The sequence below is a fragment of the Amia ocellicauda genome, chromosome 15 (genome assembly GCF_036373705.1).
Source record: "Amia ocellicauda isolate fAmiCal2 chromosome 15, fAmiCal2.hap1, whole genome shotgun sequence".
NCBI lineage: Eukaryota > Metazoa > Chordata > Actinopteri > Amiiformes > Amiidae > Amia > Amia ocellicauda.
Window position 1 is genome coordinate 2,892,514 of NC_089864.1, and position 72,089 is coordinate 2,964,602.

At 42.6% G+C, this 72,089-nt stretch overlaps 3 protein-coding genes and 1 long non-coding RNA gene across 10 annotated transcripts; 1 reads left to right on the forward strand and 3 right to left on the reverse strand.

Moving 5' to 3' along the window:
* Window positions 1-11,126: 11,126 nt before the first annotated feature.
* LOC136771313 (uncharacterized) lies at window positions 11,127-13,672 on the reverse strand. The gene is made up of 3 exons (XR_010822308.1): window positions 12,901-13,672; window positions 11,873-11,975; window positions 11,127-11,477 (listed from the first exon to the last, which is right to left on the reverse strand). It is a non-coding gene; the product is annotated as an uncharacterized LOC136771313 (long non-coding RNA).
* Window positions 12,077-22,405, forward strand: LOC136771310 (uncharacterized). The gene is made up of 7 exons (XM_066723519.1): window positions 12,077-12,190; window positions 14,393-14,534; window positions 15,467-16,559; window positions 18,982-19,034; window positions 19,225-19,569; window positions 20,235-20,537; window positions 20,645-22,405. Exons 4-7 carry the CDS (start codon window positions 18,995-18,997, stop codon window positions 20,815-20,817), a joined length of 861 nt encoding a protein of 286 aa, XP_066579616.1. The 5' UTR covers window positions 12,077-12,190; window positions 14,393-14,534; window positions 15,467-16,559; window positions 18,982-18,994; the 3' UTR covers window positions 20,818-22,405.
* A 48-nt stretch (window positions 22,406-22,453) lies between these two features.
* On the reverse strand, window positions 22,454-27,395 carry LOC136771311 (uncharacterized). 2 transcript variants are annotated; one of them, XM_066723521.1, is made up of 5 exons: window positions 27,062-27,395; window positions 24,705-25,058; window positions 23,978-24,201; window positions 23,577-23,656; window positions 22,454-23,227 (listed from the first exon to the last, which is right to left on the reverse strand). In XM_066723521.1, the coding sequence occupies exons 1-5, from the start codon at window positions 27,180-27,182 to the stop codon at window positions 23,209-23,211; spliced, it is 798 nt and encodes a 265-aa protein (XP_066579618.1). In that variant the 5' UTR covers window positions 27,183-27,395; the 3' UTR covers window positions 22,454-23,208. The 2 variants fall into 2 exon arrangements, with proteins under 2 accessions (XP_066579618.1, XP_066579617.1); XM_066723520.1 differs by having other exon boundaries at window positions 24,031-24,201; window positions 27,062-27,393.
* Window positions 27,396-34,187: 6,792 nt separating this feature from the next.
* Window positions 34,188-44,136, reverse strand: LOC136771689 (uncharacterized). 6 transcript variants are annotated; one of them, XM_066724154.1, is made up of 6 exons: window positions 44,024-44,136; window positions 42,974-43,034; window positions 38,073-38,148; window positions 37,261-37,554; window positions 35,914-36,204; window positions 34,188-35,697 (listed from the first exon to the last, which is right to left on the reverse strand). In XM_066724154.1, the coding sequence occupies exons 2-6, from the start codon at window positions 43,025-43,027 to the stop codon at window positions 35,405-35,407; spliced, it is 1,008 nt and encodes a 335-aa protein (XP_066580251.1). In that variant the 5' UTR covers window positions 43,028-43,034; window positions 44,024-44,136; the 3' UTR covers window positions 34,188-35,404. The 6 variants fall into 6 exon arrangements, with proteins under 6 accessions (XP_066580251.1, XP_066580250.1, XP_066580249.1 ...); XM_066724153.1 differs by having other exon boundaries at window positions 34,188-35,600; window positions 38,073-38,405; XM_066724152.1 differs by having other exon boundaries at window positions 38,073-38,405.
* Window positions 44,137-72,089: the final 27,953 nt, after the last annotated feature.

Below are 72,089 nucleotides of genomic sequence, written 5' to 3' on the forward strand. Positions count from 1 at the left end.
ACATGTTAACAAAATCTGTCATTAACTGGGATTCGAAGCTAGCTCCCCTGTCGCTATGAAACCGCTCGGAGCACCCGAATGGCTGTATTAAGTTTTTCCATAGAACCTTAACCGTAGTAGCCGCGGTCTGATCACGCACGGGGACTGCCCAAGCATAGCACGTAAATAAATCAATAATGACCAGGATATAGGGAAAATAATCCCCAGGTCTTCCCAGCGACAAGTGATCGATAGCCACTATCTCCAATGGATACAAGGTCACAATAAGGGGGCACCTCCCTCCGGCCTCGCCTTGGCCCAGGAGCGTCCATCGCCTAGAGTCTTCCCCCATCCCATACCAAAAGTAGTTCTTCCTCAGAACTGATAGGCTACTCACATGACTGGCCGCCTCGTGGTATTTATTCCACAGTCCCCTTGTCCGGCTCCGTGGGACGATGATCTGCACCGGTCCTTCTCCATCAGTGGACCGCACCCATATCAGCACATCCTTGCAGATCTTGAGCTCCGTCCACTCCTGGAGAATCCTTTTGGCTTCCGGCAACAAGGTCCAATGTATAGCCAAGGAAGGCAACTGTCCTTTAGCAACCCACTCATATGCCTGCTGAATTGCAGAATCTTCTTGCTGCCATTTCGCCCATGGAAACTCTTTAACTGACTCGGTCTCTTGGGATACTTGTCTGGTTGCAGCTTCCACAGCCCGCACCCGATCTAGCTCTGCTTCTAGGGCCTCCCCTGGAAGTCTAGACAAAATGTCTGCATTCTGATTAGTTCTGCCCGGTCGGTACTTAATCTCGAAAGTGAAATTAGACAATTGGGCCATCCAGTGTTGCTCTACCACTCCCAACCGGGCTGTACTAAGATGGACCAGGGGGTTGTTATCTGTGTAGACTACAAACGTTGCCCCCCAAACTTTTCCATTTAAGTGCCAACAGCTCCAATTTAAAGGAGCTTTAGTTCTGGTCATTCTTCTCCAGGGGGTGCAGGCTGCGACATGCGTAAGCGATGACTCGCTCCTTCCCCTCCTGAACCTGGGACAGAACAGCCCCCAACCCCTCCAAAATGGCATCAGTATATAGTACGAATGGTTGTGCAAAATCGGCATAAGCTAGAATGGGTGCACTCACCAACTGATCCTTGAGGCTTTTAAACGCTTCCTGGCAGGTGGCCGTCCAGTGGACAGGTGCGGTCTTCTTGACCTGAGTGGATCCGTCAAGTAATTGATGCAAGGGGGAGGCCACCTTAAAGAATGCAGGGATGAAACGGCGGTAATAGCCCACGAAGCCAAGGAAAGACCGTACCTGCTTCACCGTAGCTGGCACCGCCCATCCTTCCACTGCAGCCACCTTCTCCGGGTCAGGGGCCACCCCACTCTGACTGACCCGGTGGCCTAAGTAACCCACCTCTTTCTGTACAAAGAGGCATTTCCGTGGTTGTAATTTCAGGCCATAGGCGTGAAGGGTGACAAAAACCTGCTCCAAATGCTTGAGGTGCTGTTCAAAGGTAGGGGAATAGACAATAATTTCGTCAAGGTAAATCAATAATGACTGGTTCACCTGCTCTACTAGGCATCTCTGCATCAACTGCTGGAAGGTCGCAGGTGCATTGCAGAGTCCGAAGGGTATCCTTTCGAACTCGTAAAGTCCCAATGGTGTGGTGAAAGCCATCTTTTCACGATCCCGCGGATCCAATTCGACCTGCCAGTAACCATTGGCCAGGTCTAGCATTGAATACCACTCGGCGCCGGTCAAGTTGGTCAGGGACTCTTCGATACGTACAGGGGGTAGGCGTCTTTTTGGGTGATGGAGTTGAGCTTCCGATAGTCAACACAGAATCTCGACAAGCCATCCTTCTTCTTCACGAGGACGACTGGTGCTGCCCACGGGCTGCTACTTTCCTTTATTACTCCTTGGCGCTCCATTTGTTGGAGCAGTTCGTGTAGCTCTCGATACAAAGTTGGAGGCATCGGGCGGTAGCGCTCACGGGAAGGTGGGGCAGCCCTGGTGGGAATATGATGATAAACTACACTGGTCTGCCCAATGTCTTCCTCGTGAGTGGCAAACGTGCACTGCCACTTCTGCAGAAGCTCTTGTAGTTGCTGTCGTTGATCACCCGTCAACCCTGGAGTCGAGGGCATCCAATCGGCTGTAGAGTCTGGTCTAATAGTCTGTACAGGATCCATACTCACTTCCACCACAATACTGGATTGTCAGGTCTTGGTTAGTCCGGACCTCCCATTCATCAATCCGGGTTACATCTGATAGTGGCCAACGCTGTGGAACCTCGACAGGGTAAGGGTGAAGGTTAATCAATCTCAATGGAATCTTACCCTGACGTACCCAAGCGATTGAACATGCTACTTGCCACTCAGTTGTTCCCTCCCGTGCGTCCACCAGTACGCACTGCTCTTGGCGATGGGGAATTTCAGGGACCTGTGCCCATACAACCATCTTGCTGCATGGGGGAATATACACAGCGGGCTGTCGAATCAGTCTAGCTGTCCCACGGTCTACAGCCTGTATCGCCTCCATCTCTAGTCTCCTGCAGAGAGAGAAAGCCTGCTCCCAAGACTCAGTGCCCCTGGCTGTGCTCCTGAATTTTGCCCAACTCGTGTCTTGGCCCTCAAACAGTTCCTTCCAAATAGGCCCTATTACGTTCATGCCCAAGATTCCAGTATCAGCACTCAATTTATCATCAGACACTATAACTACCCACTTCTCAAGTATCTTAATCCCTCCAACAGGGCATAGCCGAGATAGGGAAGTTGAAGGCCATTCGCAGTCCTCAACTTTAACCAGGGGGTTTCTTCCCGTCCGGTGACCTGGTGTTGTCTCAAATATTTCTTAAAGAGCGCCTCGCTAAAGAGGGTAACCTGTGAGCCTGTATCCAATACACGGGGGACGCAGGCACCCTCGACCAAAACCTCTATCCCAGGACACTTTCCGACTAAATCGGGCTTAATTATAATAGCGGTAACTTCTGCCTGCACCCCACCCACGAGCCCTACCGTGGCTGGGGACAGGAGTTTAAAGTTGGCTCGCTAGCTCGTCGCTGGGGGCAATGTCTCCTAATATGCCCCCCTCGGCCACACTGTGCACAAATCGGGCGGCCCCCTTCATCCCACTGGAGTGTCAGCCAGGGCCGATATCTTCCGACCTCCACTTGGCTCCTCGGGGCCTCCCGGCCCAGGGCCTGCATCCCTGGTGTGGGTCCAACCGGCCGCCTCAGCTCTTCCCTCAGTACCCCAGTTCCAGTATTTGCCTTCGTAATTCCAAGTGTTGGGGCTAGAAGAATGCTTCTTCTCAGGGGCAGTCGAGGACACTGGTCGTGCATGCTTCCTCCACTCCACTGCGGCTTCCAACACCCGGGCCTCCTGCAGCACCTGTTGGAAAGTCTGAGAAACATCCCAACGTACTTGCCGCTGTAATTCTGACTTAATCGTCCCGGATGCCAAACCAGAGATAAATTGGTCCCTCAGGGTGTCATCTTCTCTTGCAGACCCGTTTTGCTCTTCCCGGCGCCACCTGGAAAAAAGCTCACGAAGCCGGAGAGTGAATGCCCCCAAAGTCTCCCCCTTCCCCTGTCTGATATTAAAGAATTGTGTTCGTAACCTCGCTTTTGACACTCGTTCTTAATATAATAAATCTAATGCTGAAAAGACCTGGTCCTTACTTACCCTATCCCCAGGATCCAGCAGCAAAATCTCCCATTTAGCGTCACAGAGGGTGCCAAGGCTCAGTGTGTTTTCTAATTTTATTTGCACTTGTAGTATTTTCGATTTTTGGTTGTTAATTTAACCCTTATATTCACTAATTGTTTTTTTTCACTAATTGTTTCTTTTCTTTCACTTGTTTTCATTTTACACTAATGCACAGACACTGACAACCTATGCGGTGTACCTGTTTCACTGAGCAATGCCCCGCCCTTCACTCACGGCTATCATACCTGTTATGACTAAGCAGAGGATAAAGGCTGCCCTGGCCAGGACAAAGGGGGATGGTGGAGTGGTGAGTGCACACGGCTTTGCACGCCAGGAGGGAGAGTGACCGCAGGACGGATTGTGGAGGAGAGTATATACACACAAACTCCTCGCAGGGTTGGAGTGGGTCCCTGCAGACCGGGAGCTGTGTATCGAAACACTAAATGCTGGACGCAGCGACTGTGAGGAACCAGAGTGATGATGAGGAGGCAAAGAAAGCAGGTTGTGTGGATTGTTCTGTTCAGGGATCCCTGGAAGTGGTCAGGCAACAGGAATTCCTCATTCTGCAACTGGAACACAGACGAACGCAACAATTATGCAGGAAAAGAGACCTGTGCTGTTGTGTATCCAGAGGGGAGTAACTCGGAGGGAAATGGTATAATGTTCCATGCACTGAGAATGACCCTTTCTTCTGCTACCATGATGAGTTGACCTGAGCTCCTGGGTTAGAGAGGCTGGCTGAGGGTCACCTCACCTCCACCCAGCACCCTTCACCCCACCTCACTGCATCTCAGCCCTCCACACCTCCCTCTCACACCAACAAACTTCATCTCATCACACCTCCACCCTCCTCCTCTCCCCCACTCCTCCTGGACTTATGTCATACCAGCACCTCCTCACCTCCACCTGCTGCTCCCCTCACCTGCCTCCACACATATCAGCTCACTGCACTGCAGCACAGCTGACATCGCCTCACAGTCTCTCTCCTTCATCACTCTCTCCTGCTGGTGCTCACACAGCCCAGTCACTCTGTCCCTCACTGACAGACACACCTCAGAGTGTCGCATGTAGGTGGCAGAAGGTTACATCACTAAGGATGATAATGTGCTGTAACAATGGCTCTGTTGGTCTCCACAGAGAAGTAATGAAGCTGCATTTTCTTGTAGACCTGGATTGTATTTTATGGAGGTTGGGTTTTCATTTGTTCTAAACAGTTTTGATTTTTTTCCTGACCAATCTAATTATATTTAAAATATCTTAGCTTAATAATATTGCCTACTATGTAATATTTTAATAACATTGTATTCGGTCATGCATTTTTTTTTTTAATAACCATGATTACTACACACTACTACTAATACTATTGGCAGTAAAGAACTGCAATAAATCCAATAGAAATGTTCTTATTTTCCTAACTACAGTAAATGCAAATACTAAGCATACACCCTCAATACTGTACTGAATTTAATGTCTTTTTCAATAGACATTATTAATAATATTACCTTATATTGGTCAGCACCTTCGTTTGCAGTGATCACGTGGTTTCTGGAAAATTGTTGCCAGACTTCGATACATTGTATCAGTACATTGTGCTTTGCAAGTGTTGGTACTGCACCATGAAGCCTTCTTTGAACGTAACATCAATACTGGTTTGTAGTTTTTCTCGTTTATTTCTCTTTTAAGTATATTTAAGTATATTTCTGGACTCATAACTGGAAGGTTGTGGGTTCAAATCCTGGGTGGGGCAATGCTGTTGTACCCCTGAGCAAGGTACTTCACTTAGATTGCTCCAGTAAAATGCCCAGCTGTATAAATGGGTACAAATGTAAGTCGCCCTGGATAAGAGCGTCAGCTAAATGACATATAATGTAATATAATGATGTGTGAATGTGATAGTGTGGGAAAATGTTCTCTCACACTCTGAAGTTTTCTTTCTTTTAACAGCTGTAGAGTACTCCACACCCAAGGAGTCCTGGAACAAATTACATTTGAATTATTGTAAATCTGTTTATAAATTAGCAAAGTTTTTCTATGAGGTATTTGTGCCCAAAACAGTCACAAAACTACCAATTTAACTGCAACGGCAAGAGAATGTGATTCAGACACGCACACACATAACTCAGAAGTGCACAGAAACGTTTCACAAAAAAAAGTCCCTTTTAATTTTTTTTTTTTTTTCTGAAATTATTTTTTAAAGGGTAATATACAAATAATGTGTGTGAGGAATTCAGCATATAATTATGTATCATAATGTTGATTTACTTGACATCTTAAAACAAACTGCTGTCATACATTATACTGTGCTATGTTGAGGGTACTTAGTCCTGCCTTTGCAGCAAACACTATTTTTCATTTGTGGTTTGAGAGAGAGATGCTGCTGTGCTCAAACTGCAAGAGCAAATATGTTACTGCAATAAAGAAATAAAGAAATAATATATGTATATATACACACTTTCCTCCATGTTTTATGGTTTTCTGGAAACCCTTGATATCTGATAGAAGCTGATTGTTATAAATCAGTCACAGCTGATGAAATAAGTTTCTATAACAATTAGGTAAAGTCAAACCTGTAGACTTAGATTTAAAAACAACAAAGTTCTTGACAACAGCAGCTTCAAAACCACAGTTCAGCGACACGTCATTTATTGAAAATGATACCACCTCCTCAATTCTCAGAATCAGAGAGCAGAGAACTGAGGCACAGTACATTACTGTGGTTAGCTCTATATCTCTTGCGCTTTCTTTCTTTTGAGCACCAATACAAAACAGTGAGAACACACACACCTGCCCCCCACAGATTACAGCTGAACGGTTACAGTTCCCCTGCTTTTATGCCAGTTGTCTGTCTGTGTTGCACATTGACTCCACAGGATGGTTGAGGATTGTTACAGAAGGGCCTGTTTCACTCCTGTGCAGACTCCCCCCGCCTGTGTGGAAATTGACAAGACAGACAATGGCAAAGAGAGAGAGAGAGTGGCCCAGCACTGTCTGTCCAGGTCACAGTCAGCAATTAATAGAAAACTAATGCTGGTCAGTCACTTTATTCCCACAACAATGCAAAGGAAGCACAATCCTTACAAGACAACAACAACAAAAAATATAACCCCCTCATGAGGGAGTCTTCAACTGCAACTTAAAGGTTTGGTCAAAAATGTAAAACCGGAATTAACGAAGAAACTCAATAACAACAACAGAATAGAAACACGATGGAGACAATGAGGGCTTCACGGCTGGACCCTGGGGAGTGCAGGGCAGTCCCTGTAGTCAAATGAATTGGGGAAATCAGCAAATTTAAACCAATCACAATGCAGACAGTATTGCTGGTACTCAAAAGCAAAAGCTCAGACTGGTGAGGGAAGAGCATCTTAAGGATCAAGAAGTCTTAAATGAAATACCTGTGTGTCTCTCCTGTCTCTGTGCGGTCTCTGTGCTGCCTCAGAAAGAATGCGGCCACACTACAATAGTTGGGAGCAAGAAGCTATCCAGCCAACCATATAACATTGTGGCAATATTGCAATAAAGTAAAGTTCGGTTCAGGGTCATACTTTTTCTTCACATCATGTTTCTGAGAATCAAAATACAACCAAACCATAACCTCAAACAGATTCCAGAACGAAATGTGTCAGCTGGGTACTTCCAAACTGTAGAATAGGATGTGCAATAAAATGTAAAGGAGACAAACTATGGGCCCCACACCTTCCTCATGATGAAGAAGAGGCAGCCAGTGGCAAACACCAGGCACAATACTGGGATGAAGGCCAAGTGGAATAAGCATGTCTCTCTGCCCCCGGGTCTCTGTGGTGGGCAGGGGGGCAACCCCACTCCGTTTGCTGCAAAAACATGGAGATGTTAAAGACAGTGTTCAAATTGTGTCAGAGGTCTTGGTGAGTCCCCCGTTAACTCAGCCCCGCCTCAATTTGAACAGTGGTTAAAGACACAATGGCTGCATGATTGAAAATAAAGATGCGCCGATCCGAAGTATCGGTCCGATACAGGCCAAAAACACTGGATCGGATATCGGAAATAATAGATGTTGTAATCTGATACCATCCACCGACAAATCTAGCCTGAAACTTTGCCTTAAAAAATGAGGGAAATAAGTATTTGATCCCCTATCAATCAGCAAGATTTCTGGCTCCCAGGTGTCTTTTATACAGGTAACGAGCTGAGATTAGGAGCACTCTCTTAAAGGGAGTGCTCCTAATCTCAGCTCGTTACCTGTATAAAACACACCTGGCAACAGAAGCAATCAATCAATCAGATTCCAAACTCTCCACCATGGCCAAGACCAAAGAGCTGTCCAAGGATGTCAGGGACAAGATTGTAGACCTACACAAGGCTGGAATGGGCTACAAGACCATCACCAAGCAGCTTGGTGAGAAGGTGACAACAGTTGGTGCGATTATTTGCAAATGGAAGAAACACAAAATAAATGTCAGTCTCCCTCGGTCTGGGGCTCCATGCAAGATCTCACCTCGTGGAGTTTCAATGATCATGAGAACGGTGAGGAATCAGCCCAGAACTATACGGGAGGATCTTGTTAATGATCTCAAGGCAGCTGGGACCATAGTCACCAAGAAAACAATTGGTAACACACTACGCCGTGAAGGACTGAAATCCTGCAGCGCCCGCAAGGTCCCCCTGCTCAAGAAAGCACATGTACAGGCCCATCTGAAGTTTGCCAATGAACATCTGAATGATTCAGAGGAGAACTGGGTGAAAGTGTTGTGGTCAGATGAGACCGAAATCGAGCTCTTTGGCATCAACTCAACTCATCGTGTTTGGAGGAGGAGGAATGACACCAAGAACACCATCCCCACCGTCAAACATGGAGGTGGAAACATTATGCTTTGGGGGTGTTTTTCTGCTAAGGGGACAGGACAACTGCACCGCATCAAAGGGACAATAGACGGGGCCATGTACTGTCAAAACTTGGGTGAGAACCTCCTTCCCTCAGTCAGGGCATTGAAAATGGGTCGTGGATGGGTATTCCAGCATGACAATGACCCAAAACACACAGCCAAGGCAACAAAGGAGTGGCTCAAGAAGAAGCACATTAAGGTCCTGGAGTGGCCTAGCCAGTCTCCAGACCTTAATCCCATAGAAAATCTGTGGAGGGAGCTGAAGGTTCGAGTTGCCAAACATCAGCCTCGAAACCTTAATGACTTGGAGAGGATCTGCAAAGAGGAGTTGGACAAAATCCCTCCTGAGATGTGTGCAAACCTGGTGGCCAACTGCAAGAAACGTCTGACCTCTGTGATTGCCAACAAGGGTTTTGTCAAAAAGGACAAATACTTATTTCACTCATTAACATGCAAATCAATTTATAACTTTTTTGAAATGCGTTTTTCTGGATTTTTTTGTTGTTATTCTGTCTCTCACTGTTAAAATACACCTACCATTAAAATTATAGACTGATCATTTCTTTGTCAGAGGGAAAACGTACAAAATCAACAGGGGATCAAATACTTTTTTCCCTCACTGTATATCTGTTTGAGTTATTTATATTGTCATATTTTAATCCAGTATATGAAACTAGAATTATATATATTGCTAAATGTTGTGATTTGAATTTTGCACAGTTGTACTTTCAGTGATATTTCAGTATTCATTTTGAATGCTTAAATATATATGTTTTCATTAAAAAGAGTTTCACTAAGTAAAAGGAAGCAGCATTATTGCATAAGTCATTTTGTTGTGGGCTTTGTATTTTTTCCTTTAAGGAAATAGAGAATTTCACATCATCCATACATATGGCATATTAACAGCTTAGTAGTAAACAAAAATATCAGATTGGTATCGGTATCGGCAGATATTAAAGGTTGAGCTATCGGTATCGGATCGGAAAAGAAAAAGTGATATCGAGCCATACCTAATTGAAACCACAGCAGTAATGTTTTTTACATGAAACATCGTATTTTTCAGGGGTCAGAGGTTTCCCCCTGGAGAGACACAGTCCAGTACAGTTCTGCAGGGGTGCTGTAGAGCACTATTGTACTTCACAGCACTATACTGCAGTGCACAGCACAGCACTTTGCTCTATTGTGCTGCACTGAACTATACTATACTGCACTACACTGTACTTTACTGCACTGATCATACCACTGTGGTTACGATCCATGAAGACCAGCTGGGTGGTGTTCCTGGAATGCATCCTCTGTAATGAAAGCATGTTTGACTAAAGCTCCAGTTTAAGTATTTTGACAACTGCAAGCCAGTGAAGTTAACACTGGATGCCTCTCAAACTGGTTTAGCAGTTGCCTTGCTACAAGATAATGCACCCAGAGCACTCACTAACACAGAGCAAAGGTATGCTCAAATTGAAAAAGGGATGTTGCCTGTAGTTTTTGACTGTGAAAGATTCCATCAGTATGTTTATGTTACAAAACAGAAATTCAGAGATTCCTACTGAGACTACAGAAATACCAGTATGACTTGAAGCATATTCCAGGAAAACAAATGTGGGTTGCGATGCTTTGCAAAGAGGGCGGTGGATTCTTATTCTGGATTCTCTGAAATGGGCCTACTGAGGGAAACAACACGGTTATCTTAATGAAGTCTGCATTCACAAGACATGGAATACCGGATACTGTACTCTCTGACAATAGGCCACCCTATGTAAGTAAAAATATTAAAGATTTTGCTGATCAGTGGTGGTTTAAGCTGATCACCTCAAGCCCCTTGTACCCTCAGTCTAATGGACAAGCAGAGAAAACTGTAGAAACAATCAAGAACCTGCTAAGGAAAGCGAATGCAGATAATCAGGATTTCTATCTAGCACTATTGGCATACAGAAATACACCTAGAGGAGCAGGACTACAGTCACCTGCTCTGCTGAAAACAAACCCTGAAAAAACTAAACGGAAAACAGAAGTGCTTCCTTGACAAAGGTGCGAAACCACTGCCAGCTCTGAAAGAGGGAGAAAGGGTGAGAGTTTGCAAGGAAAAGTCTGGGAATCACCCAAAGCAGTAAGAAAAGAAAACAAACCAAATCATATATATCGTGGAGCTTCCTGCAGGACAACACCCGAGAAGAAACAGAAAAGAAATCCCAAAGATTCTGCAGGATAGTACTGTTCTTCAAGATTAGAATACATCATTGTCCCAGGACTGGGACTTTTGAACAAACTGTAATTAACAGCAGCACGGAAGAAACTGTTGAAACTCCTGTAGCTGAGCAGGAACATAGAACAACAACATGTGTCCTGAGAACCAGAGGTAGACATCTGGTAAAGAAACTTGCAAGATATAATGAATGAACCTGTATCATCTGGGGTGAAGTCAGATCGCTGCCTAAACACACCTGAACAATGTAAAACAATTATAATGCAACATGGATACATGTTAGTTATAAATAAACATGTTAAGCACGGTTGCAGTAAAGTAAAATAAATACAAGCAAAAGATGATGATTGAAATATTATGGTGCAAAGTTGTTCAGTTAATACTGTAGTTTAATGATGCATAGTGAAAACAAAAATACATAGATATGAACAGGAAGATAAATAAAATATAGCTATTCTGATTACAGAAGATAAAATCCTGGCATTAAAGAAGTACATCTTTATTTATGTTGTTATTACTTTAGAAAGCCACAAAATATAGCATGCACGTTGATGTTTTTTCCCTCAGTCACTTTCGCCTCTCTGTCTATAATCACACTGGGTTACTCCATGGAACAGCGCACACACATCAGCTGAATGTACGTCTTTCATAGCAGCCGCATGCGTGCCATGGCGGCCCAGTGCTCCTCTCTGTCATCAGGAACAGGCTTGATTTCCTGAGAGGAATAGAGAAGAAAACAGGTGTGTCTGTGTGTGCATCTTTAAATCGGATGGCCTGGGGCGTTGCTGTGTTTTGAAGTTTTAATTTAAACTGTATCGCTCGATCACATGATATTTGATGTATGTATTTATCTAATGTAATGAACATAATATCAATTGATTCGGTAGACACTTTGGCAGTAAAGGCAGAGACAGTGTCCATTTGTGTCGCTCTCTGTACACGGCGTGTTTATAGGGGACTGGCTGATAGACGTGTCGCGCACCAGAGCAGCGTTGCCAAACCTTTCCCAAATCCACATCATATTAAACATCACTACCGGGACTCAAGAGACAAATGCAATGAAATACAATAATTATGTCAGTTATTTTGCTTTCAAAGGGACATCCTCACCCCGCCCCTCGCTCTCTGTGGCGTCATCAGCGGCAGTGGTTTGATGTTGGTGTATCTTCAGTGCTCAGCAGCGCAGAGAAGAGATCAGAGATAGCAGAGCGGCCTGCGTGCATGCAAAGCAGCAATAATGAGTGACAGGACGAAAGGAAGTGAGAGAGGCGCAAAGACACAAAGTAAAAACTGCCAAATAAAAAACATGGCGGAGCGGGAAAGAGAGAAAAGAACGAAGATCAAGCCGAAGACACGAAGAGACGACAAAGGGCGAAAGACGACGACATAAAAAGACGTGGTTTGGCGGTCGTGGAGACTTGGTCGACTGTGAGTGACTTGTCCATCATGTCTTATTATTTCCATGGGAGGGTGACCGGGTCGTTGAAACAGAACCTCTCTCGGACCCGGACTCTTAGCGCTCCAGAAAGCGCAGCGACGCGCAACAGGGCAGCAATGTCTTGCTGTGGGAGAAAGGCAGCGCTGACAGCTGTCATGTAGTCGTCAAGGTCAGGAAATGAAAAGCCTGCACACGCAGCGTTTCTGTCCACAGATGTGTCCCTGTATTGGACATCTGTACCAGCTGCGTCACAGAGACCCAGGAGACACTCAAATGGGGCAGTCCCCATGCAAGCAAGATTCACCTTCAGAACATAATGCCATTCAAACATTACATCTAATGACTGCATAGAATTATTATTATTATTATTATTATTATTATTATTATTATTATCATCGTCATTATTTTATTATAAACTGTAGTGATTCTGCATGAAAACTGTGCAGTTCTTACTCTTAATAAGTTCTTAATAACGAATCACTATCAACCAATTAATCGATTCATCAATCAATCAATCATTATTTGGTAAAGCACCAAGTTCAACGTTACCACAGTTTACAACAACACAATATTGTGATTAATACAAACTGTAAGAGTAAACCATTCGGGTAGGATGGCGGACTGCATAGTAGACAACTGATCATGAAGTAAAGAAAACATAACCTCAATAATAATAATAATACAAAACAATCCTCCTCACCATCCTGCAAGAGAACACGTACAGCCTAATAAAACTCCGGGACAGGTGATTTAGCAGCGAGGCAGGATACTGCGTTTTACCGCACTACACCACAATGCACTTTACCATACTTTTACCACACTACACTTTAGCTTTACATTTCATCCCGTGTTCACCCGGCCCGCCCTACACGTCACACAGGTGTGTGTTCTCAGTGTTCCAGAATCCGGATTCCCTTGACAATCACACGAACGCATTGCGATTGAGGCTGGAGCGCCCTCTGCTGCACACAGGCGTGCTTGTTATGAAGTTTTGTTCTCTTTCTCGCCGTCTGTCTCCCCCTGTGTATCTGCTTTACACACACTTAAAGCAGACTGCAGTATATGAATTGAGTTCATAAGTACATATTTCCCATGAGGGTGTATTCCTGCTAATGTAATGTATTGTAACGTCCTAACCCCCGAGTGCTGTCCTTCACTGGACACTGTTCAGCGCGGTTGCGCATTGACTTGTTCCTAATGTGCATATTGTCTTCCCATCACCCCCCGGGGTGCACCTTTCCTTATTTTACAAGTTATGGTGTTGTTGTTGTTGTTGTTGTGTGGGGATGCCAGTTATGTGGGTAGGAATAGGGAATATTATATTTGAGTTATTTTACTATGTGTATGCTCACTGTCTGTGTTGTCTGTGTACCCTAAATTGTGTGCTCGCTCCAAGAGTGACCCCTCCTCCTTTAATGCTCCTGAGTAGTATTTATAAGTCTTGTAGTGTTTATAACCACAGTTGTAAGTGCCTAACAGCCGGGTCAGAGCAATACATCTGTGTTAAAACTACGTACTGCTCACGGACGAAGAACGTCACAGTATATTATTATTATTATTATTATTATTATTATTATTATTATTATTATTATTATTATTATTATACAGTCTTTATTGGAGAAGAGGCTGGCACAGTGCCACCAGCAAATTCAGGGGCATTGTATTCATTAAGAGCATGTGATATCCTAGTTTATGTTTAGGTCAGAAACACACACATACATATATACACACACACACATACATATGTATACACATATGCACACTCACCTACAAAATTACTAGCACCATTGACAAAGATGTGAAAAAAGGCTGTATACAATAAAATAATATGTAGAAAGTTATTGTCTATAACTTTCATTTAAATCATGGTTTGGTTATAGCTAAATTCCGAAGTGCACGTAGTTCACCCCCCCATATGGGTGTATGGGTCCAATCAGTGGTGAAGTCAAAAATGTGTTGCATAGTGGCCAGTACCAGGGCCAGGGCCAGTAGACAGTGAGGGACTCCAGCGCTGACTGCACCATCAGCACCTTCTCTGTGTCTGACGGGGTGAGCTAGGAGGTCACAGTTCAGCACTTACCCTGCTGTTCAGATATCTTGATCAGACTATACCTGTAGATCTTAAAGTCTTCCTGTCTCATTTTTCCCCTTTCCTTTCCTTTCCTTTCCTTTCCTTTCCTTTCCTTTCCCAGGAGGGGCGATGGCACTGAGAGTGATCCTCACCCTGGTCCCCATAGCCATGGCCACACTGGTACAGGTGTGGAACATGAAGACTAAACGGTCATCTCACAGTGAGCGGGGTGACATGGGGAAGCGAAGAGCCCAAACTGAGAGGTACGTAACACCGTAGTGTTTGAACATTCTTACTTTAAGACTTTATAATTCTATTTCCTATTGAATCATGTTTCAGGATTTAGTACTTTCTTACTTTTAGTGCACATATGTGTTTAACTTCCATGTGTGATTAATTTAAGCGAGCAGCAGTTTTGCTAAAGAAAGGCTTAGATTGAATGATTTTGCAGAGTGTATGATTAGTAGAGAAACTTGTATACCAGGTGGGGTAAATTTAAAAAGACTCTCTTACTCACTCGACTCTACCCTACACTACCCTGCACAACTCGTACTCTTGTTTCTCTGGAGTTTAATTTCTCACCATCCAGGCTCCAGCCAATCAGGAGCCTGCACCATTCATTAGCTCAGCATGCACGCTTCAGATAGTATAACCTCAATACATACATATTTTTGGTGCATCAAAAGGTGAACCCTGGAACATTCTGTAACTAACACCAAAAACATATTTTTAGAAATGATTGTGCAGATTCCTTACAGAACCCAACATCTCATACTTTATTTCAATCATTTTCAATTATTTCACACTGCTGTGGTTTCAAAGGTTTCTTAGCCAAGTCCACCACAGCAACCATGAGTTTTACGTGGGGCTGCAGTACCCTACATATTAGGAAACCACATTAATGCATCGTAGAGCCACAATGTTTAGGTGACTTAACCACAACTGCATGCAAGTTACAAAGATGATGTTCATTAAAATAAAGTACAGGTTATATATTGTAGATCAGCGTTATGACAAATTGTATTTTAACATGGTTTATTGATTTTGAATAATACATTACATGGCCTATGGTGGGTTAGAGAGGTTCAATTCCCAATTTGTTGTCTGTGTTGTATGGTTATAAAGTATGCTGTCCAGTTACATTGTCTTTTCTTTAAACCTCTCTCTCTCTCTCTCTCTTTCTCTCTCTTTCCAGTGTGTCTCCCAATCCCCTCCACTCCTGTCTCTGTGGGGGACTCTGTCACTCTGCCCTGTAATGCATCAGCCTACAGTGGGACTCCTGAGGACAAGATCTACATTAAATGGCAGACAACTAGCCAGCGAGTCTTTAAAGTTCAGCTATGGCCAGTTGTTCCCCAGCCAAGGGGTTCGAGAACAGAACCAACAGAACCAAGAACCCGCTGCAGAGGATCAGACGGGGACTTCTGCAGTGTACTGGGTTAGACAATAAGCTCACTGTATCCCAGTAGCTGTGATTGACAGTAGGAATGTTTCTGTCACATTGAAAAAGAAAGAGAAATACAGGAGACACTTCGAAATGTAAATGCGCACTAAGAAATGTAAATAGCAAAGCAGTAAAAGGGAATAAATAAATGAATGTTGAAATAAATTAATAATTAAATGTTGACATAAATACAGGAATAAATAAATAAATAAGTACGCTACAGGAATAAAAAGATAAACATCAATGTATTTATTTATTAATTAGAACATTATTTATTAATTAGAACATTATTTATTTATTAGAACATTTATTTATTCATTAATGTATTTATTTAGGTCTTATTTTCTCTTGTGTATTTATTTTAATTGTGGCATTAATAGTCCTATATACTAATGGTGCCTATACATGCAGTAGGTCTGGGTGGTCTGGGTGGTGGCTGGCTGATCTCACAATGGTGAGCCGGATTCCCATGGCGCTTCAGGGCATTTATCTATTGGGATATCCAGTCTTTTAACTTTTCTAATTATTTAAGCCCCTTTTAATAATTTTAATAATTCCAATCCCTCTGAGCGTTTTATGTCCTGATTTTTAAAAATTAATACATTGGTATTTGAATCTCTACTTCCATGTTTTCATTGATTTGTAATCGCAGAGCAGTAAAAGCAGGTGTCTCCAGTGGCGTGCTGGGTAAACCCAATTCCCAGGCCTCAGCTCCGGATGCTTGTTACTGCCGGGGTGGATCACTTTGTGACGGTATCCCGTCAGGCGGTGCGACAGTGTTGCTGCCCAGATACAGGAGCGCAGTTTCGATTTAGCACCCACTGCATGTGCCTTGTCTGTTTGGGTGAGACAATACTTTTTTGTTTGTTTTACCTTGTCTTATTACACACTGTGTGTTTAAGGGGGTCATGAGTCACATAAAGCGGACAATATTCCACACTTGTCCAATTCCAATTGTCATATTATGCGTTACTGTTGTCAGCAACTAAATTCATTATTATTATTATTATTATTATTATTATTATTATTATTATTATTAGCAGAAGCCGTAGTAGTACTAGTAGTATAATAAAACTAATATTTTTAAATATTATTTGTATTATTGTATTTAGGGTCGGTCGAGTTAAATGCGATGTACAGAAAAGCGATCATCTGAGAGATCCGTATTGCAGGAACCTCACAATGAAAGAAACAAACAAACACAATTATAAAATTGACAACAATCTGTAAAATGTAGGAATGACTGCAAATATACATAAACGTGTCGCAACAGTTCAGCCTGAATGTTTCTCTTTGTCCACCATTTCCTGAGAGACAGTTGTGCTGTGAAGACGACGGAGAGGAGACTTATTATTACACATGTACCGTTATTAATCATCCGTGTGGCTTATGGGTCTCTGAAGGGATGCTGTTTGGTAACTTTTCTTGAGGATTTAAAACAAATTATTATATTTGAAATGCCTTTTCTTTCTCCAAGGCGACTTCCGTAAAAAACAGGAATTAGCTACGGTGACGTGTTGTGCAGAGCGTTTATTAATGGCACCGGTAGTACATGCTACATTCCTCCATAACGGACTACGCGAGCCCTGGTATTATTATTGAGGAGGGGAGCCTCACCCCACCCTCACTGTTCAACACAGACACAATTTATATGGCCTATACACTTTACACACACAGCCAGCACCTGCAGCTGAGTCTCCTAAACCCCTCTCACTTCCCCGGGCAACCAGTTTAAGCCCTGGTACATTGCTGTGCCCTCCTCTCCATACTCTTCCACCCTGCAAAGGTTTACAAACAAATAATACAAAATAAAAGAATAACGTACACAGGTCGGCAGACGACAACCAAAAAAACTGTCCTACAATGTCCATACAGAGCAGTCCCTCCAGGATTAGGGCTACCATGGACTGTGACTCCCGTCCACTCATATGGGCAGCGGCTGACCAGCCCAGCTCCACTAACAGTCCAGGAGCAGGCAAAGCACCCATTCAGCACAACTCCGCCAGCTCGCCAGGTGCCCCTTTTTCTGTCCATCATGGCATCTGTCAGGGAGATGTCAGGGGTTCTAGCAAGGTCATCTCTTTAATCTTGCGATGTTATGCCCCCGATGAAGTGTTTGCAGAGGAGTTCTTGCCTCTCCACCTCTAAGATCTCCCAGAAAAGCCATCGTGCACACCCTGCAGAACTCTGGTGTTTCATTTCTCACCATCCAGGCTCCAACCAATCACGAGCCTGCACCATTCATTAGCTCAGCATGCACGCTTCAGATAGTATAACCTCAATAAGACTGATATACACATTTTTGGTGCCTCATAAAGTCATGAACCCTGGAACATTCTGGGACACAAGAAACATATTTTTACAAATGATTGTGCAGATTCCTTACAGAACACAACATCTTGTATGTTGTAATACTTCAGTAATTTTCAAATATATCACACTGCTGTGGTTTCAAAGGTGTCTTAGCCGATTCCACCACATCAACCGTGAGTTTTCCGTGGGGCTGCAGTACCCTACAGGTTAGGAAAGCACATGAAAGCATTGCCCCTCTCCTGGTGTAGAGCCACGATATTTTGGTGACTGAACCACAACCATGCACAACCAAGTCACGAAGATGATGTTGATTAAGAGAAAGTACAGGTTAAGCCTATATATTGTAGATCTGCTTTACCCAAACTATAGAAACACATTTTTTTAATGTGGCATTTTAAAACCACTTGCCCACACAAATTACTGTTTGTAATAAAAACCGCGGATGCCAGCTGGTTCCTGAAAGAACTTCAAAATGTCTTTTTTTTATTTTATTGAAGATTTTGAATTTTGAATAAACATTAATATTTAAATGTTCTGTAAAAAAAAAAAAACTAGAAAAATTCAGTAGATTTTGTGGTGTGAAATTTGTATTTTTTTTTCAATGTTTTCACTTCTATAGAAGTAACAAGAAACAGGACTGATTGATGTGTGAGAACTCTGAGAAATCAAAGGCTGGGGAGAATGATGCCGATAGGCTGCAAATGGGACACTACTAAACATGCAATTCCTCTACTTATTATTTGGCTATATATGAAATAATAATAATAATAATCATCATCATCATCACCATATTATTATTATTATTATTATTATTATTATAGCGAGGAGTAGGCCCTATGTGTTTTGTACTGTATTGAAATTGTGTGCTTGTGAAAGAACATCATGCACATCACATGTACCCCCAATTCTCAACCATTATTCTGATTAACTCCCCATAATCTTTCTCTCTGCAGATCTGTCTCTATAATGGTCAGATGGAATCTCATGTCTGGAATTGTCTTGGCAGGTAGGGGCCCACATTAAAACAGAAAAAAACATTTTAAGATTGTTTCTTTATTTACAATAATACATGACATGCATAATGGTGAGTTAAGGAGGTGTATTTAAGAGTAATTCTGTCTTTGTGTTTTGTGGTTATGAAGTGGGCTGCCCAGTTGCATTGTCTGCTCTTTAAACCTCTTTCTTTGTCCCTCCAGTGTGTCTCCCAGTCCCCTCCACTCCTGTCTCTGTATCGGTCTCAGTGGGGGACTCTGTCACTCTGCCCTGTAATGGATCAGCCTACAGATGGACTCCTGAGGACCAGATCTATGTTAAATGGCAGACAAATAGCCGGCGAGTCTTTGAGTTCAGTTATGGGCAGTTGTACCCCGGCGCCGGGTTTGAAAACAGAACCGAGATTCCCCTGGAGAGGATCAGACAGGGGGACTTCTCTCTGAGCCTCCAGCACACCTCCTTCTCTGACCAGGAACGCTTTGCGTGTTACTGTGAGCGCAAAGGCACAGCCTTCCAGTTTCTGGGGCATGTGGACCTCAGTGTCACTGGTACATCTCTTCTTGTTCTTTATTTATTTCTCTTTATTATTAATTATTTCTCAGCAGATGCCTGTACCCAGAGCGATGTGCAGTTCTCACAAAACATACATTACAGCCAGAAAATAAAAGAACAATAAGGGCCAGAATAAATACCATACCCAATACATGTTCCTAATAAAAGTAGACTAAACTAAAATTCAAAGCAAAGCAGGACTCCAACCCTGCGGGCGCCAGCACCTCTCTCCCAGTGTGTGCTGTAGAGGGCGGCACTGTGACCCCTGACCCTGCCTACGGGCCCCGAGTCTCAGGGCAGGAGCAGGAGGTCACACTGCACTGATCTTCACTGTCCAGCGCTGGGATTAAATCAAAACTTTGACTACTAGAAAACTACAAATCTGTCCCTCATTTATTATCATCAATAATTTATTCTCAATATTATTCATTATTTTTCCCCCACTTATAAACATGACTGCTGTCACATTGGGGGAGTAGTTGAGTATTTAATGATATCATATTAGTTCATTCGGCTCTTGCACAGTCAGTTGGGGGTTCAGTCCCGGACCAGGAGTAATGTGTAGAGTGTGTCTATGCATGTGTGTTTGTGTGTCAGAGTTTATCTGTGTGTGAGAACCCCTGCTGATCCTGACACTGTCCTGTGTCTCTGTCCCTCTCAGCTCACAGTGACTCCCTCTCCCTGTGGTCTGGAACCGCCCTCTCCCTCCCCCTGTTCACTGCAGAGCCAGTGGAGGTGCTGTTTGCTGCTGCAGGAGAGGGAGCCTCTGTCTCAGTGTGCGCTGTGGAGAGCGACGCAGCGAGCCGCCCTGGCCCCGGGTACGAGCACAGAGTGTCAGTGCAGAGCGGCTCTCTGACCCTGCGCTCACTCACAGCAGCTGACCAGGGAAACTACACAGTGAGGGACTCAAGGACCAACCGCACCATCAGCACCGTGTCTGTCAATGTTAATGTTACTGTGGGAGGTGAGGCTGTGGGACCACCATTCATTATGTCCCCTGCTGTTAAATGACCTTAATCAAGCTGTCCCCGTAGATCCTAAACTCTGTCTCTTTTTCTTAACCTGTTCCAGAGAGTGGCCTTGCAGGATGGGCCATCGCTCTGATAGTGATCCTCACCCTGGTCCTCATAGCCATCACTACACTGCTGTGGAAAATGAAGACTAAATGTTCATCTCTTTGTGAGCAAGGTGACAGGGTTACACAGGGACCTGGGGAAATGGAAAGCCTTCACTGTGAGGATTAATAGTGTGAGAGTAAATACAGTCCATGTTATGCACAGCTCACTGGCTGACTGTGTGACACTGATGGCATCCCAGTCTGTGACACCCGCTGGCTGGGGGCTGCTGGGAGCCCACTGGCCCATCTGCTCTGCTTCATCATTGCCTTCCTGCTCTGCTGACTCACTCACACTAATCGCATAACACTGCAGACCCACTAAATGACTCCGTAACTCTGGGGGGCTTTTATGGTCAAGAATCATGTCACTAACAGATGGTTGGTGTAACTGTGTGTGTATACGTAGCTATGAGGTCTAGATGTTTTCATTCACTATATTTCAGTGTGTGTGCGCGTCAAGTATGCTTTATCTGAAACTAACATTATACCAATCCGCCATTACATTATGAGCACTGACAGGTGAAATGAATAACACTGATAATCTCGTTATCATGGCACCTGTCAGTGGGTGGGATATATTAGGCAGCAAGTGAACATTTTGTCCTCAAAGTTGATGTGTTAGAAGCAGGAAAAATGGGCAGCATAAGGATCTGAGCGACTTTGACAAGGGCCACATTGTGATGGCTAGACGACTGGGTCAGAGCATCTCCAAAACTGCAGCTCTTGTGGGCTGTTCCCAGTCTGCAGTGGTCAGTAACTATCAAAGGTGGTCCAAGGAAGGAAAAGCGGTGAACCGGCGACAGGGTCATGGGCGGCCAAGGCTCACTGATGCACGTGGGGAGTGAAGGCTGGCCCGTGTGGTCCGATCCAACAGATGAGCTACTGTAGCTCAAATTGCTGAAAAAGTGAATGCTGGTTCTGATAGAAAGGTGTCAGAACACACAGTGCATCGCAGTTTGTTGTGTATGGGACTGTGTAGCCGCAGACCAGTCTGGGTGCCCATGCTGACCCCTGTCCATAATGGGCACGTGAGCATCAGAACTGGACCATGGAGCAATGGAAGAAGGTGGCCTGGTCTGATGAATCACGAGTTCAAGGTGTTGACTTGGCCTCCAAATTCCCCAGATCTCAATCCAATCGAGCATTTGTGGGATGTGCTGGACAAACAGTCCGATCCATGGAGGCCCCACCTCGCAACTTACAGGACTTAAAGGATCTGCTGCTAACGACTTGGTGCCAGATACCACAGCACACCTTCATGCCTTGACGGGTCAGGGCTGTTTTGGTGGCAAAAGGGGGACCTACACAATATTAGGCAGGTGGTCATGATGTTATGGCTGATCGGTGTATATATATGCTCTGTTACACTCACCATCATCTTGTTTAAACCTTTAGGAGCTGATCTGCAATCATTAAGAATTTCAACCTTAAGTTAATAACTTGTTTAGGTTTTTATTAAGCATTAATGATGATGAAGGTTGCATTCATCTGTAAGTCTTTGGGTCCACCTAGTGGCTATTTGAAGTACAGTACTAAACATTATTCTGTTTAATTAGTTGTTACAGGACATTAACTTGACATTATTGTAATAATGAATTCCACAAACAGTGCGATATGAAAGAACAAGATACTGAACAACACACTAAAACTTGCAACTCACTAAGATACAAATACAAGTCTGCTTTAATAAATTAGAAAATCAATATTAGTTTCAACAGCAGGTGGCAGTGTCTCAATGTTAACTGCACTCTCTTTTCAGGGCCTGGTGGGGGGGGGGGGATTTCACAAAACCACTGAAATAAAAGCCTCTTACTAAGTATTCTGGCTGACAGACAGCCCCGAGTCATGTCACGTGCACTGCATGTGTGAGAGACCGTGCTGCACTGAGAGAGTGAGATTTGTTACCAGCACTGGCACTGAGAAATACATCTCCAGCTGGGAATCTCCATGGTGGTGTTTCTTCTTTTAGATTTACAAATGTTATACAGTGACAGGATCAGGACCTCTCCAGGACCAGGGCTGGAGCCCTCTGCTCTACTGTACTATGTAAAATAGTTTAGTGAAAAGAGGTGCCCCTAACTGAGCTTCATGTACTTTCATTTGTCCCCCCCATCCCCATGTCTTCAGTGAAATGTTCACTGCAGCGCACGTTTTTGACAGGAGAAAACCACAGACTGCATGACAAACTGCACAACCCTTAAAACAGGCATCCTTCCCTGCAGAGCTAATTCAGTGGCTATCTGACAGTACCTCGTGGATCTCCAGCCCTGGCCATACAGAGAGGCTTTTGTAGCTCACCACTTTCAATAAAGGATTGATTACGCCTGAAAGCATTGGGAAATCCAAACGTCATTCAGAGAAACAGGTGGGCGTTTTGGCAGTCAGTCCGAAGATCAAACACCTGAATGCCCTTACGGTGTGGTACCGTGATTAATTTCAGAGTAAGTACACGTGTGTTTGTTCAGCACTTCCGGTCTCTTGCGTTTGGAATCTTTGCGGATGTCTAAAGTGGCGTAATTCAGGCCTCCATCTTCCTCCTGTTGGGAAAAATAGTAATAATAATAAAATAATGACTGCAATGTTATTACCGCTACACTTTTGGTGGTTACCAATGTGATTTTTTAACTAGTTTAACATTTTATTTTGCTTTTATATTTGATGTAATTACTTCTATATGCCTTCCAAGACAAAAACGACACCATATCCACACCCCAGGCAACGAAGCACCGGCTTCCAGGGGTGGATTTGCGGTCACAGTCTTCTACAGACCCCAGATCTCTCCACACTCTTGAACTCTTGGAGTTAACACCATTAACCGTTGGGCTGTTTAAGAGGAGGAGATCTTAGTTTTGGGATTTGTTTGAATCAGTTTGGCAACAAAAATACCTGCACTCCTCTTTCGCCTCTCCCGCTCTGCTGGCCTCTCTTTTCTGCGTCTCCTGAGTCTCTGGACCCTGTTTGTATTGCTGAGAAAGGGAGCAAATAAACGGATCATCAGGCAGGGGTAGAAAACCGACGTAATAAGCCCTACATGTTTTATTTTTTTATTTTTGTATCTAATTTTAATAGAGATTGTACCATATGTAAACAGTTTAATAAAATAATATTGCAATAAGGGCCAACAGGCAGACTTGAATTTAAGAATAGGATATGAAATTATTAGTATTAAAGACACGACAAACTGTCATTGAAGAGAATTGCCTTTGAGATTTTATACAAAACAACATCATAATAAATGTGCAGAACATCAACAATAAATGGTGCATTTTTCACACACCGGCGCTTACATAGTACGTGTGTGTGTAACAGCTCTCAGACGTGTTTAAAAAGCCTCGCTTGCCTGCTCTGCGAACGAGGCCGTAGACGCAGGAGGAGGCGAGCAGCGCGGAGAGCACAGCCGAGACGGGGGTCACCCAGAGCGGCAGGAGGCAGCGCGGAGGGGCGGGAGAGGGAGCAGCAGGAGACGGAGTCATGTTCGTCCTGGGAGTCGGGGAACTGGCGTTACTGTTTCCTAATAATACAAATATTAGTAATAATAATAATAATAATAATAATAATAATAATAATAAACTTTAAATACTTATTAAATTATTATATAGTATAGATGTATGTACGAGTATTATTAGTAGCTACATTCTACACGCGTGACTGAGGGCAATGCATTCCTCTACATTTTAAGATGGACGCTGTGCTGGAATAGGAATGAAAGTCACCAATATCCTACCAAAAACCAAACCGTCAGAATTAGTAGTTTTTGTAGATGTTCAAAACATCAGTGCGCCTGCCTGGAAAGGTATTTGCTCAATGACGTTACGTTTTACTTGGAAATGTATTATTTTATCAAATATTATATATATATATCAACAATATTTTACTACCTCTTCTCTTCTGGTGAAAAAATGCATTACTGTTTGCCAAATTTATTTATTCATTAAGTGTTTATTTTCTTCTCACATTGTACAACACAAGTGTGGATGTTTTCAAACTCGCATTAGGCCTTTATGATGTCCTCACCCTCATAGACGAGTCTGGTTCCAGAGCCAATCCTGGTAGTAGCTCCCTCTTTGTCGGCGCAGTAGTACAGCGCCAGGTCCGGCTCGGTGATGTTGTCGATCCTCAGGCTGATGGAGTGACTGGATGGGTCCCACACAGCGGAGAGGCGAGGATTCAAACCCCCGGTGATGGTTAAACCGCTGGGGCCAGATATCATACTGGCGGACTTTCCGAGAGAGAGAGTCTCGCTCCTCTGTAAAAACCAAAGTGTTTCTAGGCGGTGTCTGACATCGCAGGGCAGGGTGACGGAGTCCCCGGGTCTGACTGCTCTCTCCACGGCCGCCGCAGCGACACTCCCCGGGACAGCGGAACCCACTGCAGCAACGCGGGGAAAGAGGGAGAGATAATAATAATACGATGTTACAATAGCAAACGAGCAGGCGGAGAAGAGTGCACAAACTAAACCTAAAAACTGAAACGTAACGCTTGGTCAATAGAAATCTCATGGTATCAGTAACTTCGTGTTTGTGATTCGTTTATATAATCATCTCAGTAGTAATACATGTTATTTCCCGGTGTTATGAAATAGTAATATATGTAAATAATAAACTGTTTCCAGCAAAAAGAAAAACGCCTATTAATTTTCTTTTGAGAGAGTTGTTTTACGCAGGCATCAATCAAGTTTGTTCAATCTATTTCTTGCCTTGAAGAGGGGAAAGAGGGAGAGTATCAAACATGAGCACATTATAATAGCAAAGGAGCAGAGAAAACTAAAGTAAACCTAACAAATAACACGTAACGCTTGGTCCAGAATATTCATAGACATCTCACAGCCTTACTTCGTGTTCGTGTGACATATTATTAAAGAGAAAACAATCGGGTTTGATCTGGACTGCGGAACATATATTAAACATTTATATTAATACTAGTTGCAATAGGAATACGTTATATTTTCCTACTGTGTTCTGGTATGAAGTAGGCTATTCATGTAAGCCATGATATATATATATATATATATATATATATATATATATATATATATAAATAATAATACAAAAAAAAATCCCGCAAATAGAATCAATTTTAATAATCCATAATTCATAAATCAACAGTTTGTTCAATAAATATATATTTTTCAATGTTTCAGCCTGAAACCCTAATTCCTACATATGCCGCGCGTCACTTTATAAATATTTCTTAATTTGATTTTTTTCCTTTATAACACAGTTTTCGAATACGAATCTGTGTACTTATTTTAATAAAGCAACCGTCAGAATGTTGTAATATATATATATATATATATATATATATATATATATATATATATACACATACACATACATGCACACGTATTACTAATTCATGATACATACATGTTGTAACAAAACAAAAACTCAGTTTATACCTTGTCAAATTTCGCTACGCGCCTCAATTTCGTTTATGCGATATAGTTAACATTAGTTTTTGTTTCAACAACCTCTTTATTATGTTAGTTATTAGTAAGTAGTAATTTTCTGTATTCCTCAGGGATATATGCGCTGATGTCAGCGATTTATATTTTTGTCTGGAAAAAGACGAAATTCATAACAATACATTATAACATGTATATAATAATTAGCCTACATTGTGTAAGTACATTTTAGTAGAAACACAAGTCAAATAATAAGTACAATTATGCATGTGTACACATAACAAAAACATTACATTCTGTACAAAGCCAGAGAACATAAGTGTAGTGCATTAAACAAACTGTTCATTGAACATATCTTAATTTGACTGCCCTTATGATAAATAAAAAGCACAAGATGTGATTTAAAAATGCTCCCAAAAGCGTATTTTAAGAAAGTGTAATGTAATGCTTCTATTTCGCTTCGGAGATAACTGCACGTTGTTGTGTGGGTGTGTAATAATACATCAACACTGAATTATAAAAACAAATATATGACGGTTTCGTGGAACCAGTCGAAAAGAACAGACTGCAGTACATTTTAACAGTTCGTTTCACAAACCTCGACTGGACATCCAGTGCTATTGCTAATCCTAGCCTATGAAAAGCGTTGAAAAAGAATGAAAAAGAAACCATATTCTACGGATTTTAAAGGACTGAAACTATTGAGAGGCAAAAACAAGACACTAAAATCACCATTAGATTGAAGGTGTAGCCAATACATTTGAAATTGCCTTGCTTGTTGTCAGCATTATCGAGCTGTTCTACAGATGCAACTTGATAGATCCTACCTGGCAATTTTAACTTATGCACAAACTAGGCTCACACTATCGGGCCACAACCCTCATCTTGATAAGTTAAAAACAAACAAACAAATCGCAATAACCCTCCTGTTGTGCGATTCATCCCCGGGGAAAGAGCGTGTACTCACAGGTGAGCAGGAGCAGACACCCGGCGCAGATTAGCGGCTCCATCTCGGCGCTGTTCGCGCTGAAGACTGACAGGTCCGGGGGTCGAAGCTCCGCCTTACCTCGGGCGGACAGCGCTGTCATTGGTCGGAATAGGAGGCAACCTGTGTCCCTGTGACCGATAGAGGGCCGCTCTGGCCGCTGTCATCCCGAACAGTCAGGCACCAGTGGGCGTTGTGTTGTCTGACGTCATCTCTTCACTTTGGGTTAGCGGTGTCCCTTTGTCCAGCCCACCTATCTGTAGGATCTCTTTTCCAATGTGGTGTGGGGGGATTCATCAGTAAACCGGGGGCTGCCGTGTAGATTATTCATCCAGCTGCTTACACATAATAATAATTATAATAATAAACACAAACGTGGTATTGTCTTCAACATATTGAAATCACGTTTACACGTGAATCACGTGAAATGTGTTTCGTGTGACAGTGCCACTGTTTAAATGTACACAACACCTCAGCAGTGCTGACTAAAATTAAGTAATATTTTTTTCCTCCAGCTGGTGCAATCGAAACATCCACAAGTGTCCTCCAGCAGTCAGATCAGCTGACATCCTGCACAGCACGTTTGGTTTGTCTGTGTAGCCCGGTTATAGGTCAACACAAGGATACCACACTCCTCAAATAAAATAACTCACGTTTATGATCGTCACACACACACACATTATTACCCAATTAACCACTTGGAATGAGTAGACTGCGGGATTTACATTAAACGCACTTTGGCAGACAGACAGATACATAGATAGATTACATACAGTCCAGCATTGCACAGCTATGTGTGAAGAGCTGACGTTTCAGGTTTCAAGATTTACACACAACCCAAATAAGTAGATTTTGTTATCCATGATTTAGCTGATTTCACAAGCTAAACAACATCACCACACTTGATATACACTACATGTCGGAAAGTATATGGACACCCCTTCTAATTAGTGGATTTGTCTATTTCAGCTATACCCATTGCTGACAGGTGTATAAAATCAAGTACACGGCCATGCAATCTCCATAGACAAACACTGGCAGTAGAATGGACTGCACTGAAGAGCTCAGAGACTTACAACATGGCACCATCATAGGATGCTACCTTCCCAACAAGTCAGTTTGTCAAATTTCAGCCCTGCTAGAGCTGCCCTGATCAACTGTAAGTGCTGTTATTGTGAAGTGGAAACGTCTAGGACCAACAACAGCTCAGACATGAAGTGGAGCCACACAAGTTCACAGAATGAGTGCTGAAGTGCATAGGACGTAAAAATAATCTGTCCTCCGTTGCAACAATCACTACCTAGTTCCAAACTGCCTCTTGAAGCAACATCAGCACAAGACCTGTTCATCGAGAGCTTCTTGAAATGGATTTTCATGGCCAAGCAGCCGCACACAAGCCTAAGATCACCATGTGCAATGTCCAGCGTTGGCTGGAGTGGTGTAAAGCTCACCTGCCATTGGACTTTGGAACACCATCTGGCAGTCCGATGGACAAATCTGGGTTTGGTGGATGCCAGGAGAATGCTACCTGCCCAACTGGATGGTGCCAACTGTAAAGTTTGATGGAGAAGGAATGATGGAATGGGGCTGATTTTCATGGTTCGGCCCTTTAGTTCTACTGAAGGGAAATCTTAAAGCTACAGCATACAATTACATTTTAGATGATTTTGTCCAACTTAGTGACATCAAGGCCTTTCCTGTTTCAGCATGACAATGCCCCCGTGCACAAAGTCAGGTCTATACAGAAATGGTTTGTCCAGATCGATGTGGGAGAACTTGACTGGCCTGCACAGAACCCTGACCTCAACACCACTGAACACCTTTGGGATGAATTGGAATGCAGTCTGTGAGCCAGGCCTGATCACCCAACATCAGTGCCCGACCTCACTGATGCTCTTGTGGCTGAATGGAAGCAAATCCAGCAATATTCCAACATCTAGTGGAAAGCCTTAACAGAAGAGTGGAGGCTGTTATAGCAGCAAAGGGGGGACCAACTCAATATTAAGTTCAAATTAGATTTTAATGCGATACAAATAGTATAAACAGTAATGCTGTCTTGCAATGAATAAAGTATCAATCTCAATTGTGTCTCTTACAGGAAGAGTGTCAGTGTGGAAATTATTAGCAGTCACAGGCAAAGGGGCAGATTATACTCAGTCTACAAGTGAGGATATAAACAGCCCATTGAAAGTCTGTATGTTTGGTTTCTCCCTCCTCTCAGATCAATGCCAGCAATGCCCAGTTACCCATATTGCACCAGCACATGATTTCACAGGGCCAGGCTGGTCCTGTGTGTGCCAGTGAGTAACCTTGCATCAAGCAGAAAGATTTTCAATTTTGTCCTTACATCAGTATTCTGGTGAAGAAGAGCAAAACCGTCTGTGGGTGTTAAACTGATTTAAGAAGAAAAAAAGCTAATTAACCCCAAACTAAGCATTAGAGAGTCTGGGCTGAACTCATCAGACGTCACTGCGGGTGAATACTGTGGTTAAAACAAGACAACAACAGCTTCACTTCCCCCTCCTTCACTGTTATTGAAATGGACACCTGCCCACAGCTCAGGTTGCAGGGGGAGATGATGTGAGACTATGGTGGAGTGATTCATTTGAGAATCCCACCTATGACCACTGCAGCTCTGATTGCAGAGTCACAGAGATAAGCTGCACAGGAGCAAAGTGTGGTCTGACTGCTTACAGCATGAGGAAGGGAGGGAGGGAGAGGATGAAAGAGTGATGATATAGAGGGAGCTAGAGAGAGAGAGCTGACACATCACCTCATAGCATGTCTCTCAGAGGTGTGGGCTGCAGCAGCAGGGTGTCAAACGAATGTCACAGGGGAGACAGAGCATCTTCACACTGTCACACAGGAAAAAACAGACAGCCCCAAGTCATGTCACGTGTGCTGCATGTGTGAGAGACCGTGCTGCACTGAGAGAGTGAGATTTGTCACCAACACTGGCACTGAAAATCACTGTCACTCTTTGGTGGTGTTTCATTCTTCTCAATTTACATGTTAAAGAGTCTCTGTAGGGATAGAGACCCTTATTGTACTGTACTCTGTCTCTCCAGGACCACGTCTGGAGACCCTGCTGTGCTGTTCCTCCCTAAGAGCAGAAATAACTGGACTTCATTGAAAAGAGAAGCCCCTAACTGAACTTCATGTACTTTTGCTTGCCCTCTACTGACACCTTTCTGTCAGCAGTAAACCACAGACTGTACAACACAAGCACACACACCCTTCCCTGCAGAGTCAGCTGATCCTTGTTTACAGTCGCTGTCTGACAGTTCCTCATACACAGAGGCACTTGTAGCTCACCACTTTCACCTAAGGGTCGATTTTGTGTGAAAGCATTGGGAAATCCAAATGCCAATCAGAGAAGCAAGTGGACGCTTTGACAGAGTGAGTGTGTTGTGAGAGTAAACACCTGATTACTCTTCAGCCACTTAATTGCTCTGGCTTAATAAATCATTAACTTTTTTCTGTCCAGTTATTAGGAACTGGTGATGAGGACCTAGGCTGGACAACAATGTGATAATAGAAACTACTATTGTGGACACAGTATTGAGTGCACTAATTTTATCACCAATAGGACTCTGAGCTTGACTGCTACAGGGTGACATAATAGACATATTATTGATACTCCACCTGACTTTTCGACAATGTTAACTGTGTATTACACATGGTATATCGGAGTGCTCTTACTATGTGGTACTGTATGTCTAAAGTGATATAATTCAGGCCTCTGTTTTCCTCCTGTTGTCGGAAAATATTAATATTAAAATAACAACTGCAATATTACAGCTTCATTTTTGGTGGTTACCAATGTGATTTGTGTTGTACCATGGTATATTTTACCAAGTTAAAATGTTTTATTAGAATTTTATATTTTATTTAATTCTCTTCATGTCTACCCCCTCCAAGACAAAACCAATGCACCTCTGCTGGCCTCTCTTTCCGAGTCTCTGGACCCGGTTTGTTTTGTGGAGAAAGGGAGCAAATAAGCAGATCATCGGGCAGGGGTAGAAAACCAGTGATATTGACTACTCGTACACTTTATGTTTTTATTATTTGATTTCTAGCTAACTGTACAGGTATCATAAAACAGAGACACACTGTAATTGAACAGTATTGCTTTGCGAATTTATACAAACCAAACAAAAAGGCTACACACACACACACTATACACTCACCTAAAGGATTATTAGGAACACCATACTAATACTGTGTTTGACCACCTTTCGCCTTCAGAACTGCCTTAATTCTACGTGGCATTGATTCAACAAGGTGCTGAAAGCATTCTTTAGAAATGTTGGCCCATATTGATAGGATAGCATCTTGCAGTTGATGGAGATTTGTGGGATGCACATCCAGGGCACGAAGCTCCCGTTCCACCACATCCCAAAGATGCTCTATTGGGTTGAGATCTGGTGACTGTGGGGGCCAGTTTAGTACAGTGAACTCATTGTCATGTTCAAGAAACCAATTTGAAATGATTCGACCTGCGTGACATGGTGCATTATCCTGCTGGAAGTAGCCATCAGAGGATGGGTACATGGTGGTCATAAAGGGATGGACATGGTCAGAAACAATTCTCAGGTAGGCCGTGGCATTTAAACGATGCCCAATTGGCACTAAGGGGCCTAAAGTGTGCCAAGAAAACATCCCCCACACCATTACACCACCACCACCAGCCTGCACAGTGGTAACAAGGCATGATGGATCCATGTTCTCATTCTGTTTACGCCAAATTCTGACTCTACCATCTGAATGTCTCAACAGAAATCGAGACTCATCAGACCAGGCAACATTTTTCCAGTCTTCAACTGTCCAATTTTGGTGAGCTTGTGCAAATTGTAGCCTCTTTTTCCTATTTGTAGTGGAGATGAGTGGTACCCGGTGGGGTCTTCTGCTGTTGTAGCTCATCCGCCTCAAGGTTGTACGTGTTGTGGCTTCACAAATGCTTTGCTGCATACCTCGGTTGTAACGAGTGGTTATTTCAGTCAAAGTTGCTCTTCTATCAGCTTGAATCAGTCGGCCCATTCTCCTCTGACCTCTAGCATCAACAAGGCATTTTCGCCCACAGGACTGCCGCATACTGGATGTTTTTCCTTTTTCACACCATTCTTTGTAAACCCTAGAAATGGTTGTGCGTGAAAATCCCAGTAACTGAGCAGATTGTGAAATACTCAGACCGGCCCGTCTGGCACCAACAACCATGCCACGCTCAAAATTGCTTAAATCACCTTTCTCTCCCATTCAGACATTCAGTTTGGAGTTCAGGAGATTGTCTTGACCAGGACCACACCCCTAAATGCATTGAAGCAACTGCCATGTGATTGGTTGGTTAGATAATTGCATTAATGAGAAATTGAACAGGTGTTCCTAATAATCCTTTAGGTGAGTGTATATTGGTGTATATATACATCAAACAGGCTACACACACACTATATATATTGGTGTATATATATATACGTACAGAGAGGGAAAAAAGTATTTGATCCCCTGATGATTTTGTACGTTTGCCCACTGACAAAGAAATGATCAGTCTATAATTTTAATGGTAGGTGTATTTTAACAGTGAGACACAGAATAACAACAAAAAAATCCAGAAAAACGCATTTCAAAAAAGTTATAAATTGATTTGCATGTTAATGAGGGAAATAAGTATTTGATCCCCTATCAATCAGCAAGATTTCTGGCTCCCAGGTGTCTTTTATACAGGTAACGAGCTGAGATTAGGAGCACTCTCTTAAAGGGAGTGCTCCTAATCTCAGCTCATTACCTGTATAAAAGACACCTGTCCACAGAAGCAATCAATCAATCAGATTCCAAACTCTCCACCATGGCCAAGACCAAAGAGCTGTCCAAGGATGTCAGGGACAAGATTGTAGACCTACACAAGGCTGGAATGGGCTACAAGACCATCGCCAAGCAGCTTGGTGAGAAGGTGACAACAGTTGGTGCGATTATTCGCAAATGGAAGAAATACAAAATGACTGTCAGTCTCCCTCGGTCTGGGGCTCCATGCAAGATCTCACCTCGTGGAGTTTCAATGATCATGAGAATGGTGAGGAATCAGCCCAGAACTACACGGGAGGATCTTGTTAATGATCTCAAGGCAGCTGGGACCATAGTCACCAAGAAAACAATTGGTAACACACTACGCCGTGAAGGACTGAAATCCTGCAGCGCCCGCAAGGTCCCCCTGCTCAAGAAAGCACATGTACAGGCCCGTCTGAAGTTTGCCAATGAACATCTGAATGATTCAGAGGAGAACTGGGTGAAAGTGTTGTGGTCAGATGAGACCAAAATCGAGCTCTTTGGCATCAACTCAACTCGCCGTGTATGGAGGAGGAGGAATGACCCCAAGAACACCATCCCCACCGCCAAAACATGGAGGTGGAAACATTATGCTTTGGGGGTGTTTTTCTGCTAAGGGGACAGGACAACTGCACCGCATCAAAGGGACGATGGACGGGGCCATGTACCGTCAAATCTTGGGTGAGAACCTCCTTCCCTCAGCCAGGGCATTGAAAATGGGTCGTGGATGGGTATTCCAGCATGACAATGACCCAAAACACACAGCCAAGGCAACAAAGGAGTGGCTCAAGAAGAAGCACATTAAGGTCCTGGAGTGGCCTAGCCAGTTATATGTAGAGTTATGTATACATACTCAACAAAAACGTTACAAACTGTACAAAGCCAGAAAATATACGTGTAGTGCAGAAACAAGAAACAGAGTAGCAGCTCCATCTCGGTTCTGTTTGCACTGAAAACTGACAGGTCTGGGGCATAGAATCTCCACCTTACTTCGGGCAGACAGCACTGTCATTGGTCGGAATAGGAGAGAACATCGGTCTCCCTCTCAAGGTGTACATACAACCCAAATTATTAGGCCAACACTGATTAATTAATTTAATCGGAAGTCTCTTACTGTACTTGTGTAAATTGTAAATTGGAATCAGTAAAATGTATTTTGAATTGTTATGTTTTAGCTAAGTTGAACTTGTAATGATTGATGCCTTGTACTTCTCTGTATTTTTGCACTTATGTTGTAAGTCGCCCTGGATAAGGGTGTCTGCCAAGAAATACAAATAATAATAAATAATAATAATAATTTGTTGTTTTATTTAGCTGATTTCACAAGCGAAACAAGATATTTAGGTTAATCTATGTCATACATGTTTACAGCATGACTAATAATTAATATGTTGCTTTATTCTGAAATAATCATAAAATAAAAATTTAGCTAGCAGTGTGAAAACTCCTTGATGAATAATATAGAAAAATGTATGAAATAAAAACAAATTACGATTACAAAAGAAAAGGTTATTTTCAAAATAATGGATTTAGTCATTCATTTAAAATACTGAACAAGTTACCATTTAGAACCAAGAAAATGAAAATGAACCACAGCTTGTATCTCCCATGGATGTATAATAAGAGCGCCGGTACTGTTAGCTTAACTGGCACTAGCATATGAGTAGCATTAGCCCAACAGCAATGACGGGCACACTTGTGACACTTAATAAACATATAGTCAAATGACAATAACTCAATTACAACATAAATGTACACTTCAGGATGATTTTACAATACCAAAGTGTGTTTTGAAGGTACACTTATGTACTCACCTTAAATATAAAGATCAACAAAAAATGCAGCAGCATGAAAGAAATATCAGACCATTCTCTGATTTTTACGATAGTCTAGCCCGTATACAGAAAGATGTGTTGCCACCCAATAGTCGAGCAAATACATTGCCCCTTCCATTAGAAAGGTGGTGTGATTATCTTTGTCAGTGAGTTATTCGATGCAAAATCGGAAGGACGGTGCGACCCAATACCACCATAAATTATTATATCATGTATGTTAAAATAATGCCAATAATAATCATATTAATATTATTGAATGAGATGTACTATAATGTAAAAAAATATATATTTTAGTATGGGGAGATTGGGGTGGCAAGTCTTTTTTGCTGGGGTGGCAGTTGCCACCCCTTGCCACACCTTGGATCCGCCAGTGCCCTGAAAGTAGAACAAAAAAATTAAAAAATAAAAATAAAGTAAGTTCAAAAAGTAATTGGAGGATGTTAATGCAATATAAATAGTATAATAATTCTAAAAATATATTCTGAATTATTTCTCATGCAGCAACAGGCTAGATGCCACCATGAAACCAATCAATGTATCTAACTGACAGGACTTAACATAGATTGGGCCCAGGCTTCAGTACTGTTAGTTGCTACAATTATGAGGCACATAAAACAGCCATGGCAGGCAGGGAGGGAGGGAGGTGGGCAGAGGGAGTGTCCCTCAGATTTCAGGAGGGGTCTTCCGTTCTTGGCGGGGTCACAGGGTCGCGCTGGTCCTCTGCAACTTGGGCCGGTTCGTCCTCGGATTCGCCGGAGTCTGTTATTTGCTGTAATGGACTCTGTTGTCTGCCTTGGATTTCTGTCGCCTGCTGCCTCCTGGTTCTCCACCACCTCCTGGTTCTCCACCACCTCCATATCCTTGCCCTGCAAATCCACAGGAACACAGTGCCCACAGCCAAAAGGACTACGGGTAGCACTCTCACCACAGTCCCAGCCACAGGGGACAAGCCTCCTCTGGGTACTGAGGGAGAGAGTCCAGTTTAATCCACCCAGTCCCAGACCACCATCCAGCAACAAACATCAAAAGACAACAAACCTGTACTACCTCATTGCCTCCTCCTTCTACTGGAATACACACAATTAATACTTTGGGGGTCACAGGAGAGAAAAGTATACAGAGAGAAAGAGAAAGAGAAAATAACGTTTTTTTTTGTAAAGTAATTCTGCCCGGCCTCACCCTCCACAGTGACATTCACAGAGCTGATGGTCTCCCTTCCCTCAGATAGCAGCACGGCGTAGTTTTCCTGGTCGGCTTTTTTAATCTCCCGCAGTTCCAGCTCCTCGGCCTGCACTGACACTCTGTGCTCGTACCCGGGGCCAGGGCGGCTCACTATGCCCCTCTCCACAGCACACACTGAGACAGAGGCTCCCTCTTCTGCAGCAGCAAACAGCACCTCCACTGGCTCTGCAGTGAACAGGGGGAGGGAGAGGGTGGCTCCAGACCGCAGGGTGAGGCTGTATCTGAGAACTGAGGAACAAAGACACAGATAAATTGACAGAGATGATGCTGACGGTGCGGTCGGCACTGCAGTCCTTCACTGTGTAGTTTCCCTGTTCAGCTGCTGTGAGTGAGAGCAGGGTCAGAGAGCCGTTCTGCACTGACACTCTGTGCTCGTACTGTGGGGGGGGGGCAGCTGAATTTGTCGTTCTCCACAGACCACACTAAGAATTGAAGACCTCTCTACAGACTCTGAAATACATTTGTGGGTCCAGTTGTAACAGTATGTTGCCAGAGTAGATGCAAACCACACTACCGAATGTATAAGTCAATATAGTATACCACCACTGGGACCTGAAGATGCTGCTGCAATTCCCCACGCACACACATAACGCATGCCACCAAACCCTGTGGTACCGTACTTCCCCTTTCAGTCTGCTGTATATTATAATTCGTTTTCTTGCCGTTTGTTCTATTAATTACTTTTTAACTTAATCAGACAACTAATTTGATACCCATTACAAGTAGTTATTCTTTGGAAGTGCATTAACAAACATCAGCACATTTAACAAGCTTAGGAACAAACAGTATGGAAATTCGTAACATCCGCAGTAGAGCCACTAGTATGTTAACTCATACCATGCCCACATTTATCTACTCATATCACTATTATATCCATAGTCACGGCCGGTTCATGCCTCACGAACACTAGCAGGGTGAAGACAAGAAGGAGAGAAAACCGTTGTGATAGTTCAAACCCGTCCTCACTCTCCTCCCCCCAGGATTATCTCACTTACATTACCCCTCTAGGCATGAAAGGAGGGATTATTCAAAGGGACATAGTATGGGATATACAGCTTATGCATCAATGAAACGTATTATACTACGTTCAATTAATGTTTACATATGAAACGATATATGTCAGCTACTAAAGTGTTTGCAGTATAGCTGTACATATATATGTACATTAGAGGCCGAGTTAGTAACAGATTTCAAGTTATCAGTTATAAAAATAATGATTGGCTGTGCTGTCTGTTTCCTGCCCCTCCCCCAGCCTGGGCTGAGGGAGAGCCTGTGGCGCCTTACCCTCCACAGTGAGCATCACAGTGTTGAGGACTTCTCTACTCCCCGGGTCCCTCACCGTGTAGGAGCCCTGGTCGGCAGGAGTGACCCGGTACAGACTTGCCACCTGGCCCTCCACCATGACCCGCATTTGGTACCGCAGGGTCAGGCAGACCTGGTCTCGCTTCACCGAGAAGGCCATGATGGAGGAGCCCTGGTCACTCGCCGCCGGGGAGAATAAACCCACCGCATCTCCGGCCGTGAACAGGGGCAGCGTGAGGGTGGTGCCAGGCCGCAGGGTGACGTTCAGGGACTGCCCTGAGAGAGGGAGGAGGAGAGGGAGTTTTGGGATTATTTTATCCTAAATGAAAGAGTGTTGCCCATTTTCGTGAATCTATGCATGTTCCGTATACGCTACTGCCTAAATCTAGATTAATGCCAGTCCCAGCCTTTGTGATCTATAGCAGTGTTTCTCAGCCCCTGGTCCATGGAATACTGCTGACCATGTCAAGCAAAGACGGTGCAACACACAGCCCCTGATCTGACACATCCAAGCAAAATGCATAATTAGCTAAATGGCCTATTGAATTAAATTAAGGACATTTAAAAGACCGATTTACTCAGAATAATACATAAAGGCCTGTGTTACCCGGAAACCGAGTACACTACTGTAACACTTGAAATATTTGCGGTATTTTAACGCACTGAAATCAAATATTCTATTTTATTTTGTATTTATTTTTTGCTAGTGCTCAGCCAATCACATTGCTCGCATGAGGCACCATAGCAGGGGACAGAACTACCAATGCCCCAGCGCTGACTGGCAGCTCACTCACCTACCACAGTGAGGTGCACATTGCCAAGGAATGTCCTTGGCCCCTCCTCTTCCTCCTTGAAGCACTCATACAGGTCCTGGTCAGAGAAGGAGACATGGTGCAGCGTCAGAGAGAAGTCCCCCTGTACGATCCTCTCTCTGGAGACCTCGGATCTGACCCTAAACCCAGGGCTGGGCAGTATCTGTCCTCTGCTAAACAGGACCACGCTTGTCACTGGAGTCTGCCAGAGGAAGATCAGTTTGTCCTCGGGGGTCCCGCTGTAGGCAGTCCCATTGCAGGGCAGAGTGACAGAGTCCCCCACCCTCACAGTCACTGGGGTAGGCACTGAGCCAACTGTGAGACGCAACAGAGGGAGAGACTAAGACAGAGGCACAGAGGAGAGAGAGTGAAAGAAGACTGAACAACGTAAAACTGATAGAGTTAGAGGGAGACACAGAGATGCTAAAGAGAGAGTGACAGAGTGAAAAACAACAAGAGAGACTCTGACGAGAGCATGACAGATGGCAACACATCTAGAAAAGTCCATTATTATCGATGTCCGGGGTGGGGGCATGCAAGACACAGAAAGAGATGCAGCAAAGCAACTATACTGACAGACAGAAAAGAGACTAACACAGCTAGAAAACCTGTCGATGGACACACAGCTGAGAGAGAGAGAGAGAGAGAGAGAGAGAGAGAGAGGATCAGCAGCAGCTGCAGCAGTGTCCCCCGTGTGCGCCTGGCCCAGCACCCCAGCATCGGCACCCAGCTCCTGCACGATGATGTCCACCTGAACCACCAGGGCGTGAGAGTCTTCGCCAAGACCATCAAAGATGTGGCGCTGGACCGCCTGCCCAGTGAGAGACACCACGGGGAAAGGAGAGCTGCTGGGTCACAGCACCACAGCCACACCACACCCAGGCCCCCCACCACACACCAACAACACACACAGAGGCCCCGGACGGCACCGACACAGCGCACTCCCAGAGCCCCCAGCAGAGTGAACCAGCGAACCCACCGAGCACCACCTGCCCCGCCGACCAGACAGCAACCACCCAATACAGGGGACACAGCAGCTCCCCCGCCGATGAGCTACACCAGGGCTGTCACAGGAGCGACACACGGCAGCAACTCTGAGCTCAGCAACATCCGCTACCTACTGAGTGCCATCTGCTCCAGGTTCATGATGAAGACACAACCCACACCACCTAACAATAACAACAACTTACAAATTGCAACTTACAGCCATTAAAATGGATGCAAATGAAGATGAAACGCTTCATCATCAGCACTTGGAACATCCAGGGACTGTACAGCACAGCCCTTGGGCTGAAAAGCAGAGACAATGACTTTGTAAATAGTTTAAAAAACACAGATATCACAATACTACTTGAGACATGGTTGAAACCGGACCTAACCACGAACTGCCCAAGTGGATACAGAGAGCTCCTCCTGCACCCCATCAAGCACAGCAACATTAAGTGTGGCCGGAGCTCTGGAGGGATAGCGGTGTGGTACAGAGGAGAGTACTCTGACCTCATCTCCCCGGTGAAGAGGGGAGCCACACACCTGTGGCTGAAACTCCACAGGAAAATCTTCCAAAGCACATCAGACATCTACCTGTGTATGACATACATCCCCCCAGCGGACTTGCCCTACTACAAGTACGAGTACCTCCAAAACATAGAGGCCGAAATGGCCTTTTACCAAACAATGGGGAACATCCTGCTCTGTGGAGACTTCAACGCCAGAATAGGGAAAGAAAGAGACTTCATCAGCCCCGATGGAAACAGCCACCTGTTCAGACATGCAAACCCGTGCCACAGCACCACGACCACCCAGAGGAACAGCTTCGACAGCACAGTCAACAGGAGTGGGAAAGAGCTGCTGAGACTGTGTAAGAGCCTGGGTGTGTACAGTCAACGGGAGAACCAGGGGGGACTCTCTGGGAAACTACACCTACAGCTCTGCTCTGGGGTGGAGTGTGGTGGACTACACCATCACTGACCTTAACCCTCAAAGCATCAACGCCTATGTAATCAGACCGCAGTCAGCACTTTCAGACCACAACCAAACAGTCCTCTACCTGCGAACAGGCACCCAAACGGACACACAGCCCGTCCCCTTGGCACACCTGCTCAAACTCCAGCCCTGCTACAGATGGACAGCAGACAGCAGAGAGCAGTATGAGAGCGCCCTGTGCAGTGAAGAACCAAACCGTCTCCTGACCCAGTTCCTGCAAAACACCTACCCCTAGGACAGGACAGGAGTCAACCAGGCCGTGAAAGACCTTAACCACATCTTCAAAACTCTGGCAGAATCATCAAATCTGAGGCCCAAGAAACATTCTCACAAAAGCAGAAAACAAAACATGACAGAAAAATGGTTTGACAATGACTGCAACAAAATGCGCAAGAAACTCAGAGCACTTTCAAACCAAAAGTACCGCGACACCGACAACACAGCACTGCGGCAGACGTACTGCCAAACCCTGAAACAGTACAAACATATGCTGATTCAGACAAAAACGAAAGTACGAGAAAAATAAACTCGATCAAATTGAGGAGTCCATTGACAAAAACACTTTCTGGGATCATTGGCACAATCTGAACCCCAACAAACATGACAAACAGCTGGGTATGCAAAATGGAAATATCTGGAAAAACTACTTTGAATCATCATACCAGCCAATCCCAGACAAAGACCTAAACCCAGAGCAAACTGAAATCCTTCATGATCTTAAAACACAGGAGAGAGTGATTAAAGATGCACAGTCACCCCTAGACTCGGCCATCACATTGCCGGAGGAAAGCCCAAGAAAGCCTACGGTCAGGACAGCATCCCAAACGAAATGCTGAAATACAGCAACACCACCCTGCAAAGCACCCTGGTACAGCTGTTCAATCTAATCCTGACCTCGGGCTGCTTCCCTGACACATGGAGTACAGGACTCATAACCCCAATATATAAGAAGGGAGACAGACTGAACCCGGACAGCTACAGAGGGATCTGTCTGAGCAGCAGCCTGGGGAAGCTGTTCTGTAGTGTCCTGAACAGCTGCCTAATGGGCTTCATACAGGAGTACAGAGTCCTCGACAGCAGCCAGATCGGCTTCTTACCCAACCACCGCACTGCCGACCACATCTACACCCTTCACTCCCTGATCAGCCAACACAGCCACCGCACGCAGAAAGGGCTTTCCCCAGGGCTAAGGGGTGAGGCAGGGCTGCAGTCTGAGCCCCACCCTGTTCAACATATACATCAACCAGCTGGCCACAGAGCTGCAGCAAGGCCCCGCCCCCGGCCTGACGCAGGACGACACCCAGATCAAGTGCCTTCTGTATGCAGACGACCTGGTGCTGCTGTCACCCACAGAGCAAGGGCTCCAGCAGCAGCTGGACACATTGCAGTGCTACTGCAGAGCCTGGGCCCTGGAGGTCAACATGGACAAAACTATAATCAAGATCTTCCAGAAGAAAGCCAGGATCCAAAGCAGAAAAAACGATTTCACTCTCAACAGCACCGCAATAGAGCTCACAGCCAGCTACACCTACCTGGGCCTACTAATAAACTCCTCAGGCAACTTCACCCTCGCTGACAAAGCATGCAGTGCGTACTACACCATAAGGAAGAGGATCAGCTCCCTTAACCCCTCGGTGCAGCTGTGGACGAAGCTCTTTGACAGCATGATCCTGCCCATCCTGTTGTACGGCAGTGAGGTCTGGGGCCCGATTATCAGCACCGACTTCGATAAATGGGAGAAGAGCCCCACAGAAGCCCTACATATTGAAGCTGCACAGGAGCAGCCCCAACAATGGCTGCCGAGCCGAACTGGGGCGCCTGCCTCTGGGCTGTGCAGTGCAGAAGAGAGCCCTGAAATACTGGCTACACTTGAAACACAGCAGCTTAACGACCCTCCAGCACAGCGCCATGAGGCAGCAGGAACGAACCCCCCACAGACACCCTCGGCCAGCTGGCCCTGAGGCTCTGTGCCCAGAGCCACACCGACAGCACAGAGCTGCTGAGCAGCCGAGGCAGGAGACAGCCCCCCCAGCTCCAGCACATCACTGCGGTGCTGCACTGCAGCTACATCGAGCACTGGGCTGAACAAACCAAACAGCAGAACAAGTTGGAGTGCTACAGGGCCCTAGGCAGAGGATACAGCCCGGCAGAATACCTGACACTGGTCACAGACCCCCAGCAGAGACGGACTCTGACCAGGTACAGACTGAGTGACCACAGCCTGGAGGTGGAGACTGGATGGCACAGGCAGATCTGGACCCCCAGAGACAGATGCCTGTACAGACAGTGTGGGTCTGGAGAGGTAGAGACAGAGGTGCACTTCGCCCTGACCTGCTCCAGATACACACAGGTCAAAGACGCCTTCTTCCCCGGATTCGCCAGCAGAGTCCCCGACTCCCCAGCTCAGCACAGAGACTGTGCTGTGATCGCGGCAGAATACATCACAGCCTGCCACACAGCCAGAGAACCACAACCATGTCTCCAAACACCAACAACACAGCACATTTATACATGTAAATAACAATATATGAGAGAGAGAGAGATGCTGGATATGAGCAACTTATATTGGAATGCTTGTGTATCAGGGAGCACTGTGGAGTGGTTAGGAAGGTTGTGGGTTCAAATCCTAGGTGGGGCGGTGCTGTTGAACCCCTGAGCAGGTACTTCACTTAGATTGCTCCAGTAAAATTCCCAGCTGTATAAATGTAAGTTGCCCTGGATAAGAGTGTCTGCTTAAGGACATGTAAACAGGTATTTTCTTTTTATGATTTTTTTTAGCTATAACTAAGCGTGTGGGTATTCTTTTCTTTTTATGTGAAATTATATTTTTCAATACCCAGCACCTTCTAAGGTATTCAGATGTGCATGTGTGTCATCTTTTTTCTTAGATGAGAACCTACCTTTCCAGAGGAGAACTGACCCCAGTACAAGAAAAGGCACCAGTCCCATAGCATTGAGGACCTTGCAGGACAGACAAAAGGGTTGGAGATTCACTATGGAGTTTGTGTTACATGTTTTATTCCAGATATTGATAGGTGTCATACTTCCCTTGTGACTTGATTGCTACTATTTTCTGGTTACAGTCTTTCTATTATGTCTGCACAAGAAAAGGCCTCATGATTACATTAGTTTATTTTTGTCTCAAAAGCCCCGCTGTATATATTTATTGACATTATTAGATATTAGATAAGATTTCTGTCCCACGGAACTATATCATTAACTTAATTTGACTTTTAACATGGTTTAACCAACACAACGTTGAATTGAGTAGCCAATATTATTAATCGCTGGTACCTCACAACTATGCAACACGACGTCTAAAGGGATTATACAAATTATTAAGTAAAACACACGTAAGGAATATATGAGTTCAGGCGTTTTGCATTTGAGCTCTTACTAATGAAACGGACCATACACATCACTCTGTGGTTCTTCAGTTATTGCATTATGACTGATCAAATCACGCGCCTGGCTCGGATATAATTAATTCGTTAATTTTCCTTTTAAAGCGAAAGGACGCGCCCTGTACAACAAAGAAGTGTTGTATATCCACTGTATTTCAACGATTTGAATGCAGTATGCATAAGTACAATGAGGGAGAGGCAATGGTGCGTGTGTAAAACCAATATGTGCAGGCGATCGAGGAATCCGCTGTGAAAGGGACATAATAATGCAACGTGCCTGCTTACATCTGAGCCAGGGCCGGTGACGCCACCAGCAGCAAGAGCCAGGCAGTCTGTCTGCCTCCGAAACCGTCACTGTGTTAATAATAATAATAATAATAATAATAATAATAATAATAATAATAATAATAGCAACAATGCTGTCACAGAAGCTGCGCGGCCCGCCCTGCCCCCACTGGCTTCTTTCTTGTTTACCTGATTCACGCACATGCGTATTTCACAAGCCCCCCCCTTAATTTTTTCAAAGACGTGGCACACAGTCCTCACTTGAGTGTCTGTCTCTCTCCACTTCCAACCAACAGACCATCCGCGACGATCAATCAGGGCTGAAGAAGTGGCACACGGGAATAAAAAGTGTCAATCACCACCAGAAAACTGCCGCTATTGTGTCTTGTTTATGTTATTATGCTGGCATTGAAATGTGTGTTTTCACGTGTCAGCTGATGTTTTTATTTCCGTTTTTGAGTTCGTTTTGTTTGTGACGTCCCAGACACCACAGGACGTTGAGCCGACGCTGGGATGGTCGGACTGCAGTTACGGTCGGCGAGATGGATCATGTACGACTTAGGCCGACAGATATGATATCGGTGCAAATTGTTTTAATACATTGATCGATATAACTTTAAAATATCACACGTATGAATAATACTCATTATGACTGTCTGATACGGTCAACAATGTTCAGCTTCATTACTGAAAGCGCTCCAGCGCTCTTCCTCAGATGACGTCTAACCGGAGAAGTTCAGTTTGACGACTTATTAAAATGTTTGAATGTACTGTTGTTTATATGTACTGAAAAGTATAATATGTAATTGTCTGAAGCAGCGGGTTGTATATATGACACTTAACTGTGGTTGTTTTCAAAATAACATAAAAGGCTTTTAATGGCTTATGTAAATTACAATATAGCCAGTTGGGTAATTATGTAGCGAATGTATTTCAGTTTGTAACTAATGTGTCAGAAGTGAAAAACAGAAGTGTTCACATTTCCTTGTATTGTATTTGTCTTCAGTGAGCCGGTTTCATTAAGTACAGGCGTTGTGTGTGAAGATGCCACAGAAACAAGTTGTGTATTTGTAAGAGGACACTGAATTAGCCACAAATGTAATATAATAGCTACAGGACAGAAGGGAACATTCACTAAAAGTGGTCAATAATCACAATTAAAAATACAGTTATAAGAATGAATACGGCGTATTGAATGCCTTGTATTTACAGTTATTTAGTTTTTCTGATTGATCCAAGTCGTATCCAGACGACTCCTGTGGTTCAGTTCAGGAACTCAGTCACTGAGAAGCAAGATCAGACGTGTGTCATTTATTCTTTTACATGTTTCATCTACTATTTGTGAATAAAATTGGTGCTTGTTGTTCCTTAATAATGCATCTGCTGAGTGATTTGAATATACGATCTTACATGTCTTATTGTTGTGTTTTGATCTGAGGATCTGTAATTTGTATTTAATACGTCGTCTCCCAACATCGTTATGACCACTCATGATCCGTCGGCCGACGTTGGCCCAACGCTGCTGTGCTATCTGTGTAGTGAATCCGTTTTTTTTCTGTTTGGGTGCTATAAGGGTATTAACATACTATTGTATATCGTTTATGTAGTCCGAAAAAGTAGAGAACACCAGAGACAGAAGGGCATGTTGCCTTCTCGACGCAATGACAAAACATTAATTAAATCTGACAAAAAATAAAACCATAACATAGTATGTTGTCCATGCCACCACGCTGAAATATCGACGTGTGGGTTGCAACGAGAGGAAAGAAATACATTATCACAAGACGTGTTCTTTGACATTTACAACCAACCCAAATACAAACAATGCTCTGCCTCTCCACCAGGGCGAGCACTTGACAAACTGTGTAAACGGTGCATTGTACATTTTAAAAATTGATCTTTAACTTTTTTTTTTAATGTTAAACAATGGGGTAAGAACTAATAATAATAATAGCCTAATTTAAGGTTTTGATTAACTAATCAAGAACGAGGAGCAGTGAGGGCCATTACATAAATATTACATATGTTCATTCCCCAGCTGTGGGGAGGATAGTGGAAGCAAGTTTAATTTTTCTCCCCCCACGCAAAATAAATACATAAAGAAATAAAACCCCATGTACTTTTAACACTGCACACCCCCTATATGGTCAGCTTACAGTGTTCTCTACACACAAAGAATGGAAAATGTGTGGTTGGAGAGGGTGCTATGAGTTGTGCAGTCTTCATCTCCTCAGTGATCTCTGGATATGATAAGGACCCCTCTGTGTGTCTCTCCTCTGTCTGTGTCTTAGTTTCTAACGAGAAAGGTGGGGAGTTGCATTAGTGGCTTTCCTGTGTTAACTGGAAAGGACATTGCATGGGCACATACACACTTGTTCACACACACACACGTAGACCGAGATGTACAGAGATAAACGGGACCCTGCCACAGAGATGCAAGGAGCCACCGACGCACAGGAGCACATTCAAACTGATGCAAATGTACACTCAGTTGTAGGCTTGCCCCCGCAGTGCTCAGTTGTGGGTCAGAGACAGAGGACACATCAAAAGGAAACTGTGGATCTGCATCTGAAAGTCACTGTCACCGCCTCCACCTTGATGAGAGAGTCATGGCTTTTTGCAGCTAGTGAAATGAGCTCCCGACTCTGTGAGCTGTGAAAAGGTTAGAGGTTATAGTCAGCCTACAATTAGACACATAACACAAACGTGTTTTCCAAAGAAGTCACAACCCACAAATCTATGGGATTTTTCTTTTTCTTTTTGAGTCTTATTAAAAAAAAAAAAAAAAACAACAACACTACATGCATTTGAGCAGAGACTGGAAAAACAGTTTGATACTTTTAGGCAGAGAAGTCCAGTCCTGTTCTGTGATCTGTGATGGAAACTCTCTGGTCCTTGAGGAAAGAATAATTACTCTCCATGCATGATTCTCCACAGTGTAGCGTAAGGTACACTTATAAATTCTAGTTCAAAGAAGTGAATTTAAGTATCACCATATCAAGAATCCTAGAATCTTGTAGAACTCAATTTCTGCAATAATTGGACAAAGACACCAATTCCAAAGATATACATTTTCAAATTTATTAAAAACAAAGATAAAATGTAGCACTACACTAGTTATACAAAAGGGGAAAACTAATTAAAATGCACTCAAGATCAACAAATCAAAGACAAATCACTTCCGTGACCAAATCAAAGACCATGGAATCGCATATGATGGCACACAAAATGTTACACCAAATTACAAACACATTGACTACAATACCGGTTAGTAAGACGAAGGCGAGTCTCTCATTAGTATTGTTAGTCGGACATTAAATAACTAATGCAGGTTAGTATTTAAGTCAAATAACTTCATACATATATATATATATATAAGTTTCATTTATGTTTGGGTGCCAAGAAAGATCCTATAAATTTCTTGTTAACACAATTCTCCCTAACTGATTATTATTCAATGATTAAGGATAGGCAGGGCCACCTATAATCTAGTGTCTATTAACTGGTGTCAATTTCAGACTAAACAGTTAAAGGAATGAGAAGATATTTCTCGGCGTTGACAGATTTTACTTCTAAAATTATCAAACAAAACAGTTTAATGCAGCACACATTTATATTTAAGAAAATACTAAATGATATTATACATTCTAAAGTTTATGACTCACAGAATAACATTTCTAATTGATTTCTCAAAATGTCATGAATGATAAACTCCAAACTGTTAAACTTATCTGAACTTCGTCGCAGAGAGGCCTCTCTGTCTTCGGCCTCGAATAAAAACACACAGCACGAAGTCTGTGTGGTTTGGAACAAAGGCAGTCCGGTTCGGCTTTGTCCAATAACTTCCAGTCACACTTAACGCTACAACAGGGATGGATGGATGTGAGAGGGTGTTCAAAAAACATAGGTCTCCCAGACTGGACTGCCCCTATACAATAGACTAAATATCTAAGACTGTACCATGCAAAGTTATCCACCCTCCCAAAATGGAGAGCCCCTTCCAACTACCCTCCACACCTTGAGGGTTTGGGTAAGAATCGAGAGTTCTTTATCTAACAGATTAACTATGACCCCAAAACTGCACCCAGAGTCCCGCACCAGGGTTGGGACAGCGCTGAATCCACGCTTGCGTCGGATGAAGCCAGGAGCCCATATCTTGGTGTGGATCAGAGTCTGTGTTCAAGCCCTTCTCTGTGTCTGGATTTCCACGTAGGTTGTGGCCTCCCGGGCCTTGGGGAGCAGGGGACCGGCCCGATGGGGCAGATCCACAGTAGCATAGTGCATGGAGCCAGATGCCGCTTGCTGGGGAGGAGACAAGGCCAGGCGATGGTCAGAGCAGAGCACTATCTACATTTTATTGTGAAAATTAATATGGATTATTAATATTCTGAACGGGGCTTCTTCACTTGGGCTGGAGACTCCTGCTGTACTGTACATGTCCAGGACCAGATCCTTTTATGGGTCCCCTCTTTGGACTACAGGAATGGTACAGGATCCTAATCCAATGGAGTAGACCCAATCACAATTTTGCACAATCTGTCATATAAAGCTATACCCTAAAATGGTTTTATACATTATCAAAAGCCATATTATACTACTTCAAAAGCACAATGCAATAGGGTAGAGATCTGTGATGTATGATTCATGGGAAGGGCAATGGTTTTCATTCAGTCTAGGCTGAGGTTCAATTCCCAAATCCTTTATTGCAAAAAAAAAAAAAAAAAAAAAATCTGGCTGCAATGCAAGAGAGTTCTGTGGCATTCAGAGTCAGAGCAAATACGCTATTGTGGTAATGTGATCAGCACACACAGACCACGCATTGCGTTTCTGCATCTAGTATTGCTTTTGGAGAATCTCGCTTTCTAGTTTTCTTACACTAGGTTTCTTTTGACAACTGTATGTACCCCTGGATCCATAAATACATAAATGGTAGTGAGAAATAAAATTAACCTCTATATAAAAATAAACAAAACAAACAGGATTTCGCAACTCTGTCTCACTGCCTGGAGAGAAGGCTAGAAGTGTGCAGACTAGAATGTGATCACACCTTCACTTCCTGTTAATGTTTACAATAGAGAGGAGACCATTCGACCCATCATGCTAGTTTGGTGTATTTATTAACTAAGTGATCCAAGGATCCAATCCAGTCTATTTTTAAATGTTCACAAATTTTCAGGTTCAACCACACCGCTGGGGAGTTTGTTCAGATTGGGATGACTCTCTGTGTGAAGAAGTGTCTCCTGTTTTCTGTCTCGAATGCCTTGAAGCCCAATTTCCATTTGTGTCCCCGGGTGCGTGTGTCCCTGCTGATCTGGAAAAGCTCCTCTGGTTTGATGTGGTCGATGCCTTTCATGATTTTGAAGACTTCACTTAGTCTCCTCTGTTCCAGGGTGAAAAGGTTCAGTTCCTCAGTCTCTCAGTAGGACATTCCCTTCAGACCTGGAATAAGTCTGGTTGCTCTCCTCTGAACTGCCTCTAGAGCAGCGATATCTTTCTTGCAGTGTGGAGCCCAGAACTGTCCACAGTATCCAGATGAGCTCTAACTAGTGCATTGTACAGTCTGAACATCACTGCCCTTGTGCTCAATTCTACACTTTTGACAATATACCCTAACAGTGTTTGCCTTTTTTTATTCATTGTGTAATTATAGTGGACATTTTTGTTAGCTGCGTGTATTACCTTGCACTTGCACCTTGAATTTCATCTGCCAGGTGTCGGCCCACAACTGAATATTATCTAAGTCCCTTTGAATAGCCTGTGCTGCCGAGATTCTGCTGAGCCGCCTATTTTAGTATCATCTGCAAATCTGACAAGTTTGCGAAATATCCCAGAGTCCAGATCATTAATATAGATTAGAAAAAGCAAAGGCCCTTGTACTGATCCCTGTGGAACTCCACTAACAACCTCACTCCAGTTAGAAGCGACTCCTCTAATCGACACCCTCTGTTTCCTAGACATCAACCAGTTCATAATCCATCTACTTACATTACCCTGAATGCCTACAGCTTCCAATTTGAGGATCAGTCTTTGGTGTGGAACCTTATCAAAAGCTTTCTGAAAATCTAAGTATATCATATCATATGCTTTCATGTGATCAAGTGCAGTTGCATGTTCAAAAAATCCGAATAAATTAGTAAGACATGATCTGCCTCGTCTAAACCCATGTTGAATATCTCCAAGAATATGGTTTTCATTAAGATGCTCCTCTATTTTCTTTGATTTAAGTGATGCAGGTGAGACTGATTGGTCTGTAATTTCCTGGCTCAGTTTTGTCCCCTTTCTTGTGGATTGGTTTGACATTTGCTGTCTTCCAGTCAGTTGGCACATCCCCTGTTCTAAGTGTCTTTTGGAATATTTTAGGTAGTGGCCTATTAATAATTTCCCTTATTCCCAATACATATTGTATTGTACTGTATTAAATATAACATCTGACCCAAGTGATTTGTTTGTTTTTAATTCCGCTAGTCCCTTTAGTACCTCCTTCTCATTTATCCTGATCTCTCTTAGGATTTGACTGGACTGATTGTTAACCTGTGGCATGTTATCCATTTTTTCTTTTGTAAAAGCCTCTGTGAAACTCATTTGGAACAGTTGCCACAACTTGTTCATTTTCTAAGATACTTCCAATTTTGCATTTTATCTGTTTCACTTCCTCCTTTATTGACCTCTTGCTGTTGTAGTATTGAAAAAAAGCTATTTGCATTAGTTTTAACTCCAAGAGCTATGTTTATTTCTATTTCCCTCTTTGCTATCCTGATCCTTTTCTTAAACTCTTTTTGGAGTTCTAGATATTCTTTGTATTTTGTTTCATACAATGAGTAAGAATCGCATCCTTCTAAAGGCCCGTCATGCGTCAGACACAAATATAAATTGATGGTGGTTCAGTGGAAATTGTAGACCTGCCTGTATTTCAGTAGGAGCTCTAAAGCCCTGCACTGGCCTCAAATCTAGGCCCCAGCCCGGCCCTTGTCCGACAGCTTATCACAATGTCGGCCCGAGTCCGACTGGACACAGCCTATCCTACTGTTGCAGCCATTAAAATAGTTCAGTTTTGTTTTTAATTGCAAAGTATTTATATTTGTTTTCATTTCTTTATTAAGTTAATTTAGAAAAATGTTTGGAGCATTTTGATTGTTAAATTAAAGTTTTTGTTTTTTAAAGTGAAGACCAAGCGGCCAGCGGCCGACAGTGAGTTGATCACGTTTGATCAATTTAGCCTCTCAAATCAACACTTGACTTGCCTACAATAAAATCCATAGATATACAACACTTCAAGCATCTCACACAATGTTAGTTTAAATGTTCATTATCACCACCACAGTAAAAAGGCATTTTTGACGAGCTGACCAGGCTGCTCTGCTGCTCGCAATGGCGTGAGGAAAAACGATTCTATTCTATAATTCTATAATGATTCTATAATCTCTGGGCATCTCTCAAAAACCACTTGCAAAAATCAATTTTAACTTAAAGATTTAAATATTTCCAAATTATTTTATTCCAACCAAATTCTTCATCTGCCTAAATTAACCTCATTTTACAGCCCTGCACATTGTTTGCCACTTTTGTGATACGAAAATACAGGACCCCTGGTGGGGGGGTTGTGAAATGTCAGCCTAAAGGAGGGTGCTGGAAATTAGACCATGATGGTGCCGGTGGGGGGGTGGGGGTTGACACAAATTTGGAAGTGCAAAATCACCTAGAATGTCATTGTAGGCTGTAGCGTTAAGATTTACCTTCAGAGGGACTAAAGGGCTGAGCCCTAAGACCAATATTCCTCCTCCAAACTTTACAGTTGGTCTATGCATTCATGCAGGTAGCGTTCTCCTGGCAAATCCGCCAGACCCAGATTCCTCCGTCGAACTGCCAGATGGTGAAGCGTGATTCATCACTCCAGAGATCGTATTTCCACTGCTCCCAGGTCAAATGGTGGTGAGCTTAAACCACTCCAGACAACGCTTGGCATTGCGCATGGAGATCTTAGGCTTGTGCGGCTGCTCGGCCATGGAAACCAATTTCACGAAGCTCCCGACAAACAGTTCTTCTGCTGATGTTGCTTCCAGAAGCACTTTGGCACTCGGAAGTGACTGTTGCAACCAACAAAAGACTATTTTTATGTGCTACGTACTTCAGCACTCAACAGTCCCGTTCTGTGAGCTTGTGTGGCCGACAACTTCGCGGCTGAGCTATTGTTGTTCCTGGACGTTTCCTCTTAACAATAACAGCACTTACAGCTCACTAGGGCAGCTCTAGCAGGGCAGAAATTTGACAAACTGACTTGTTGGAAAGGTAGCATTCTATGACAGTGCCACATTGAAAGTCATTGAGCTCTCAGTAAAGTTCATTCTACTGCCAATGCTCATCTAAGGAGACTGCTGTGTGGCTTGATTTTACAGTGGCTCTCAAAAGTATTCACCCCTCTTGGATTTTGTGTTACAACATGAAATCAGAATGGAATTAATCAGGAGTTTTTGTCACTGATCAACACTGAAAATGTCCATAATGTCAAAATGAAAAATAAGATCTGCATTTTTTTCTTAATTAATTACAAATACAAAACAGAAAATAATTGAATGCATAATTAATCGCCCCTTCAGTCAATATTTGGTAGAGGCACCTTTAGCAGCAATTACAGCCATACAGTCTATGTGTATAAGTCTCTACCAGCTTTGCACATCTGGACGCAGCAATATCTTTGCACAATTGCTCAAGCTCCATCAAGTTGGATGGGGCCCTTTGGTGAACAGCAATGTTCAATTGAGAATGAGGTCTGGACTTTGACTGGCTCCAGGACATTGACCTTTTTATTTTTAAGCCACTCCAGTGTGGCTTTGGCTGTATGTTTGGGGTCATTGCCCTGCTGGAAGATTAATCTTCTCCCAAGTTCCAGGTCTCTTGCAGACTTCAGCAGGTTTTTTTACATGATTTCTCTGTACTTTGCTGCATCTATTTTGCGTAATGCTGCCACCACCATGATTCACGGTAGGGATGGTGTTCTGAGGATGATGTGTGGTGTAGCGTTGAGGCCAAAAATCTCTATGTTGGACTCATCAGACGATAGAATCTTCCTCTACTTGATCTCAGAGTCTCCCACATGCTATATAAACTAATTAGAAGGGGTGTCCACATACTGTTGGCCATGTAGTGTAACAATACCAGACAGTCCACTAAAATACTGTCCTGCTGGCAACCCTAATTGGCACAGACTTCACAATTTTCAACTTTTTCATGTTTGAATGGTTAAACAGATGTTTGTTATTGGTTTATATGTTGGTTTTGTTAAACAGTTGTTTACATGAAAGAAGTAAAAAAGGAAATGATATAGATAATGATCGCATCAAAGTTTGCATTGTTTTTTGTGGCTCTGGAGCTGGAGCTGGATAAAGGCAGACGGAGCTGGAGCCGCAAGTGTGGAGCTGCACCGGAGCCGCTCCAGAGCCGAAGCCAGCAAACCCGGAGCACTGCCAACCCTAGTGTGTATCCTTCCAACTTGTATTCATCCCCATCATTTTCTGTAAGCCATGTTTCTGTCACTCCTACAACATCATAGTCACACACCAGCACTGTGGCTTCTAGGTCTAACATCTTGTTCCTTATACTCCTGGCATTGAGGTAGAAACACTTCAGGACTTTCTTACTAGCAGTTTCCATTGGTTTTCTTTCCTAAGTGGAACATCTCCTATTGTCAGAGCTCCCTGCTTCCCGGTCCCTAGTTTCTTTTTTTAAGGCTTTAAGAATGCAGAGACGCTGTTATGTACCTGGATGCATCCATATATTATGCACTTATCTGCCATGGTATCGTTCCCCTGGGGGTGTTATTGTTATTGTATAGTAATGGGTTTTTATTAGCGCTAATTCAGCATAACAGCCTGAGAGACGGCGAGCAATACCTGGTGTGACGTAATGCATAAATTAGCCGCCGCTTATATCTGGACTTTTCACAATGTAACTGTGTAAATGTAAATGTGTTTTTTATACACTTAGCACTAAAACCTTCACATAAACACTACACAAATTGTTATTTTGACCTATCAACAGTACTTTAAGAGTGAATTCTGAAAAAAGTCAAAATTGATGACTTTAATTAAAGTAAATTAACTGAATTGATGCCCCCCAATTGTTAAATGAACGTTCTGCCCCTGCGTGTGAGTGTATTTACGTAAAACCCTTAACGAAAATGAAATATATTGCAATATATTTTAAAATGTTTTGACAATAAATATATTTCAAAATATATTTCCATACTTACCCTACGGAAGCATATTGCTGCCACACATTAAAAAAATAAAATAATAAATAAATAAATATATATAATAAAATAAAATAAATATATATATATATATCATGTAATTACATGATGACAATCATGTTTGTATGTGTTAGGGAATTATTACGTTATTACATGATAGGGAATTGTCACATAATAACAAACTGAACTAGACTACAGGAGACAAAAGAACAATGTCAGACGCTGAGGATTTTGTATGAAAATAGGTTGGGATTTAGCCCCAGGGAAATGTTACAGTATTTGGCTCATGTACACCATGTCATAATAAACATTAGGACAATCAGCAACGTGTTAAATGTGGGCAATTCCAGCGTTATGGATGTGACATTTGCACACAAAAATGAAATTTTGTTGCCTTATTTAAGGGCTCATTTAAACAAATAACTAAATATGATGCACTATTTAGATAATGTTTTTGGAACTGTGTCATATTAAAATTTGAAGGTTCAAAGTTTCACCATTAGATTTTTATCACCCAAAGAAACATGTGTTATGGATGTGACAGAAATGGACAAGGATTGCTATGTCACTTAACATGTTCTCAAAAGTCTATGATTTGTAGAACTTACCATCAGAACATTTAATGCCATTTTGTAAGGACAACTTAGCAGCTCCCAAAAATCATATTAAGAAATACAGTGCAGCATTATGGATGTGGCACAGCGTTATGGATGTGACGCTTTCTGAACTCCATTTCATAATCATGTTTTTAAATATTTAAAATGAGATGTGAATAGCAAGAACAATTTGATCAAAACAATGCAATGTATATATATATATATATATATATATATATATATATATATATATATATATATATATATATATATATATATATACACTCACCTAAAGGATTATTAGGAACACCATACTAATACTGTGTTTGACTTCCTTTCGCCTTCAGAACTGCCTTAATTCTACGTGGCATTGATTCAACAAGGTGCTGAAAGCATTCTTTAGAAATGTTGGCCCATATTGATAGGATAGCATCTTGCAGTTGATGGAGATTTGTGGGATGCACATCCAGGGCACAAAGCTCCCGTTCCACCACATCCCAAAGATGCTCTATTGGGTTGAGATCTGGTGACTGTGGGGGCCAGTTTAGTACAGTGAACTCATTGTCATGTTCAAGAAACCAATTTGAAATGATTCGACCTTTGTGACATGGTGCATTATCCTGCTGGAAGTAGCCATCAGAGGATGGGTACATGGTGGTCATAAAGGGATGGACATGGTCAGAAACAATGCTCAGGTAGGCCGTGGCATTTAAACGATGCCCAATTGGCACTAAGGGACCTAAAGTGTGCCAAGAAAACATCCCCCACACCATTACACCACCACCATCAGCCTGCACAGTGGTAACAAGGCATGATGGATCCATGTTCTCATTCTGTTTACGCCAAATTCTGACTCTACCATCTGAATGTCTCAACAGAAATCGAGACTCATCAGACCAGGCAACATTTTTCCAGTCTTCAACTGTCCAATTTTGGTGAGCTTGTGCAAATTGTAGCCTCTTTTTCCTATTTGTAGTGGAGATGAGTGGTACCCGGTGGGGTCTTCTGCTGTTGTAGCCCATCCGCCTCAAGGTTGTACGTGTTGTGGCTTCACAAATGCTTTGCTGCATACCTCGGTTGTAACGAGTGGTTATTTCAGTCAAAGTTGCTCTTCTATCAGCTTGAATCAGTCGGCACATTCTCCTCTGACCTCTAGCATCAACAAGGCATTTTCGCCCACAGGACTGCCGCATACTGGATGTTTTTCCCTTTTCACACCATTCTTTGTAAACCCTAGAAATGGTTGTGCGTGAAAATCCCAGTAACTGAGCAGATTGTGAAATACTCAGACCGGTCCGTCTGGCACCAACAACCATGCCACGCTCAAAACTGCTTAAATCACCTTTCTTTCCCATTCTGACATTCAGTTTGGAGTTCAGGAGATTGTCTTGACCAGGACCACACCCCTAAATGCATTGAAGCAACTGCCATGTGATTGGTTGGTTAGATAATTGCATTAATGAGAAATTGAACAGGTGTTCCTAATAATCCTTTAGGTGAGTGTATACACACACACTAATCAGCCAGAACATTATAACCACTGACAGGTGAAGTGAATAACACTGATAATCTTGTTATCATGGCACCTGTCAGTGGGTGAGATATATTAGGCAGCAAGTGAACATTTTTTCCTCAAAGTTGATGTGTTATAAGCAGAAAAAATGGGCAAGCGTAAGGATCTGAGCAACTTCGACAAATTGTGATGGCTACACGACTGGGTCAGAGCATCTCCAAAACTGCAGCTCTTGTGGGGTGTTCCCGGTCTGCAGGGGCAGTACCTATAATTAAAGGAATCATGAACTGAGAAATCAAAATTCCCTTGATCTTTGACATATAAGAGGTAATTGTACTATAAAAACATCCTGTAAGTTTCAGAACTCTCTCGTTAGTCTAAGAACAGCTTATATTGAAGCCAATCTGCAAAAACAACAGGATGCGGAATGTGCCACTTTATTACGTAATAGTGACTAAACCCCGCCTCCGCAGAAGATCAGCGCCTGTTTCTACGTCACTGCCTGTTAGCCCCGCCCACCGATTAACGCATATAGTAGGTAAATAACGAGAGAGGCAAACGCAGGTCTGTGCAGAAACCAAACGATAAAGATGACAACAACTAAAGTTTTTTACTTTAATGAAAATGATGGACGATGAATATAAGAAGGACAGCTTGACAGACGATGGTACATTCATTTATACTTCGTTTACATGAAGCAGCGCGAATTATCCTTTGTCAGATATAACTGTATTAATGCCTAGTATCTAAACTTTATATGCAACAACCAATGAAATATAAAACGTGTAATATGCATAAATGTTAACAGCATAACGACACAAACTTCGGCTAAACTCTAATATAATGTAATAGATACATAAAGTATGAATATAAATGTGGATGATTATTTCCCCCGCTGTCGCAGGCTGTAGTATCCTCGCCATTTGAGGTGCAGGTTCGTTGTCTTGTGTTTCGGGATCAGACTCTGGATCAAACATGTTTGGCTGAATTTCACCGGCTGTCATTTCTCAACATCGGACATTTTCAACACAATTCACACGTGTAGTGACGCGAGTGACGTGTTTAAATATGGAAACTGTCAGCCAATCACAGAGCGGCGTTTACTTCCGCGTTACAATCCGCCGCGCCTATTTAAACTGTGTTCCGATGAGGGGGTCAAAACACCCCAGAAAATAGCCTATTACTTCTAAATTATGATGTTTTTTTATGTAAAAATCTTGATAACATTATAAGTGGACCTCGGAGAACAGTACAAAATTAAAAAAGGTAGTTCATGACCCCTTTAAGGCTTAAAACAAAATCAGCAAGGAGTATTGGTGTAAATTAATCAATCAAAACGGGTGCATTTTAACCAACACTGCTATTTCTTGGTTAGCTTTATAGCTTTTTTTTTTAAGGCGACCAATCAGATTACAAACACGCCTCCTTTCTCCCATCAACAAGGAAGTAAGTTGTTGACCAAAACAAAGTAGACGTGCTGTACTTGAAAACCTAGCCTAAAACAAATGGATAGAAACATTAAAGTGGTAGCATACATATTGTTATTGTTTTCAAATTGAAAGAAAAAAAAGAATTGTTACGATGCAAAGTTTATAGTGAAATCATGTTAAGAGCTTATAAAGAAGTTAAGATCCTGGTATAGGCCGGGATATAATCAAATTGCACTGGACTTGCGAATCACACTTTACAAAACGTAATGTTATCGCCTTTTGTTGTTTTTGTCAGTATCTATTTTCTTCTACTCATAAACAAAAAGCGATAACATTCCATGTTGTAAAGTATGATTCGCAGTTCTCGTGAAATGTGACTAGGTTCTGGCCATAGTTTCAGATTAGAGGTATGTATTTCATTTGGGCGATTTTCTACAACATTTCAAATGATAAATTATGCCTTGCGTGTACACGCATTTTTTAACTCCTTGCCACTAATTTTTCATTAAGTTATTAAAGTTATAGGCAGACATAGGAGCAGTCTTGAAACTAATTTAAATTAAGCAGATTAAATATATAAAAACTAGCCCTATTAAAACGACTGCCAGTAGTAAGTGATGCAATTCATAATTTGCTTTTACATCGTAAGACGTATCATTTCCAATAACATCATTAAATCAATAGGGACATTATTGTCACGTCCATAAAGGTCACATCCATGACGGTCACTTCCATAACGCTAATTTGGGCAATTGTTATAAGCTTTTATCCCATAACATGAGTTAAAAAAGGTTAGCTTTGCATAGAAAGTTTGAAAACAATGTAGTGTAGCAGACAACTTTTATTCATACTTTACCAAGAAAACGTTATGGATGTGACATTTTTTTTTTTTTTTTTTTTTTTTTTTTTTATAAACACCATTATTTTGAATGGCTGTAAAATAGTTTCGTTTATTTCAGTCAAATGTAATATTATTAACTTGGTATTACATACCCATTGAGTTCCAATTGGGCATATTTACAAATGTATAAATAAAACATGTATCCTATAAATGAAACCAAAAAATGAATTAAAATTAGACTCATGTAAATGTTGTTTTTTTGTCTTTCAACAGTAACTTTAAATGGCTGTAAAGTAAAGAAAAAGCAATGCACCGTTTCACTTTAATCAAAGTCCATGTGTCCAGATATTATTTACATAATCTTTATTTACACATTTTCTTGAAAACAAGGTACTGGTGATTGAAAACCAGTTTGTGACCCAACAATACACCATCTATCCCCCGTCCTGTCCAATTTCCTGACCTGTTTTACTCCTTCCCCGTTCTCACTCAATTACATTAATTATCAAGTTATCAAATGAATAATAATTGAATTATTTATACTCAATGCAACATACAGAAATATAAGTTAAATAAAACATCATATTATAAATGTTTATGAATACATACATTGGCTCCTACAAACATTATTATTTGACAATCAGGAATATGGATCATGGACAAACACAGAATGTCGATCAAATTGAACCTGGGACAATACACATTCTACCGAGACAACTGTAATAATCTAATAATTTAAAAATAGACAATACTCAATATGAATTATCCTCAACAAATGCACAGTATTTAGATAGAACTATTAATGTTTGACGTCATAGGAATGTTTATAGTGTAGAAACTATAGCCATTGCTGCTACTTTTACTATTTTAAATAAGAAACTAAAGGTTTATAGACAGTTTTGTGTCACTAGTTTCTCGTGTTAGAAGTTTTTTGTACAAATGCTTATGAAGAGCCATCACTAAATCCCGTTTTGTTAACGCTGTATTGGAAAATCACAATAAGAACTCTTTACAGTAAGGTGGTCTGTAAACTGATCAGGATGTCACTTAAAACAACGTCTGTCTGTCCCTGTCCCTGTCCCTGTCCCTGTCCCTGTGAGGCTGTTAACTCCTGTAGCTCCCTGTGTGACACCCTCTCCTCCAAACTACTCTATATATACACTCACCTAAAGAATTATTAGGAACACCTGTTCAATTTCTCATTAATGCAATTATCTAACCAACCAATCACATGGCAGTTGCTTCAATGCATTTAGGGGTGTGGTCCTGGTCAAGACAATCTCCTGAACTCCAAACTGAATGTCTGAATGGGAAAGAAAGGTGATTTAAGCAATTTTGAGCGTGGCATGGTTGTTGGTGCCAGACGGGCCGGTCTGAGTATTTTACAATCTGCTCAGTTACTGGGATTTTCACGCACAACCATTTCTAGGGTTTACAAAGAATGGCGTGAAAAGGGAAAAACATCCAGTATGCGGCAGTCCTGTGGGCGAAAATGCCTTGATGATGCTAGAGGTCAGAGGAGAATGGGCCGACTGATTCAAGCTGATAGAAGAGCAACTATGACTGAAATAACCACTCGTTACAACCGAGGTATGCAGCAAAGCATTTGTGAAGCCACAACACGTACAACCTTGAGGCGGATGGGCTACAACAGCAGAAGACCCCACCGGGTACCACTCATCTCCACTACAAATAGGAAAAAGAGGCTACAATTTGCACAAGCTCACCAAAATTGGACAGTTGAAGACTGGAAAAATGTTGCCTGGTCTGATGAGTCTCGATTTCTGTTGAGACATTCAGATGGTAGAGTCAGAATTTGGCGTAAACAGAATGAGAACATGGATCCATCATGCCTTGTTACCACTGTGCAGGCTGGTGGTGGTGTAATGGTGTGGGGGATGTTTTCTTGGCACACTTTAGGCCCCTTAGTGCCAATTGGGCATCGTTAAAATGCCACGGCCTACCTGAGCATTGTTTCTGACCATGTCCATCAATTTATGACCACCATGTACCCATCCTCTGATGGCTACTTCAAGCAGGATAATGCACCATGTCACAAAGGTCGAATCATTTCAAATTGGTTTCTTGAACATGACAATGAGTTCACTGTACTAAACTGGCCCCCACAGTCACCAGATCTCAACCCAATAGAGCATCTTTGGGATGTGGTGGAACGGGAGCTTCGTGCCCTGGATGTGCATCCCACAAATCCCCATCAACTGCAAGATGCTATCCTATCAATATGGGCCAACATTTCTAAAGAATGCTTTCAGCACCTTGTTGAATCAATGCCACGTAGAATTAAGGCAGTTCTGAAGGCGAAAGGGGGTCAAACACAGTATTAGTATGGTGTTCCTAATAATCCTTTAGCTGAGTGTATATGCATCATTCATATATATAAATATACTTTAATATGTATGTAATTTCTCACCTGTAAAAAGTGGTTGTGCTCTCTGTCCCAATGTGTGGCTCTGCTATATTAACCTGTGTATTTGCTGCCAGCCTCTCCCCGGCACTACATGCAAATCTTAGTTCTGTCCGCTAACAATGAGCTCCTGTCAGCCCAGGTGATATTTATATTTAACCCTTTATATCCCAAAGAGCTTGGGGACAGAAGGGCATCAAGTGGTCCTGCCACTCCCGAGCCCCTCTCACACCCTCAACGGGATTACACTCACAAGCAGCGATCTATGTATTGTGTAATATTATTTTAATATACAGAGCCCTGAATTAAACAGAATTTCTTTCCATCCAGAGAGTAGATGTGTTGGTGTTTTAGGGTCTTTATAAGAAAGCTTTGCCCTGCTGTGCTGCAGTGCTGAGCGCAGTGAATACTCCCTGACATGAACACTGAGCATCACTGCAGCGGGTCTTCCTGGTGCTGAAATGAACAGCCTACAGCTCTGCTTATTCCCACAGATTACAAAGAGACAGAGAGCTGTGTGTGAGAGAGAAAGCGGGGGACAATGGCATCAGACAGCTTGAGTGCATTTTCTTGGTTTTCATCCGGTCTGTGTGTGCTGGTGAATTGAGGTTTTGCCGGGGGTGGGGGGGGTTGTGCTGGTGAAGTGAGGTCCAGGGGTTGGCTCGGGAAGTGTTTTCAGCTTCTTGGAGCATTGTATCTCAACAGTAAAAGAGGTGCAAATCAACTGTGAAAACCCATAAATTGCTGCATGTTGAAAAAATTATCCCCCAAGATTTGCCCCATACAAATGTTGCCCCCAAATTTCCCCCTGGGCACTTAATGATCCCCCAATCTGACAGAGACTGAAGGTGTTGTATGAGACTGGTCATAGGAGCGCAGTGATCTCTTTGTCAAATAGTCCAGCCAATGGAAAGCAGCCAGTCAGGCTGTTCTCGGCCAATGGGTGATACTCGGTTTAAGGCTCCTGGGGAGTGAGTGTGTGGAGCTGTCCGTGTGACGGATACCAGTGTGGGCGGTTTCGGGGGAAAGAAGACTTATTTTATGATTATGTATTTCTTAGCAGACACCCTTGTCCAGGGTGACTTGCAAAACACAAGAGCAATACATAGTGCAATAATACAGTACAGTTCAAGGCATAATACATTTTACGAATTCCAAGTTACACAAGTGTATATGAGATATACAGTAAACAATATATGAGGTATTAAATCCTAGATTATATATGTAGAGGCAGAGAACCCAGTTCAAATAAATAGTTCCCCAGGATAACACTCTCTTACTTTAGAAGGGGACACCTTTTTCTATCCATTAGACCTAAAATGATTCTGGGGACTTTCTTTTCAATACTGGAAAGCAACCCTTGGGAAGCTAACAACCCAATCTAAGACAAACTGGTGGAATTGGTGACACCTGTTTAGCTGTCTATTCCCAGTTCAGAAATAGCTCCCCAACATGAAACTACTGTACTTTAGAATGGGACCCTTTATACTATCAAAGGAAGCAGGAATGGTTTTGGGGACTTTCTTTTAAATATTAGAAAATGCTAAATTGTGGCATGGGGTAAACCCCTTTGGGTGCCTATTCCCAGTTCCACAAACAGTGCCCCAGCATAACACTGCTGTACCTTTAAAGGGGACCCTTTCTACTATCAATTGGACCAGAAATTATTTTGGGGCCATTCTTATAAATGAGAGAAATCCAGTCTTGGAATGCTTACAATGCTTGTACAAATACGACACTGTGGCATGTGGATCACTAGTTTGGGTGTCTATTCCTAGTTCCAGAAATAGTTCCCCAGCATAAACCTATTGTATGGGCAAGTTTCTGACAGCCTAGAATAAGTATTTTTCAGTTTTGGACGTATTTGTAAATCTGTGTTGCAGCATTTCGGGTTTTACCCAGTCCCAGTAAATAAAGTACATTTATTTAGCCTTATCAATATTTTTTCAGATTTTTTAAAAATACATATTTAAACAATTGTGTATAAAAATGCATTTATGCCACAAAAGGTTTTAAGTTTAGTATAAAACTTATTAGGAATATATTATCATATTAAGGAACTAACTTTTGATCAATTAGGCCTAAACAAATTTATTTTTTTGATGGTTCAAGACTGAAAAGGTCTCCATTGCAATGAACCCCAGCATCACTGCTGCTGCCCTCCAGAGGAGACTAAGTACGGGACTAAGTTAGTCCTGCTAGGAGCAGCCTGGAGGAGCAGAGAGACACTGAGCCGAATGAGGAGCAGAGAGACACTGAGCAGAATGAGGAGCAGAGAGAGACACTGAGCTGACTGAGGAGCAGAGAGAGACACTGAGCTGACCTGGAGGAGAAGGGGAACTGCAATGCAGTTAATGAAGGAGTCGAGATGTAGGCTGATATGGCAGGATGGGAGTTGAAGGTGTAGGTGAGGTGTCCCTCAGCCAGCATCTCTAACCCAGGTGAACTTGGATCAACTCACCATAGGAACAGAAGAAAGGGAGTCTCTGGGTGCAATCAGCATCATTCCACTTCCCCTTCTTATCCTCTTGCAGGTACACTGCAGTGCAGTTCTCCTTCATTTTTCCTGCATTGTTGGGTTCACCTGAATTCCAGTGGCGGAATGAGGAGCTGCTCTGGTCTGACCACTTCCAGGGATCCCTGAACAGACCGATCCACACAATCTGCCCCTTCGCTGCTTTCTTTACCTCCTCATTCTCACTCTGGCTTCTCACACTGACCAGGTCTGTGTGTTTCTCTCTACAGAATCTCTGCGCCTCTGTCCAGGTCTTCTCTTGATCAATCAGGATGTATCTCTGTGTGGGGTCACTGGCCTCTGTGAAGAAAAACCCCCACTATTTTTCTCAATGTGTTGATAATGGCAATAACAGAACCGAATACAATTTAAAACAATTATACACACACCAACATCTTATAATTATAACATAATATGTGTTGTATTAAAATTAATAGTATTAGCATTTGCAGTAGATTTTTGTACTTAGTTTTAGCAGTAGATGTATTAGCAGTACCTGTTTTAGTAGTGGAAGGAGTGAGAACAGTTACAATCACTTAATTAATTCAAACTAATGCAAACTCCTGAGTGAGATATTTATTATGTATCGGCAACACCGGGCATGTTATAGAACAGAAGAGTTAGTGCACTCCACAGTTCTGTACTATTGACAATACGAGTGACTCACTTTGTTTGTAGTCTGTTATAAAATGGAAGATTTGTTTTCACTTTTGCTTTTCCCACAATTACCTGAGACAGACTGAACGTGCCCTTACTCAGGTCTCGGATTGCTCTGTAAATTATCCCTCGTAGAAGAGAATGTGCCCCTAAAATACACTATTAGATACACTTTTGTGGAGTGGATATGTTATAATAAATGCATTATTGAATTGATGCATAAACATTTTTGTATGTGGTGTAGCTTTCTTATTCTCAGCTGCCATTACCTTTAAGTGATGGAGACATACCTTCAGGTTAAAATTACTTAAATATTCTATCAACAACAAATACAGTTAATACATGGTTGAATTATGGTATATTTAGTGATAGAATATTGCTTGTGTCAGTGTTCTCTGTAAATGATAACTTGCTATCCCAGGCCACCCCTCTGCCTGTGTTTGTTGCACCTCTACTTTTGAAATAACACTGTACTCCAATTGTAGCTGATCCTAACTATATCCAAACTTATTGTTGTTTTTGTCATTTTGTTTTTTAATAAATTGAAAACATGTGGAAATACACAACATGATAGAAGATGAAGGGATATCACATGCTGCACTGAGTACCATCATACCATCTACAGTCATGACCCATGTAAAGGACCACTTGTTTACTTTGATATTTTTTTAATATCTTGGCAAATTATTTAATATAACTGTCTGTTCATAAAGAAATGTTAACACATGTTGCAATGCCCAAAGATTCCAAATCATCATTCGGTGTTTTACTGTTTACTTTATAAATCTCTAGTATTCATTTTTTCGGGAACACTATGCAGAATATCTATTTGTTTTGACAATATGTCTGTATGTACGTTTTATAGTATTTTACAATGGATTCTGCCCTCTACTGGTGTGTTAGTGCTATTGTCAATCCATGCAAATATCGGTAGGAAAACGTGTTTACGAGTCAGCTAGCCCTTCCAGGTTCGTGTGGTTTGTGTTTATTAGGATTTGAGAATTATGCGCCTAGAGAAAGAAACACACTTTATTGATATTTAAAATACCTAAATTTAACTTCCTTGGTAAGCGGGTATGTTAATATTGATTTACTTGTATTACAGAAACTGTCACGAGTGAATTTGTAAGGGAAATTTTACTGCTCTATTTGTTTATAGCGGCAACACTGCTAGATAGTTTAGTTGAGCAGCAGTGAATTATTTCAATGTATGTGTAAAGTAAATGCATGTTTAATATACATTTTCATTACATTATTTATTAGAAGCAAATTGCTTTGTGAGTGATGTATAATGCACTTAGTTTGTTGTCAAATTATATTTTGTAATTGTTTAGTGTAACTTTGTCAATATTAGTTTCTTATTTGTGTGTATCTTTCTATAGTTTTCCCGGGGCTTGAGGTGCTCAAGATGGTGTTTGTCACCGAAGGCATCTGTTTGGAACTGTCTGCGTCTTATTTATCCAAGCCAAGTACCGTTACAACCCATACATGTCTCCTTTGCCACCTACATTGTCAGGTTGCACAACAATACTGCAGAGAGGAGCACCAAAGCCCATTCCTGACAAACACAGGACCTATTTATTATTAATAAACTGAAAGCAGACAGAGATGCTTACCTTGATAGCAAATGAAGTGAAGGCTTGTTGTGCAATATGTATTAAACCAGCTACCAACAGATAACATATCTGCACAGTTCTCATTGCCACCCCAGTTATCAGGTTGCCCTGAGTACCAGTTGTTATACTCAGGCAGCCCCTCTCTGAAGAAATCACTGTTTGTCCGGGACCACTTCCACAGATTTCTGTCTCCCCTGTACAGTCCTATTCAGGCCTGGCCCGTATTAGCATGGTCTGCAGTGTTGAGCAGTCTGTCCAGTTCTTCTGTGTTGTCAACGGTGGCCAGATTAGTGTGTTTCTCTCTGCAGTATTGTTGTGCGTCAGTCCAGTTGAGGGATGTGTTCACAAATACTGATGAGCGAGACATGACGAGAGACTGCAGAGCCCTGGAAACACACAACACAACACACACAGACTGTCATGCAGAGCAGAGGCACACAGGGGCCCAGCAGCTGTGGGGCCAGCGGGGGCTGACAGTGGGTTTATAGGAAACTGGGAGATCAGTGTGTCCTCTTGTGTCTTTAGTGTTGTGATGTTGGATATCACTGAGTGTCCTACAGCAATGCTGGTGAGTCGGTGTGGAGAGTCAGTCAGTGCTGATTCAGGGTCTCTAGTTGTGTGTGTAGCTGTGCTGGTGCTGTGGAGTCCTGGCTGTGTGACAGTGTTGCTGGTCAGTGTTGCTGCTGAGAGACTGGGCCCAGTCAGCAGAAGGACATTGGCTCAGGGCTGCAGTCCTGTCGCTGTAGTGGGTGATGTTGGGCCAATACTGGGCCAACAGTATGAGGTGATGTGATCAGGGCTATTCCTGTCAGATTGTGTGTCAGACACAGTCAGGAACACAGGGGACACTGACCTGAGTACAGCAGAATGAGAAACACCCTCCACTCCATGACAATGGCCTGTCAGTCTGCAAACAGACAAGGGTTAGTGCTCACATGTAATAATAAGATCTTTCCACATGATGTCACCAAACACCACAGAATACTCAATGGTCAATATGTCAACACATTTTTAATGTTTCCATACTGCTGGTTTTCATTACAACCTCAACTTTTAATTGAACCTGTAATTGTAACAAGATCACATTTCCCATTGTTTTGAAGGTGGAGATCATGTGGTAAATTCAGTGGCTGATAACTGGGTTGGAATGAAGAATGTTATCCCAGGAGCAGGGTTTGAGAGCCACTGCTTTAATATGTTGTATTGTTCACACTTAAGCCACTGTCTCCTAACTGTGGGAGCAGCCCGACAGCCTCACAGTCTAAGAGACTCGGTTCTTGGTGTCATCGTGTATTAATCCTAATAAACTGGCCACACAGGGAGCTCATACCTAGCGGTGCTCCTGCTGCACTGGACACACAGTCAGTGTGCATCAGACAGTGCTATTAGTGAGGCAGCCGAGCCAGCGAGTATCCAGTATTTTTACATTTTGTGAAGACTGTTGTTTTTTAATTTCTCATATTTCTCCATTCATGCCGCGTAATCATATTTCCAATCAATAACTCTGTTTATTACCTTCGGCCCCAGTTTAATGCAGATGCAGATTATTATCTCTCAGAATATTTCTTTTTATAGACAGCACTAATCACACTTCAGTGATTACAATCATCACGAAGAAATATAGTCTTAATTACATTTAATACCATTTTTTTCTTTTCATATTTAACCGATTGGTCATTACCCTCCAAATGAATACCGACATAACATCTCGAAGTAATAAATGTATTAAACACGTCTTAATCAGCGGATAACTTTCGAGTACAATCATTCATATTTTCTTATAATTTTACATCCCAGTATTTCCCCACTTCTATACAAAATAGAGTTTCTCCCACGTCAATATGTAGGATACAATCCAGGAAACAATGAGATTGTCAAAGCCAAAATGTAATGTATGTCATATAAATAGGCTAGGTATATTTCTATTGTCATTTATCACAGCAGGAGCCCAGAATTGCACCCGATCCATACGTTATAGACATCAAATGTGTCATACATTAGGATAATGTCTCAACAATAGCATTTCATAATACAATACTCCTGTCACGTTTATGATGAATAGGCTAAGTGAAAAATGTGTTTGTTTTCAGCAGTGTTATAAGAACAATTATGTGCTGGAAATAATTATGTACAATAAAATGTAACTCCTTACACGATTACAGTGCCAGTTGAAATAACGTGTCTGTTTCGGTGCTGTGCCCTGCTTTCTCTGTCTCTCTCCCTGTCAGAGTGAAGCTGCTTCGTTATGCATGTCCTCATCTGAGAACACAACAATATTTGCAACACGCAAATCGGTGTTGTCTCCGCTAACAATGAGCTTCTGTCAGTCTTGCTTTCGGCAACGATGACACAGAGCATTATTTCCATAGACAGCGGAGCACAGACAGAGAGACAGAGATCACAAGGTCCCTGCGGTCCCCGAGCCCCTGCACACCCCCAGGGTTCAATCTCACAGGTCTGCAGCCCTGGTCCTAGAGCCGCCGCGCACACTGGGAGCTGTAGCCTACTTTCCCTCTACAGATACTATACAGATCTTCTCTTGCACGATCTGAGAAATGTACTTTGAAATGTAAAAGCGCACTGAGAAATGCCAACAGCAAATGGGAAATAAATACATGCTGAAATAAATTAATAGACATTTGTCCATGTATTTATTTATTTGTTTGAACATTCATTTATTTGAATTGGCTGTGTATTTCTTTTTAAATGTTGGCATGGATAGTCCTCCATATTCACAGACTCGCATAGAACAAGAAATAATAAAGATAGTTGGGATAATTGCATCAGGTTAATTTGCAGTAGTAAGCAATTCTAACAGGCACATCACCAATCTTTCACTCTGCTCCAAGTCTCTTTCAAATCCGAATCTATTCACCCCCTCTCCCTGTGATCCTCTTCTCCCCAATAACTGTTCTTCCCCCTTTCCCATGCAAGGTTAACCTTTGACCCAGAACCTTTTCCCTATCACTAATTCAGATCCCCAAACAATTTGAACCCCCTCCACACACAGACACACGCATACACACACGCACACATACACACAGAACTTACACGTATGAACACACAGCAGTCCCCATGTCACACAAAAGCCCCAGATCACTACAGTATATTATTACAATCATTATACGATTCTTCTAGATATGGAGTTAAATAATATCACCATGTTGCAAAACACATTTAGAAATGAATAATTAATTCTAATAAAAGCTGCTAATTTAATGGCACCACTACTGTATGAAGATCCCAGTTTAGAAACAGCTGGTCACTCCATTCTTCCAGCCTGGTTGTGGAGACTGCTGTTACTGTCTCAGCTTGGTAGTACATTAACACTGGGGCTCCAGTGTCTCTCCTCCTCCCTCCTCATGGTGGAAAACCTGCCCGTCTGGCTGCTCTCTCCAGCGCAGTGGGGTGTCCTCCAGCAGATCCATTCCCTCTTGATCTGAAAACACAGCAGCAGCACACTGACTGGCACAGGACTGTGGCCCAGGGCACAGAGTGGAGGGCAACAGAGCTGTGGTGTGATTGTTAAATGATGAAAAGTATAAATGAATAATGTTCATAATAAAGCTTGATCTCTGTGGAAATCACTGTCTGTCAGGGACCACTGCCACAGATTTCTGTCTCCCCTGTACAGTCCTATCCAGGCCCACCCTGTATAAACCCTGTCTGCAGTGTTGAGCAGTCTGTCCAGTTCTTCTGTGTTGTCAACGGTGGCCAGGTCAGTGTGTTTCTCTCTGCAGTATTGTTGTGCGTCAGTCCAATTGAGGGATGTGTTCACAAGACATACTGACGAGCAAGACATAAGGAGAGTCTGCAGAGCCCTGGAAACACACAACACAACACACACAGACTGTCATGCAGAGCAGAGGCACTCAGGGGCCCAGCAGCTGTGGGGCCAGCGGGGGCTGACAGTGGGTTTGTAGGAAACTGGGAGATCAATGTGTCCTCTTGTGTCTTTAGTGTTGTGATGTTGGATATCACTGAGTGTCCTACAGCAATGCTGGTTAGTCGGTGTGGAGAGTCAGTCAGTGCTGATTCAGGGTCTCTAGTTGTGGGTGTAGCTGTGCTGGTGCTGTGGAGTCCTGGCTGTGTGACAGTGTTGCTGGTCAGTGTTGCTGCTGAGAGACTGGGCCCAGTCAGCAGAAGGACACTGGCTCAGGGCTGCAGTCCTGTGATCAGGGCTGTTCCTGTCAGATTGTGTGTCAGACACAGTCAGGAACACAGGGGATACTGACCTGAGAACAGCAGGATGAGAAAAGCCCTCCCCTCCATGTCTGTGGCCAGTCAGGCAGAGAGAGATGAGTTAGTGCTCACTGGCAGGACAGGAGCTGGGATTGTGTATGTGCATAAAAGGACAGGACAGGTTTAGTGTAAAAGTCAACACTGAGAAGATCCACATGCCTTTCCAACACAATAATGTGTTCTGTGACATGGTGCTCAATCACAGAACATCACCTCTACACAACACTGGAGCTCTTGAGAGGTGTGTAATACACACTCAAATGCAGTATGCAGAATTTGAAAGAAGGAAAGGAAATAAATAGATTGTTTTTATAAACAACGACTCTGATTGATTCCACAAACATTATGTTTTAGTTTATTTAGTATTGACTTATTTTATTAGTTTAACTCGTTCATTCATATACACATGTATGGCAGTCTCTTCTCCTGGTGTCACCAAAGACCACATAATGGACAAAATTAACCTCTTCTACACTTTGGGAATTGATATGTTTAATTTATTTTTTAGCAAAGATTGAAATTGTTCACACCACAGATGTTTGGTAAAGTTGTCTGCTAATTGTGAAAGTAGTCCAACAGCCTTAGACTCGGGCCCTGATGATTTGTCAGTTTTTTATCAGATTTGTTAATATCAAAAAGTGCTCCTAATAAACTGGCCACACAAATTGCTCATATTAAGCAGCGCTCCTGCTGCACTGGACACAGTCAGTGTGGATTAGACAGGGCTATTTTGAGTGACAGCTAAACCAGGGAGTATCCAGGATGTTTCCATTCTGTGTGCAGAGATGAGATAGTCCTTGCATAATTTCCATACTGAGGCATTTTCCTGGAAAAGACAACGTCATTGTAATCAGCACAATTGATTTGTTTTCAGTTTCATAGATCCTTTATAATCATGCCACGTGATTATGTTTCCAGCTCCCTGTGTTGACTGTGGGGTTTGGAATGAGTTTATAATACTTGTTTTTCATGAATGGGAAACAAAGAGGAGGCGTAAGACTTACTTTCTGACATTATATTAAACTGAGTTGACTTTGTATTTGTATTTTGTACATTTTGGATACAGACAAAATGGTTTAACTTTATAATTTAAGAACATAAACATCAGCAACATTTCGGCACTGTGACCTGAGTCAGGGCTGTGGAAAACCATTCCTTGAACTCAGCCGGACTCTGCAACACAGCTGTCGTCTACACCTAATCAGTGTGCAGGACTAATTGACACTTAAGTAGTTACAGTAGGATGTTTAGTATATTCTAATCAGGTAATTAAAAGGGAATGTTCTTGTCTCTCTATATGTACCTGAGGTCTCATTAACCTCCATACAATTACTTCAAAAGGAATACACTAAATATCCCAAATCACAGATATTAGACAACAAAAATAGGTATGAGCATTAAAAAAACAGAATGATGAAAACATGGAGCCGATAAAGAAAACATCAGCGATGCTATAAAACATCTGAGTTGGATATGATAAAGTACAATTCAATGCAAATCCTTACCAGATTAGGATGTTACTTAAAATGACGTCTCCCTAATTCTGTGCTGTGGGTCTGTCTGTCTGTCCCTCTCTAGCTCTGAATTCTACACTACATTTCAAGTCTGATTGGATTACTTAAAAGGAAATTAACACCGCTGCACTTACCGATGATCTTCGCCGGAACTGTTATGTACGCTTTGGATGGGCTGTTTGGTTCCCTGTCCATTATCGACGTTTAGTGGGGTTGGACTGCGTGGACTTTGAATTTGAGTCGTGTTGGAGGATGCAGTGAGGATCTTCTTCCTTTTGTTGTCCATCTTGGCCTACCACAGTTTTGAGGTTTGCCTTTGCCAGTTTCAGTCCAGATCCTCCTGCTTGTTTGTAAGTCAAACTATCTTTCTTCTGATATGGTTTTATTCTATTCATCTCTGGATTTACAGATCAGTCGGAGTATACAACTATTGCGCTGCACTTGGTATTGCACGTCGTATATATTTTAGATACATTTCTGTCTGGTTTCAGACCCCTGCACAGCACTGAATCTGTCACTAATGATATTTATCTCTCCATGGATTCAGGTACACCTGTTGTCTTAGTTTTATTAGATCTCAGTGCAGCATTTGACACAATCGACCATAATATTCACCTCGATCATTTAAAATGTATGGTTGGCATCCAGGGTATGGCTCTCCAGTGGTTTTCCTCCTATCTAAAAGACAGGACATTCTCTGTAAATTTAGGTCATTCTTTTTCTACATTGACT

Excerpts from the sequence above, each read along its gene's own strand:
- LOC136771311 (XM_066723520.1), bottom strand. The coding sequence starts at position 27,182 with ATGACAGCGCTGTCCGCCCGAGGTAAGGCGGAGCTTCGACCCCCGGAC. Across the intron at positions 24,202-24,704 it reads AACCAGACTCGTCTATGAGG|GAAACAGTAACGCCAGTTCC; the intron begins GTGAGGACATCA and ends TTGTATTATTAG. Across the intron at positions 23,657-24,030 it reads CGGCCTCGTTCGCAGAGCAG|CAATACAAACAGGGTCCAGA; the intron begins GCAAGCGAGGCT and ends TCCCTTTCTCAG.
- LOC136771689 (XM_066724152.1), bottom strand. The coding sequence starts at position 43,022 with ATGGGACTGGTGCCTTTTCTTGTACTGGGGTCAGTTCTCCTCTGGAAA. Across the intron at positions 38,406-42,973 it reads GTCAGTTCTCCTCTGGAAAG|TTGGCTCAGTGCCTACCCCA; the intron begins GTAGGTTCTCAT and ends TGCGTCTCACAG. Across the intron at positions 36,205-37,260 it reads TGTGATGCTCACTGTGGAGG|TTCTCAGATACAGCCTCACC; the intron begins GTAAGGCGCCAC and ends TTTGTTCCTCAG.
- LOC136771310 (XM_066723519.1), top strand. The coding sequence starts at position 18,995 with ATGGTCAGATGGAATCTCATGTCTGGAATTGTCTTGGCAG. Across the intron at positions 19,035-19,224 it reads GTCTGGAATTGTCTTGGCAG|TGTGTCTCCCAGTCCCCTCC; the intron begins GTAGGGGCCCAC and ends TTGTCCCTCCAG. Across the intron at positions 20,538-20,644 it reads TGTTAATGTTACTGTGGGAG|AGAGTGGCCTTGCAGGATGG; the intron begins GTGAGGCTGTGG and ends AACCTGTTCCAG.